The 69,707-nt window shown below is 51.7% G+C and overlaps 3 protein-coding genes across 4 annotated transcripts; 1 reads left to right on the top strand and 2 right to left on the bottom strand.

Annotated features, from left to right (window-relative positions):
• Positions 1–12,775: 12,775 nt before the first annotated feature.
• On the bottom strand, positions 12,776–18,877 carry AIRIM (AFG2 interacting ribosome maturation factor). Its single transcript, XM_081087902.1, has 5 exons — positions 18,583–18,877; positions 18,137–18,411; positions 15,439–15,618; positions 13,262–13,380; positions 12,776–13,113 (listed from the first exon to the last, which is right to left on the bottom strand). Exons 2-5 carry the CDS (start codon positions 18,409–18,411, stop codon positions 13,076–13,078), a joined length of 612 nt encoding a protein of 203 aa, XP_080944028.1. The 5' UTR covers positions 18,583–18,877; the 3' UTR covers positions 12,776–13,075.
• Positions 18,878–18,997: 120 nt separating this feature from the next.
• CDCA8 (cell division cycle associated 8) lies at positions 18,998–33,003 on the top strand. Of its 2 annotated transcripts, XM_081087900.1 has the most exons (11): positions 18,998–19,108; positions 19,273–19,385; positions 19,520–19,648; positions 21,796–21,836; positions 23,898–23,970; positions 25,271–25,359; positions 26,723–26,787; positions 27,865–27,960; positions 29,471–29,597; positions 30,310–30,396; positions 31,694–33,003. In XM_081087900.1, the coding sequence occupies exons 2-11, from the start codon at positions 19,289–19,291 to the stop codon at positions 31,736–31,738; spliced, it is 849 nt and encodes a 282-aa protein (XP_080944026.1). In that variant the 5' UTR covers positions 18,998–19,108; positions 19,273–19,288; the 3' UTR covers positions 31,739–33,003. The 2 variants fall into 2 exon arrangements, with proteins under 2 accessions (XP_080944026.1, XP_080944027.1); XM_081087901.1 differs by having other exon boundaries at positions 18,998–19,385.
• Positions 33,004–34,517: 1,514 nt separating this feature from the next.
• On the bottom strand, positions 34,518–69,479 carry EPHA10 (EPH receptor A10; the record flags this gene model as incomplete). The annotated part of the gene is made up of 17 exons (XM_081088400.1): positions 34,518–37,964; positions 38,104–38,259; positions 38,859–39,052; positions 39,269–39,418; positions 39,682–39,885; positions 40,105–40,166; positions 40,617–40,802; positions 41,672–41,797; positions 41,942–42,003; positions 45,380–45,488; positions 48,268–48,439; positions 50,693–50,826; positions 59,670–60,017; positions 60,869–61,024; positions 65,735–66,413; positions 67,176–67,240; positions 69,374–69,479. The coding sequence occupies 17 exons, from the start codon at positions 69,477–69,479 to the stop codon at positions 37,850–37,852; spliced, it is 3,024 nt and encodes a 1,007-aa protein (XP_080944526.1). The 3' UTR covers positions 34,518–37,849.
• Between the last annotated feature and the right edge of the window lie 228 nt (positions 69,480–69,707).

The raw sequence follows: 69,707 nt of genomic DNA, 5'->3' as shown, positions 1-69,707 counted from the left end.
TTACTCCTAATGCAATTAGAGCCCTCGAGGAGGCCGAGGAGACCCTGGTTCCATCACAGCCCCAGCAACGTGCTCTCCAGGGGGCCCAGCCCCGCCCGCCTGAGATGGTGCTGGGACAGAGGGTGTTGTTCTAATTAATTGAATGAGATCCATTCCAATGCAGATGGATGCAGAAATTACCTGCAGATGTGACTACGCACAGCCCTTTTAACTGTCCAGGCTGTCACGCAGGCGCGGGGAGCCAGGGCCTCTTGCAGCAAGATTCATTTCATGCAGCCCCCTGCCTCAGGGCAGGGCAGACTTGTGCCAGTCGAAACCGAGAAGTGATGGCTACCTCTCTTGGGCCTCCTGGCCATCTGTGCCTCTTGGGCCTGGGGTGTCCCGAGGCCCTGCTGGCAAAACGAGGCTCTCCAGGGGTCCTGGCTCATGACCTCATGGAGGGCTTCTGCAGGGGCCCCTGGATGCCAGGTGCCAGCAGTCCTCCATGCACACCCCGAGGGCTGGAGTCCTCCTCCACGTGTGCTGCAAAGCCCCCCCCTCCTTGGGCCTTTGACCCACTATACAGTTTTGGAGTGTATAAAACCAGATACATTTTTTCTAATAAAGACAGCTATCACAGTGGTTCCCACACTGACGACACAAGATGCATGAGAACTTTGATGGATTCATTCATTCATTTCAGCACCCACAGGCTCTGAACTCGGTTCCTTGCTGGGCCACAAAGAGGATCAGACCCGGCCCCTGGCCTGGAGGAACTCGCAGTCTGGGGGGAGGAAATGGAAGTATTACCACAAAGTGGGATGGGCTGTCCTACTGGAGCCCATGGCACTGGGGGACTCAGATGCGGGAGGTGACAGCCTGAGTGGTCAAGGCCGACTCACAGAGCGGGTGATTTTTCAACGGGGCCATGGAAGGACAAGGGGAGAAGGTGAAGAGTTGGGGTCTCTACCTGGACACGCTGGGAATCTTTGAAAGTCTTCAGGAGTAAGAGGACAACATGGTTAGATTTACATTTTTGATCAATCCTCTTGGTACAGAAGGGGCTGGAGGGAAGAGCCAGGGCAGAGGCCAACGCTAGTCTGGACAGCGAAAAGGACGATTCGTGAGGTGTGGCCAGTGTCACCATCTTGAGGACTGATATGCTGGAGCAGGGATGGAGGGGCAGACTGAGGCAGAAAAGAGGGAAGAGTCAAGGCTGAGGAGCTTCAGTGGATGGTGGGAGGGAGGGAGCCATGGGAGGGGTCCTCAGGATGGCTGTCCAGCGGGCGGGATTCAGGGAACCAGGACTTCCATGTTATGATCCTGGCTGCCTTCAGGTTTTGTGAGAACTTGTATTTTCCCGCATCAGTTGCAATGTTAATCCCCATCCCTCTTCCGCCCAGTTCGTCCCAATATGAAGATATTGGGGAACGTTTGGGGAAGGTATGAGTGGCTCTTTGAAGGGAATCACAGCCTGAAGCCAGTGCCTTTGGTGTTTCCTGAGCCCTCAAGGTCCACTCTGGGTGCAGGGGCAGAGAAGGCCCGGCCCAGGCTTGCTGCTGCGCCCAGAAGCTCCCTCACCAGCACCCTTAGTGGCCATCCAAGCCGTCCCTCTCCCTTCAAACCTCCACTCCCTGGTCCCTCCCAAGCAAACCACCTTGCCTCCCACCTGCCATCCAGATGGCACCCCTCTGCTTGTAACCCTCCCCTCAAAATCCCTATAACTGTTTCTGTCCTTCCCTCTCCTGGCCTAAGCAGCTTCTCACCTGTGCTCTGGGACGTGCAGTCAGCGACCATCCCCTCTCAGCCTACACAAAAGGTTCCGACTCCTCCATCCTAAAAACCACTCTGCACTTCCTTCAAGCTATTTCCTTCCTTTCCCTCTTTGTTGTTGTTCATCCTCACTCGAGGATGTATTTTTTTTACCCCATTGATTTAAAAATGTGTGTGTGTGTGTGTGTGTGTGTGTGTGTGTGTGTGTATATATATATATATATATATATATATATATATATATATATTCCAGAGAGGAAAGGAGAGGGAGAAAGAGAGAGAAACATCAATGAGAGAGAGTCATTGATCTGCTGCCTCCTGCATGCCCCACACTGGGGAATGAGCCTGCAACCCAGGCATGGGCCCTGACCAGGAATCGAACTGTGATCTCTTGGTTCATAGGTCCACGCTCAACCACTGAGCCATGCTGGCTGGGCTACCCCCATTGATTTTTAGAGAGTGGAAAGGAGGGGGAGAGACAGAGAGAGAGAAACATTGATGTAAGAGAGACACATCGATCGGTTGCCTTCCACACGCATCCTGACTTGGGCTGGGGATCGAGCCTGCAACCAAGGTACAAAGTACATGCCCTTGACCAGAATCAAACTCGCGATCCATTATTCCCAGGGCCAATGCTCTAACCACTGAGCAACTGGCCAGGGCTCTTCCTTTTCCTCTTGAATTCTGTCTGCACGCATCACTTCCACATCTTCATCTTTTTACCCTTCATCCCAATGCAAACCAGTGCCCTCCCCCCCACCCACCCCCGGGGCAAGAAACTCTTCTTACAGAGGTCATGGCCTGTATGGCTCCTCTGCACACACATCACCCCAGAACATCCTCCCTGCCTGAGACCGTATCCTTCCTTAACTCCCGGCCCCCAGGACCTCTGCACCTCCTGACCCTCTATGACATCAGCTTGGGCCATGGTGTGCAGGTTGGGTTCCCCAGCGACGTTCCTCAGATGCCCTTTCTCCTCTGTGCAGCTTCTCTCAAAGCTCTGATGGTCGCTGTGGCCCTGCCATCCAAACCCGTCTATTCCAGAAGCCAGCAGGATGCCCACCCCTGACACTTCCCCCATTGTCTGCTGCCACCCACCCTAAAACTCATCCAGCTCCTGTGTCCCCCACTTTGGTGAATGGCCAGCAGCCTGGAGCCCTCCTCCCTGTCTTCGATTGATCACCTGTCCTGTTGACTCTACCTTCCAAATATCCCCAGAACAGACTTCTGTCCATCTCCCCTGCTGCTGTCCTGGTTTGGTCTTTAAAAAAAAGTTCTTATTGCTTTTGAGAGAGAGAAGGATAGATAGAAACCTCGATGAGAGGGAAACATTGATCGCCTGCCTCCTGCACACCCGCCACTGGGGATTGAGCCTACAACCAGGGCATGTGCCCTGACCCGGAATCAAAATGGTGACCTCTTAGTTCCTGCGTCGATGCTAAACCACTGAGCCACACCGGCTGGGCCTGGCTCCGTCTTTCATCTCACACCTGGAAAGCCTGAGGTCCTCCTGCCTGAGTGCTCTCTGTAGGTCCCAGCGTGCCTGGTCTCTGCCCTCCCCGCCACCTCCTCTGCCACGGATCCTTCTCTCTCTCCACTCCAGTCCCCTTGCCTCTGCTCCTTTCTGAACACGCCAAGCTGGTCCCCCAGCCCCTTCCTCGAGAAGGCTCTTCCACCAGATCAGCAGTTTCCCACTCTTTGGTCCCACGACTCCATTTCACTCTTTAAAATTGAGGACCCCTAAGGATGTGTGTTCATGTGGATTGTATCTATCAACATTTGCCAAAATAGAAAGTAAACCCGAGAATGTTAAAACAGTAGCTACACAAGCACATGCCCATTAGCTGTCAGAGTGCTGACGTCGTCACACCTCACAGGACACCTCCAAACGCCCTGTGCATGCGGGAGAATGAGAGGAGAAGCAGATAGCATCTTAGGTCCCTGGAAAGGTCTGGTGCCCCCAGACCACACTTTGAGAACTGCTGTGCCAACAGATACATGTTTCTCTCTTTCACTTCATTTAAGTCTCAGCACAAATGTCACCACCTCAAGTCTTCTCTGCCCCTCCCCCCTCCCCAGGTCATCCTATGCCGATGCTGTGTCTCTCCCCACTAGGATGCAAGCCCCATGTGTTGAGATCCAGAAGCCCCGTCTACCTCAGAGCCCAGCATGATACACAGTAGACACTCAAGAAAAGAGTTGTATAAAGCGTTTTTCTCAGCCTTTACTGCACAGTAAAGTCACTGGGGAGAGACTGTGCTTTTAAAATTCCTGCATCCCAGCCAATTAAATCAGACTCTAGGGTGGACACAGGCACCATGCTTTATAAAGCTCCCCGAGAGACGCCAACTGCTGCCAAGAAGAACCAGTGGTTTAAACTCCTAAATCCTCGCTGATGAAGAGACTTCACTCCTCACTGGGCGGGAGTTTCGAGGGTGTAAATGGGCCGGGCCGCCGCCCAGGGACAGCGGTGGGGAAGCTATGAGGCTGCAGTCCTCGGTGGGTGGGAGGTGCCCTCCTCCCTCCTCACATGGGGCCTTGGATCGAAGCGATGGGCCCTGCAGCCTGCACAGGTGATGCTGGTCAGTCACACGTCTGCACGGCTTGCTGCATGGCGGCTCTTCTGTCCAGGAATTCTGGGGCTTCGGCGACTCGCTGAGAATGATGATTTCAGTAGATATAGAAATGAGACAGGTCCCCAGACTGCCCTGGACAAGCCGGAGGTTCATATCCCTGGCCTGGCCTCTCAAGTGTAGCCAAGTATCGCAGGAAATGATACACCTTAGCGCCTACCTGAGCAATGCTTCCCTCACTGCGTGGCCACCAGAACCTCTGCCCACTTCAGGGAACCACAGCTCCCCCATGAAGTCAGTCCCCACCAACCCAAAGATGCTCTCGAGGCCAGGGCTGCCAGTGGGAGAAAGTGCACCAGCACTGTGCCCGGGGTCTACACACAGGGGCTCTTTCACCCCAGAGGCTGTCACAAGGAGATGATGGTCTTCATTGCACAGAGGAGGAAATGGGACTCCGAGGGTTTAGGTGACTGGACTGAGGACACCCAGCCAGCCCTGTCTCAGACGACTGTGCAGTAGATTGGAGCTAGATAGAGTTCATGAACTATTTAAATCTCAGACCAGCTACGTGATCTTCCCGAATCACTGTCATTATCTGTAAAACTCGGGAAATAGTACCTGCCTCGCAGGGTTGTTGTAATGGACAGAAAAGCACTATACAGCCCTGGCCAGTGTGGCTCAGTGGGTTGGGCACCATCTCATGCACGAGAAGGTTGGTGGCTCCATCCCTGATAGGGGGCGTGCAGAAAACAGCCAATTGCTATTTCACCGTCAGGCACAAGCCCCTCTACTGGGCACCTGACCTCCTTGGACGCCGGGCACTGGAAGAAGACATGAGAAGTCGTCGACATATAGGAGAGACTTTATTGCAGACTAAGGAGCTGTTGCTACTATAGGAGCTCTTAAGACAATCAGTTCTTCAAAGTAGCCCTAAAAGCAGCCACGCACCAGCTGGTCAGTAACACCTTTATGCCAACTTAGACACAAGCCTCTTGTGTCTCGCAGGAAATGATACACCTTAGCGCCTACCTGAGCAATGCTTCCCTCACTGCATGGCCACCAGAAGTCATGCCATCACTGAAATGGGACTCCGAGGGTTTAGGTGACTGGACAGTAAAGTCACTGGGGAGAGACTGTGCTTTTAAAATTCCTGCATCCCAGCCAATTAAATCAGACTCTAGGGTGGACACAGGCACCATGCTTTATAAAGCTCCCCGAGAGACGCCAACTGCAGCCACGAAGAACCAGAGGCCTTGGTGCACTTTCTCCCACTGGCAGCCCTGGCCTCGAGAGCGTCTTTGGGTTGGTGGGGACTGACTTCATGGGGGAGTCATGCAGTGAGGGAAGCATTCCCTCAGGTAGGGGGAGCCATGGCCATCACAGTGATGTCAATATGTGGGTTACAGACAGGTGCGCCTGCCCAGTGCGTACAGTTGTGTCATTGCCTTGAACATGCGTGTGGCTAATTGGCCTTGAACATCTGGCGTACTCTGATTAGGGTTCCCACACACTCTTACATCAATGTTTCTCTCACTTCCTCTCTAAAAAAAAAAAAAGACCAAAAAAAAAAAAACCCAATTAAAAATCTTTTTAAAAAAAAGACTAGACATGGGCATGAAGCAGAGAAACTGCTCAATAAATAGTAATTATAGCATTATTCATAGTGGCTCCCAAATTGTTCTTTCCATTGCATCCTGCTGCTTCTCAGAGGAAATTTACTTAAATTTGTATGACAGGGCTTAAGGTTCTTTCACGTATTTTAAGCCACTTTAACTGGCAGTGGCCTTGTGAAGTTGAAACTGTTGTCTATCACCCTACTTTGTGTTTGCTTATTCAGTGAAGACCCTGGGGCCCAGACAGGCCAAGCCACCTGCTCAGATGCCACAGGGGTGAGTGGTAGATGTCCCAACTCCCTGTCCAGAACCTTTTCCACCACGCAGCAGCCACGGAGACCCGTGGTTGACCCCGGCCCCAGGCCGAGGTTATAACCTGGGTTCTCTGGGAAAGAGAGAGGCAGGGAAGCCTGAGGTCGGAGGGGTACAAATAGGAGGGTGGAGCTGTGCCCTTGATGTGGTTGCTGGGCCCAGTTGGGGCTGTCTGTCGCCACTGGCCCAGGGTTTGGCTGGGACAGCAACCACCATTTCCGCTGGTGTGGCAATGCCGGGTGGATCTGAGAGCCCGGGCCAGGCGGGGCTGGGGGAGGGAGGGATGCTCTGCTTAGTCTGGCCTGTGGCTCTTTGTCATTGGGGTGGGGTCCACTCCTGTCCTGTTTCCCTTCCATCACCCGGCCCAGCTCCTAGACCCCAGCCCCTCCACAGGAGCAGGTGCTTCCTCCTGGTGGAGTGCGTTAGCCAGAAGTCTCTTCGGAAAGGTGATAGGAGCGAGGAGTTGGTGTTGGAAGGGGCTCTTCAGGGCAGTTAGACACTGTCACGTGACAGAGATTGGTAGAGGTTGGTTGTAACCAGAAGACTGGGTAACAGGAGCCTTTGGGAGTAGGGCAAGGCCAGATTCCTCATTAAAAAAAACAAGTAAACCCTGGGTGGTGTGGTTCAGTGGGTTGAGCGTCATCCCATGTACCCAAAGGTTGCCGATTGGATTCCCAGTCAGGGCACATGCCCAGGTTGCGGGCTCCATCCCCAGTAGGGGTGTGCAGGAGACACCTGATTGATTTTTCTCTCGCATTCTCCCCCTCTCCCTTCCTTTGTCCAAAATCAATAAAAACTTTTTAAAACAACAACAAAGTAACCTGCTTTGTGCAGCCTAAACTTGGCCTTGGGAGGAGAGAGGATCTGTCTACAGCTTTGGGGAAGCTACTTGCAGTAGGACCGGAGAAATAATTCGCAGGGGCCTATGCAAATGAAGACCCAGCCTCTTGTTCAAAAACTACGAAGAGTTTCAAGAGGGTGACAGCAGAGCATTAGGCCAAGCTGGGGACCCTTGTAAGCGAAGGTCGCACGCCCATGAAGCCGCCATAAAGTGGGGTCCAGGGAAAGTGAGCAAAGGATGAGGCCACATGAAGGGCAGCCACAGGGGGTCTCCTTCTGACCTAGAGGTCTCCTGACCAAAACAGAACCTGTCAACACACAGGTGACTAAGCCAGCATTTCCTAAACGGACAGCCGCTCCACTGAGGTGTCTGCAGCTTTCCCAAGTAACCAGAACACCTCAGGCCAACCAGCATCCTGAGTGTCCAGGTCTTCCTTATTTGGAGGAGGGAGGGCATTTCAACTTCATCTCCAGCTTGGGGAGCTCAAAATGCTGGCGAAAGGTGTCCCGCTCGGAGACCACGTGGGGAAAGGGCCTCTGGGGCTGTTTCTTTAATTTACAGACCAGACAACCTAGGACAGGGCCCTTTGGCAAGTGCTAAAGGTGATGTCCCAGGAAAGAATCAAAGTATTAAGAACAGGCTGGGCTGGCACTGTCCTCCCCCCCCCCCCTCCCCCCGCCCGGGTTCGTGTGGCTGGGAAGCCTTACGTCTCCCTTGCACAGGAAGGATCCAAACCAGCTTTCAGGGCGACATAAGCCAGGGGTAATTTTTAGCACAGACGTAACTTTCTAGTTCCTTTTTCCTGCCCCTCATTTCTCAGTTGCCTTTAAAGAGGCCGCAGAGAGTTGAAAAACAAATCCAAGTTTAAAGAGACAAGTGCAAAAATGCAAACTGGGCAAGGGGACAGAGCCGCCAGCTGGACAAAATGTGCCTGGAAAACAGCATCCTCTGCTTGGCAGGTGCCGGGGATTTATGGTTGAGTTTTGCAGACGTTTCATCACGTTATGAGCCAGCTCAGGAGACCCTCATAAAACTCTTATATGAAAGAACAAACTAGCTGATAAAAGTCAGCTGCTGCCTATAAACGCACTGTGGGGACTGCAATTGAGCGGAGGATTTATTAGTCTAGGCCCTCTGTGCAAATTGAGTTCTGCTGCGCACGTCTGAACGGGGAGAGCAGAGCCGAGCGCGGAGGGTGGCTCCCAGCTCACAGGATGGCCCTCCGGCTGACCAGCTGACGCCCTCTCCCATCACTTTCCTCTGGTACAGACCAGGGGAAGGATTCTCACTGAAATCAAGTTGCTGGGGGCCTGCTCTTACATTTCCCTTGCTTGCCTCCCACAAAAACCCACAGGAAAAATCAGTCACTCTCCAGCCACTGCATTCCCTGCACACCATGGGCTTACGGATCTGTCTGGCCCACTCAACTGTGTGCCTCTTACTTAACTTTGTGTCACTGGTAATCGGTTCTGTGCTGGGCACACGAGAGGCCTGAGTGAGTAAATGCAGATGTGGCCGGCTGCAAGGCGCCATATACATAAGTTGTTCCTGCCCCACTCCAAATGCATGGAGGTGGGGGTGTGGACAGCTCATGTACCTTTTGGACTTGAGGACGAGCTGGGTGTGGAGAAGCAACAGGGAAGAAGCGGGCAATGAGGAAGTTACTAAGGCTAGTTTCTTCCCAGAGAAGGGCAATGCTTGTGGCTACTCTGCCAGTCCCCTCTCTCCCTCTCTCTGGGCTGCTTCTTTTTCTCAGGAGTAAGGTTATTTCTTAAAGAAAATGAGGCGGACTTGATAAGAAGGCTGACACACCTAGGCCCTCCCCACACGTACTGGGTCAGAATCTCGGGGGCTCAGTAGATGACTTTCCTTTGCACTCTGTAGAAACCAAGAAGGAGCCTTCCAGGAATGACGGGAGGGAGAGTGCCTGGAAGCGGCAGCCCCCCCCCCCCCCCCCCACCACCACTGGCTCTCTCCTCCCAGCCCCTGGCATAAAGAGCAAAAGTGTAAGACTCTGGCAGGCAGCCCCAGGATTCACTACAGCCCTCCCGGATGGGGGACCAGAAGGGAGGGTAACTGGCAAGCTTGCAGCTGCCCAGCGCCTTGGATGCCCTGTGCCACTGGCACGCCAGACGGGGCAGCGCTGCACTTACCTCTGCTGTTTGGAGGAACCATGTCCCGTGCAGGCTGGGTGTTCAGGAAACCCAACTCTTGTCCCCGCTGAGGTGTCAGGGATGCTTTTGCCTCTGTGGCAAAAGGAAACAGTGGTGCAAGGGAAAGACCCCTCACCAGAACCAACAAAACCCTGGTGCAAATTCTGGCAAGTCACTGACAAGCTATGCGCACTCGGAAAACACCGTCTCGCAAGCACACCAGTTCCACAGCAGAGCTATGCACTTGGTATGTGACCAATAAATCTCAAGTGAATTTCAACCCCTTAAATGTTTATAAATTTACCAAAAGCCCTCACATACCTCCTCTCACTTAAAACGTACAACCCTGTGAGGACGTATATCATCATCTCCATTATACAGATGAAGAAACCGAAACTTGGACGGGAAATGACTCACCCCAGGTCGCTTGCGCTGAGACTTGAACCCAGGTCTGGGTCACTTGCAATTCAGCAGGCCTTCCCCGAGCTGATCATCAATGCACCCTCACCCCTGAGCCTGCTCCCCCATGGGAAGAAGGAATTAACACCTAATGCTTGAGCAAGTCGCAGATGGTTCCTAGCCCCTATCACCCAGATTAAAATCAAACATGATACAATCACTATAAAGCCTGGACTCTGCTTGGGCGGGGAGAAGTCCTCCTCTGAGCTAGGATCCCACTGACTCTGAAAAACCCCTACTCTGCCTGAGAGAACAGTCTTGAGGTTGATGTCTAAATGGGGATGGGGTAGAGACAGGAAGGAAAGAAACCTGAATTCATGTCATCCCAACAGACTGTCTCACTGACAGGGAATGTGTTCTGAACTCAGAGCCTATTTTCCCAACTGAGGGAAACACCAAAGAACTCACATTTGCTATCTCAACCCAAAGCCAGTGGCACGGCTGGAGGAGTGTTACTCCCACTATGATTCTCCCTAAATCAGTTTCTAAATGTAATAGGATTCCAGTAAAAATACCAACAGAATTCTTTTTTATTGGGGCTGAATGGGTGGGATGGGACCGGCTAATTGAAGAAAAGCATCCCGAGCAGGGGTGGGAGTGGAGGGAGGGTTGCTGATACCTAACCGATACTGAGACAACAGGCAGCCTACTCGTCCACGAGGCAGGGGCTAGTGAAATAAATTACGGTAAGCACACACAACAGAAAACTCTGCAACTGCTTTAGAAAAAACAAGGCACGAAACTGGATCTATGTTTGACTATTTGTGTAAAATTATGGAGAAGACACAAACATATTTGCTTGTTATATTCGTTAACTATTGCTGTGGAACCCAAAACATAATGACTTGAGACCTTTATTATCTGTTTCCATGGGTCAGGCATCTGGGCACAGCTTAGCGGCTTGCCTCTGGCGTAGGTCCTCGTGAGGCTGTAGTCAAGCAGTTAGCGGGGGCTGTGGTCTCACCTGAAGGAGAGGATCTGCTTCCAAGCTCCCTCCGGTGGTTGCTGGCAGGCTGCAGTCTCTCAGCCGGGCTCTCCACAGGTTGCCCCCAGCATCGCAGCTGACTTCCCCAGGATGAGTGATCCAAGAGAGTGGGAGACATCACCCAAGACGGAAGGTGCAGTCTTTTTCATAATTTAGTTTCAGAAGTGGCATCCCACCATGTCTGCAGTATTCTATTCCCTAGAAGCAAACCTGTAAGTCCAGCCCAAGCTGACGGGGAAGAGATGTACACGGGCGTGAGATTGTTCCCGGCTGTCTTAGAGGTTGCTCACCGCTGCACTCATAAGCAGAGTATTTTTGGAAGGATATGCCAGAATCATTAAACACTGACTGCCTCGAGGAAAGGGGCTGAGTAACTGGGGGAGAACTTTTCAATCACCATGTATTTTGTACAAAGCAACAAGCACACCACCTGGCACACAGGACTTGGCTTAGCCCATCCCTGTACATGGAATGCCTTCAGTCCCTCCTAGCCCCAGGTAAGATGAGTCTCAAGCCCAACTGAAGCGTCACTGTGAAGTCTTCTCACTAGTGAGTTCTCGCCTCTCTTCTCCCACAGCATTCTGCTTTTACCTCCGACACAACACTTTTATTATTGTATTACAATTTAAATCTCTTCCACTCAGTCTTGTCCCTGGATCATCAGCATCAACATTACCTGGAACCTCGTTAGAAATCCAGAATCTAGAACCTCACCCCTGAACTACAGAATCAAAATCTAAATGTTAACCAGATACCAGGGACTTATATGCACATTAAAGCTTGAGAAACACTGATTTGGATCGTTCCCTGGTTGAGCTGTAAACCTTCCTCGTGCTTTTTCATCTCTGTCACTAAACACATCCTAAGACCTGATCACTGACTCTGGGCTGGGGTTCCCCCACCCCTGCAGCTATTCCAAAATCAGAGGAATGTGGCAAGTCAGTTGCCAGCATTGGTCATAAAACCCATCATTTTAGGAGTCCCACTATCCCCAGTTACAGGCAGTCTTCGGGTTACATCGGACTCCATGTACGTCGTTTCGTGGTTATGTCGCCATCTCCCATTTATTTATTAAAAAAAAAAAAAAAGTTCCGCCCTGACCGGTTTGGCTCAGTGGATAGAGCGTCGGCCTGCAGACTCAAGGGTCCCAGGTTCGATTCCGGTCAAGGGCATGTACCTTGGTTGTGGGCACATCCTCAGTAGGCGGTATGCAGGAGGCAGCTGATCGACGTTTCTCTCTCATCGATGTTTCTAACTCTCTATCCCTCTCACTTCCTTTCTGTAAAAAATCAATAAAATACATATTTTTTTTAAAAGTTCCATCATTTCGACGTATGTACATATATGCTTTGTGTTTTTTATTATTTATTTACAAGTAAAGGTCAGGAATTGTTATCTTTTAAATTTTTTTTTACTGTTTCACTTCATTACTGCTGTGTATGTGCTCCATGTGAGTGACGTAGGTGCTTATGTAGGTGGGTTCCCACGGCGACAAAATCGCTTTACATCGCACCATAGGAGATGTAACCCAAGGACCTACTGTACTTACTCCCACATGGTAAGCAACAGACAGCATTCAGAATCATTCATGCTGCACCACCTCCCCCTGGTGGTAGGCTCTGGGAATTGAAACTGGCTTGATAAGGAGCTACTAGTATATTGCTCTTGGAAAACAATTACTGTTTTCTATCAACATCACCCTTATTTCTTTAAATCATCAAAGTCACTTTCTCATTCTTCAAAGAATCAGGTATGGACACAAATACACCAAACCAGGACTTGGTGCCAACCAGGCTCAGAGCTTTGGATGATGCCAATGGCGGTGCCACTCTCTGTCTGTCCTTCCTTACTGCTTCTGTGGCTGCTGCTTCTGTCCTGGGTGTTTTCAGTGCCCCTCCTGCATCTCTCTGCCTCCACCCACTCCCCTGAGCCTTAGGAAAGAGCGAGGTGTGGTCCAGGTACCCTCAGCCGTGACCTGGCAGGGAGAAGCCCCAACAATTCTCCCAAGAGCCAGTCCTTAGGCTGTAGGCCATTTTTCAAATTAAGTCCGGCCACAATATCAATATTTCTTTTCTTTTAATTTTTTTAAAATTTATTTTATTGATTTTTCAGAGAGGAAGGGAGAGCAATAGAGAGTTAGAAACATCGATGAGATAGAAACATCGATTAGCTGCCTCCTGCACACCGCTTACTGAGGATTTGCCCACAACCAAGGTACATGCCCTTGACCGGAATCGAACCTGGGACCCTTCAGTCCGCAAACCGACGCTCTATCCACTGAGCCAAACCGGTCAGGGCAATATCGATATTTCTTAAGAAATAGCAGAGTGCGGCACTCCTGGTCTTCAACTGTGTCCCTCTGATCTCCAGATAAGCACATGGCTTCTTTACTCTTCCAGGGAGAAGGAAACATTCAGTAGGATGTCTGGAATAGGAAGAGAGAACCGTGACATACCACCTCTCCAGGTGGACAGAAGAGACAGGGGCACTGAGAGGGCACCTCTACGATCCCCCCAAGGAAGCGAGCCACAAACGGAGGAGAGGGAGACATGAAGGAATAAGCCGACCAGTACCTGGTACCAAGTCTTGGTGTTCATCTTCCGAAATCCGGTCCCAGGCTGTGGGCAAAGCCTGGATTCCTGCCAAGTCTCCCCAATCGATTGAGGACAGGAGGTACTTTCTCTTCAGGTACCTTCCTGGAAGTTAAGGATCGCTCAAAAAGAAAAGGAAATATCCTGAAGGAGGAAAATACCCTGGAGAGAGCTAGGGAGCGCATAGAAGTGAAAGTGCAGCTATCATGACATTTCCCACTTGCAGGACTGGCCCACGCTACCAAGCTTCACGGGACACCTCTTCACTCACGTGGCTCTGCGCTCAGGGACAGAGGAGTGGAACACTGCCCTGCAGTCCAGGACCTCGCCACGGTGTGGAAACACCAGAGACTGAGGAGCAAGAATCTAAGTGACATATGAGGTAAAAGTCAGAGGAAGTGCCGAGGATGAATCATCCAGTTTAGAGGGCACCAGGAAGATTCCAGCTGGCAGGAAAAGCAGGCGCAAAGGCACGATAGTGGGGTCGTCTGGGATGGACTCAGGGACAAGTAAACCTTCCAGTGTGGCTGGCATGGAACTGTGTGTCCAGTAGGAGAAAAGGTGGTTGAGCCAGAACACAAAGAGCAGAGCATTGCAGCCCAGCGTGGGGATTCTGCATTTTGCCCGCCTCCCAACAGAAGCTACTAAGAACTCCTATACAAGCAATAGGATCGGAACTCGACCTCCTGAAGAAATGTGGGGTGAGGTCACTCACTGGGGATGGCTTACAGGGAAAGAAGCCAGAGACAGAAGCAAGAGACTGCATGTGATTAAAAGTCCAAGTGAGAGGTAAGAAACCACGGAAGAGGCAATGCGGACAGAGAAACAATATAGAAAACACACCAGGGAAACAGATGAAAAGGATTTGACAGGTGGCTGTGTAAACATGCTCAGAGCAGTACCTGGCACATAGTAAGTGCTCAGTAATGTTAGCTGCAGCTGCAGCTCCTACGGCCCATGCTGCTGCTGCAACTGAAAAAGCAAACAGAGGGAAAGGGGGAAGAGACGGCTTAAGTCTTCAGAGTGGGTGATCATACACGGTTGAGTCTACAACTACAGGAAAAGGAAACAGAATGTGAGGGCTAGATAGAGGAGTTCAATTCTAAACCTGAGTGTGCAGGTCCATAAGCAATGCAGTTGGAGGCATCTAAAGAAAGCTTGGATTTGGGAGTTACTCAAATGAAGGTAGACACTGAAGCCAGTGGGTCAGGCGAGAATCGAGAGAAAAAGGCCATCCAACTAAATGATCTTTCCGCTTCTACACGTGCCCCACACCGTCCCAAGTCTTCCTCAGAACAAAGCCAGGGTGGTTTTGTTAAAAACAGGTTTGCTTATGTAAAAACCTTCGCATAGCTTTCCATCTCATTCAAAGTGAAAGCCAAGATCCTGTCAGAGACCTCAAGGCCCTGCAAGATCCAGCCCCGCTCCTGTTGGGCTTCCCCTCTTTGCTCTGCTCTGACCACACTGGCTTCCGTGCCATTTCCTGAACATTCAGGCACTCTCACTTCAGGGCCTTTGCACTGATGGCTTCTCTCAGATGTCACTTTCTCAGTGAGGCCTGCCCTGCCCACCCTATTTAAAATCACAACCTCACCCTCACCCCTCGCTTTCTCTGCTTTATTTCTCTCTATAGCACTTATCACCATCTGACATTCTATGTTTTCCTTTTTTAACGTCCAGAAACTAGAAAAATGCCTGGCAGGTAGTAGCTACTCAATAAATGAGTTGAAATAATTGTAGGAAGAACCCAAGTTCAGGAATCAAAGAGAACTGACCCATACTATACAATGTTGTAATGCTGTGATAAATGAAATCAAAAGACTTCCTGGGCCCTAGCTGGTTTGGCTCAGTGGACAGAGCATCAGCCTGCGGACTGAAGAGTCCCGGGTTCAATTCCGGTCAAAGGCACGTACCTCTGTTGCAGGCTCCTCCCCAGCCCAGGCCCTGGTTGGGGCTTATGCAGGAGGCAACCAATCGATGTGTTTACATCGATATTTCTCTCTGTCTTTCCCTGTCTCTAAAAATCAACGGGGAAAATAAACAAACAAACAAATAAATAAAAAGCAATGAAAAATTAACCTCGGGTAAGGATTAAAAAGAAAGAAAGAAAGACTTCCTGCAACAGCCCTGGATACTATTGAAATGTGTGCAAAGGATACGAACTTTGATAATGTCTCTCAATATCTTGCAGCCATTCCAACATGTCAGCCACAGAGGGGCTCGCCGCCGAAGCCTGCAGGACAGCGTCAATGCCGATTGCATCTGCATGCTGCTCATAGATCTGCAGCACTTGTCCCACGTGGCTGCTGACAGTGTCACGCACCTTGAGGAGGGCCGCTCTGGGGGAAAGGGTCTAGTATTAGGCATTATCGTGAAAAAGGCAGAAGACAGAGTCCCTCGCCGTTGGCACAGACATTTTGGACCACATGATTCTTTGTGGTGGAGCTGCCCTGTGCCCTGTAGGATGTTTCGCATCATCCCTGGCCTCTACCCACTGGACGGCAGGACCAAACCATGCCCCCACGCTCTCCAAGCTGTGACAATCAATAATGTCTCCAGGTATTGCCAAATGTCCCAATAAAAAACTGCCTCCAAATGACACCCACTTGGGAAGGAGATTGGTGATGGTGCCTTGGAGGTAGGGGTGGCTCAAGAATTAAGAATTTACTTAAAGACGGAGAAGATACATAAGTTACATGGCTCTCAACGAAAGTAATGACCAAGGGGCCTGTCTGAGGCTGCCATAAAGCTGTAAAGAAAAGCAACTGCTCACACTTGAATGTGAAAAGGGAGTAAGAGGCAACTGAAGCAACAAACCAGTACTATCCATATGTCACCCAGCCCCATCCTAGTAAATTCTTGAATGGTGAAAGTTTAGGCTTGCAGTGCACACAGACTAATGTGGACTTAGGAAAGTTTCTTTTTCTCTCTCATATAAAGCTAGTCTGTTTTGCTCACTGCACATTCTAAGTACCTAGAACACTGAGACTGGCCATAGAACAAGCACTTGTTGAAGAATAAAAAGGGTTATTGTGAAGATTAAATGCAATGATGCACATAAAATGCTGAGAGATTTTCCCAGCTTGTGGTAAACATTGTTACTACTCCATTGGTGACTCCAAGGGGCCCAGCCACCAAGGCAGTGTTTACAACTTCCCAAGGGGCAAGGCGTTCCTTAGCTTGGAGTTGTGGCTTTCAAAAATGTTTGACCATGACCCGTAATTTTAATGTATACTTAAAACAACAGCCTGATATCCACATGCACATATGCAAACAATTGAAATAAAAATTCATTCTCTTAGAATAGACCATGACATAATATTTAACTGACTACCTCTTCTACCCAACTAAGGAATCAAACCCGGTTCATTGTTGTACCGGATTTAATTTACATTTATTAAGCACCAGTGGGATGCCAAGAACTTTGTGTATTAATAAATGTATTTTGTACAAATGAATACAAAGAAGGTGCCCATTTTCGACAGTTTCATATTAGTCTATGGCAGCGGTTCTCAACCTGTGGGTCACGACCCCTTTGGGGGTCAAACGACCCTTTCACAGGGGTCGCCCAAGACCATCGGAAAACACATATATAATTACATATTGTTTTTGTGATTAATCACTATGCTTTAATTATGTTCAATTTGTAACAATGAAATTGGGGGTCACCACAACATGAGGAACTGTATTAAAGGGTCGCGGCATTAGGAAGGTTGAGAACCACTGGTCTATGGCATATACTCCATACACCGACCCAGGGGTGGGCAAACTTTTTTACTCGAGGGCCACAATGGGTTCTTAAACTGGACCGGAGGGCCGGAACAAAAGCATGGATGGAGTGTTTGTGTGAACTAATATAAATTCAAAGTAAACATCATTACATAAAAGGGTACAGTCTTTTTTTTTTCAATAGTTTTATTCATTTCAAACGGGCCGTAGTTTGCCCACGGCTGGACTAGACCCATCTTCTGTTCTGGTCAAGGAAAGGCCACATGCGCCCTGCCCTGTCTTTTCTCTACCCCCATAACCTGTAACTAAGGTAGCGTCTAACATCAGGCATAATAAGGGCTGACAGTTGGTGCAGAGACACCAATGTGCAGCAGAACGAAGTGGGGGTTCAGGCACACTTGGGTGAGAACCCCCGCTATCCATTTACCAGCTGTGAGACCAGAGGCCATCTGTTTGAGCCTCAGTTTCCTCACCTGCAAAATGGGATTAAACGAGGTTAAGGCACAGAGGTGCTGAGAAGACTTTACGCATCATGTCTGCAACACCCTCAGCTCTGACACCCTCCGAGTTCACAACACACAACTGACCCTTAAGCAATACGGGCTTCCACCGTGCAGGCCTGCTTATATGGGGATGTTGTTTTCAATTGACCAGCACAGCTCCCACCTGCGCTGTTCGAGGGCTAACTCCGCAGCCGGAACCCATGGATGGGGAGGGCCAGCGGTAGTCCTACGGAGGTTTTCCATGGCGCTGGCGGTCACCCCTAACCCCAAGCGTTGTCCTAGCGTCCACCGCGGTCCCTCGTTGCTTTTTACCAAAGAAAACCACAGAAGGAAGCTAAGAAGCCTTCTCCGCTGCTTCTCTATTTTACTCTTCAAACTTCTCCTAAGTCCACCGCGGCCACACCCGGCCGCTGACCAGGGAAATAAATGCCAGAAGATGGTTTTCTGACCGAGGGCCCCCGCAGCAGAGGCCAAGCAGGCAAGGCTGCGGCACCTCCGAGGCCAGGCTCTCGGTAAGGAAGGAAGGAAGGAAGCACCTTCCCGGCGGAGCCCGGCGGAGCCCGGCGACTACGGCACACCCGGTCCCCGCATCCCCCCGCCACGAGCGCGGAGCCCCCTCCCTTACAGCCGCTCTCCGAGCTGGTCCAGGACCGCGTCCCCGGCCTCCAGCTGCTTGCGCCTCAGCCGCTCCTGCAAACCCGGGAAGGCCCGCAGCGCCGGCACGTCCTCAAAGCGCAGGTTCTGCGCCGCCCGCAGCTGCTCGGCCAGGTTGCCGAGGGAGGCCAGGAGCGGCGGGCAGTCGCTCAGGCTGCTCCGCCACAGGCGCTGCTGCTCCTCCACCACAGGAAAGCACTTCTTCAGGGCCGCCTGCACCGCCAGCAGGGGCCCGTCTGGAGTCATCTGTTGCGGGCGGGAAAAAACAGCATTCGGGTCCCAAGTCCGTAGGGGAAGTACCAGCTCAGGGGTGGGAGTATTTCCGCCCTCAGGTGAGTTTCCGGTAGGGCTGTCTATCCCGCCCCCCATTCCCTCCCCACCCCCGACAGGCGCTCCTGGCGCGAGGCGCTGGCTTACCTTTAGAGGGGCTCCTGGGGGTGGGGGGGAGCGGGTCGCCCGTCTCCCCACTCGGGAAGGGTTTCCGACTGTCCCTAGGAGGATCTTACCGGGCTGCAGACTGCGGATGCCCGGGGCCCAAGCCCGGCCGCCCCCGCGCCAGACCTGTTGTGCTTCCGGAATCTTGTCTCCTGCCCTTCGGTCGGCCGGTCGCTTCAGCGGCCGTCCAATTCTGAGGACCCGGCGGAGCCGCTGGCCTATACCCGCAGGTCCTCTGAGCCGGGTGCGCTAAGCAGTTCAGTCGCGAAAATATGTCGTAATGTCGCAATGCTTTCTGGGGACTGTAGTCCTACGCGTGAGCCGGCGGCCGACACGGAGCTTCTTTGTGATTGGGTGTCGTGGACCCGCCTTCTAAGACGGCGACTTCCCATTCGTCAGCCTGTGGCAGTTTGAATTTCGTGACGGCGGTCGCACGTCTTTGGTAGCCCCAGAGCCGCTCCCCTGCTGCTTGAGCGGCGAGGTTTTCCCCTTGTTTTGGGATCCGCAGGTACGTTCCTCCCGACTGCTTTACGCTCAGGCCCCGAAGGTCAACCCCCTCCACGAACCCTTTCGGGCGCGCGTCCCCCCTCTCCCGCGCCTTCGCGGCCCCCTACTTTCCCTCCCCAGCCTCCGCCTCTAACCCCTTGGGGCTCGGTTCCCTGCTCCCCGCAGCCGCCACTGAGGCGCCATGGCCCCGGCTAGGAAGGGCAGCCGTCGGGTGACCAAGACCAACTTGTTACGGGACCGGAAGCTCGCCTCCTTTCTTAAGGACTTCGACCGGGAAGGTAAGGGCCGAGCCCGGGTCGTCGCGGCTACGGGGCGATCGCGGGGTGCTGGCGGATGGGCCGCGGGCAGCACGGGTTCCAGACTCCCTTCACCCACCGGGGACCCCGGTTCTGTGGACTTTGCTCTATCGCAGTGCAAATACGATCCAAGCAAATTCTGTCAGACGGGCTGAACATCCTCAAGGAGATGGATAACTTGTACAACATCGAGATCCTGCGGCTCCCCAAGGCGCTGCGCGAGATGAACTGCCTCGACTACTTCGGTAAGCGCCGCGGAGTGTCCCCGGCTCCGCCCTGAAGCCCGCTGCTCACCCACCAGCCTTCCCTCAGTTAGGTCCCCCGAGATCGCGGCAGGAAGTAGGTGTGCCCCGCCGGTGGCTCCGAGGTTCAAGTGTCAGCCTGGTGGGACCAATCCGTGTCTCTCTCTTACATCAGTGTTTCTTTCTCTCTCCCCCGCCTCCTTCCCTCCCTTCCACTCTCTCTAAAACTCAATGGAAAAAATATCCTGGGGTGAGGATTAAAAAAAAAAAAAAAGCCGCAGATTTAATGCTTCCTCTCACTCCCCATCTCATTTCTCTGCTTTTTTTTTTTGTTTTAATCTCTTTAGCACTGACCATCATCTACCCCTGCAGGCAGTCAAATGTTTTCTCTAAAAGACCATATAATAGCCGAAACCGGTTTGGCTCAGTGGATAGAGCGTCGGCTTGCGGACTGAGGGGTCCCAGGTTCGATTCCGGTCAAGGGCATGTACCTGGGTTGCCGGCACATCCCCAGTAGGGAGTGTGCAGGAGGCAGCTGATCGATGTTTCTCTCTCATCGATGTTTCTAACTCTCTATCTCTCTCCCTTCCTCTCTGTAAAAAATCAATAAAATATATAAAATAAATAAATAAATAAAAGTCAATGTTTTAAAAAAAAAAAGACCATATAATATCTTAAGGCCTTCTGGGCCAGAGGGTTATTATTTATTTTTTAAATATATTTTCTTGATTTTTTACATAGAGGAAGGGAGAGGAATAGAGAGTTAGGAACATCGATCAACTGCCTCCTGCACACCCCCTACTGGGGATGTGCCCGCAACCAAGGTACATGCCCTTGGCCGAAATCGAGCCTGGGACCTTTCAGTCTGCAGGCCAAGGCTCTATCCCAGCCGTGGGCAAACTATGGCCCGCGGGCCGGATTCGGCCCGCTTGGAATGAATAAAACTAAAAAAAAAAAAGACCGTACCCTTTTATGTAATGATGTTTACTTTGAATTTATATTAGTTCACACAAACACTCCATGCTTTTGTTCCAGCCCTCCGGTCCAGTTTAAGAACCCACTGTGGCCCTCGAGTCAAAAAGTTTGCCCATCCCTGCTCTATCCACTGAGCCAAACAGGTTAGGGCCAGAGGGTTATTATTAATTACCCAGTATGTAGCCTCCCCCTGAGATAGAAATGCATGGTTTCCTTGGATAGTAGACATTTAGTGATCCTTTTGGCTCGCCCTTTTATTTATTAATCCATTTGTTTGCACATTTCTACAAATATTCATTGAACATGTATCAGTCCCAGTGAAGCGATGTCGAATTAAAGCTATGTTTTTCAAGGACTCGCTGTCTTAACTAATTTTATCCTCATAAAAGATGTGTTATTAAAATTACCCCTATTTTATAGATGACAAGATTAAAGCACAGAAAGATTGGTTGCTTTGCTCAAGATCTCATGAGCTGGTTAGTGGCAGAGTTTATTTGAATGTGGGCGTATTCTGGTCCCAAAGCCTAAATTCTTAACGGTCATACAGGATACCTACCGTGAGAGTTTCTAGCAGGAAGGCCTAACCTGACTTTTTATTCTGCATCTAACCTTGCACAGACCTCTTCATTCAACACATTAACTACATACCTACTGTGTGGCACATTTTACCAGAAACTATGGATATTATCTGTGTCCTCAAGGAATTCAGTTCAAGACCCAGCGGGTGGAGAGAAAAGACTTCAACTGCTTTGAGTGGTTGTTGGGTAGGGTGAGGATGAACAACTAACACAGCACTTAGCAGCCATCTGCTGTCATAGACAAATAAGCAGCGTTTTGGGTTTGAGCTCAGTTTCCGAGGATGAGTTAGAAATTTGTTGGGTGCAGAGGAATATTTTGGGCACGGGCACAGGAAATAATAAATATCTGGGCACTGAGTCTCAGAAAACAGTGGCACATTTGGGAACTCACAGGAACTTTTTAGTTTGGTAGAACATAGACGAGGTCATGAGGGGGACAAGTCAAGCTTGGAGAAAGATTAGACTAGATTATGAAGGTCCTCGAGTTTTTGGAGCGAGGGCTTACTCTGGTCCTGTTTTAGAAAGATAACTAACTCAGCATGGGAAGATGATTTGTGATTAAACTAATAGTAACTGAACAAAATGTTCTTTTTCAAGCCCTTGGAGGAAACAAGCAGGCCCTGGAGGAGGCAGCAACGGTAAGTGACTTGACCTGTTGGGGAACTGTAAGTTGGGTCTGTTCACAAATCCAACCAGTGGATGCTTACTATGGAAGAGGTTCCATAAGGGTCTTTATCTGTACATATGTACCTATGAGAAAGTTTAATTTATAAGTTAGGCACAGTAAGAGGTTAATACAATAGAACAATTATAAAAATATACTTTGATAATTATGTGAATGTGGTCTCTCTCAAAATAGCTTATGGTACTATACCACCTTTTCACTTAATGGAGCCCTTTCCAGTTCTTTTTGGCATATCCAGAATTGCCCACATCACTACTCTTATGCTTGGGGCGGATGGGTACTGAAGGACTGATGGGTAGGTAGCATATACACAGCATGGAAACGCTGGATAAAGGGATGATTCATGGCCTAGGACACAGCTGGACGATGTAAGATTTCATCACCTACTCAGAACAGCATGCAATTCAGAACTTGTGGGTTATTTCTGGAATTTTCCATTTAATATTTTGCAGGTTAACTGCAAGTTAACTGAAATTGCAGAAAGTGAAACCGTGGAATCCTTACAGTGAAAGGATTACTGTGCTATGATTTATACAGTGGAAGGATTCAAAGCAGATCAGCAAAGGGAAAGATACATGGGGCAAAGTCCAGGGGAAACCAGGTTCAAGCTCCCAAGAGTCCTCTCCCAGTGGAGACACACAGGACGCGCTTAATTCAGCACCTTACCTAGCAGGAAAGCTCCTTAGCGACTTAATGGGCAGGGTTTTATTAGGGGCGGTCACATCTTCTGCCTAGCAATACCAAAATTCCAGACTTGCAGATGGAAAGCAGGTATTCAGCATAAACCATGTTGTTTGCATAAATCTTAGGCACAGGGAGCCTCTCTTATCAGGGAATAGTGGGAACCCTATTGCAAGTCCAAGTTCTAGTGCCATCCACTGGCCAACCATGTGAACATGGATATCAGTCTTAGGCTTGTTAACTCTTCTGCATGTTAGGTAATGACATGCCACCGATGATACCTTCATAACATGCCAGCTGGCTATAGAGATGGCAGAAAGTTGGCCAGCACTTTCCATTCCATCAACCATCAGACATCACTAATCTACTACAGCACTGTTTCTTGCTAAGCCTGGACAACCTCAGAATTCTTCTCTGAATGCTCCATGAAGTCCCTACCAACCCAGAGATGAAACCTTGTCACGGTGAGGCGGCAACTATTCTGATAGTGACACATGCCCTACAAGGAACAGCCTAGGAATCATGCCTGCTCTTGACTAGTCTCATAGGTAGTCAGCAGTGGGAAGAAGTTTAATTAAAAAGGCGACTAGAAGCCTTTTTGAAGAGCCCGAGATCACAGTGGAAAACCTAGACTTGAAAAGAGGAAAATGAGAAGTCTGACACAGCACCAGGTGTTATAGAATGTGGATCATTTTGAACTCGTATTGGTGGCTGATGGAATGTAAACAAGTATAACCACTTTGGAAAATGATTTGGCATAATGTCAAGGCTGAACATTTGTGTACCCTATAGCCCTGTAACGTCCTATCCCCAAGTATGTAGCCAAGAGCAAACTTGGACATACATGTATGACAGTTCAAAGTAGCAGTGTTCATGATAGCAAAAGACTGTGGGCAAGAGATTAGACAAATCCACTATGGTAGAGTCACAGTGGGATAGATAAAAAGATATTAACTACAAATAGTGGTCAGAAACAAAACTAAATGATATTTAAGCACAGATACATTTGTGAAAATACATATACACACGCACACTCTTTGAAGCAAATGGAATGGTTGTGGTTATATCTGGAGAAAGACACAGAAGACTGGTCACCTTTGGAGGAAAGACAAGGAAATGGAACAGCGAAGAATAGATAACTAGCAGCAAGTTATTGTTGGTGTTTTGGGTCCTGGGTGGTGTGGTGGGCTTATGGGAGTCTGTTGTGTTATAATTAACATGATCTTTCGGATGTATTAAGTGACATGCTTTAAAAAGATTGTTTGCATTTAAAAATATTGTTCCTCATATTTGATGGACTATGCCTAGTGTTTCCTGGCTGTTTTTATCACAGGCTGACCTGGATATCACAGAAATAAACAAGCTAACAGCAAAAGCTATTCAGACACCCCTGAAATCTACCAGAAGTGAGTACTTTTCAAAATCCCTTGTTGAACTGGGAGAGCTGAGGCCCAGGGTGGTTGGCTGACTGCACAGGGAGGCCTCGCTGATGGAGCCTCTTCCCTCTCATGTCTGATCCTCAGTCTTGTGAATTAAAAAAAAAAAGTGATTTTGGAGCTGCATCCAGTTAATTATATGCAAGAATGATACTAACCAAACTCTCCAGACTGATGTATGAGTGACGTGAAAGGATAAAAACAAAACTTGTGCTGGAAACCAAACATGCTGTCTGCTTGCTTCCCCTGAGTTGGAGAGGCTAGCGAGCTTTACAGAAGTGTTACAGGACGGCCCATACCAGCTGCAGCTCTCCCTGATCAGAGGGTTGAGAGAGAACCGTAAAAGGACTAACTTTCTCAGCACGTTAGTTTCATGTTACTAGATTCAGTGACCTACACGTGTAAATGGCTCTCACAAATATGCCCCACACTGGAAACACTGACCAAATAAAAATAACAAAAACCTTGTTCTTATGGAGCACACATTCCAGGTCTCGTGATAGCCCTATAAAGTGACCACTCCCTTTTATAGATGAGGAAACCGAGGCGCTACAATGAAGCCATGTGACCAAGTTAATGGTGGGGCCAGGCCTCAAGCTCATGTCTGTCCAATTACACAGTCTACACTCTTTTTTTTTTAATCCTCACCCGAGGATATCTTTCCATTGATTTTTAGAGTGGAAGAGAGGGAAAAACAGAGAAATATTGATGTGAGAGAAACACATTGATTGGTTGCCTCCTGCAACTGAGGTACGTGCCCGTAACTGGAATTGAACCCAGGCTGCTTTGGGTCCACAGGCCAACACTCTATCCACTAAGCCAAACCAGCTAGGGTGCTTTTTTTTTTTTAATATGTTTTTATTGATTTGCAAGAGAGAGGAAGGGAGATGGAGAGAGAGAAACATCATAGATTACCTGCCTCCTGCATGTCCCTTACTGGGGATAGAGCCCCCAACCCAGGCCTGTGCTCTGACGGAATCAAACCGTGACCTCTTGGTTCCTGGGTCGATGCTCAACCACTGAGCCACACCTGCTGGGCAGTTTACACTCTTAATTAGCATGCTGGGCGGACCATCCAGGGCATCGTATGGGGTTTCTTAACCACTCCAGTTAGTTTCCTTTGTCTACTAGTAAACCGTCTTTTTTAAAAAATTATCTTTATATTGGGTCTATTTGCTTATAGCCTAAGATTGCTAATTTTTTCCTATAAGAAATGTGAATGTATGAAAGTTTATTCTCATGAGAAATATTGTTAAACTGTTTCTTGTAGCACGAAAGGTAATGAATGAAATGAAAGTGGAAGAAGAAGAAGATGAAGAAGAAGAAGAAAATAAAAATAAGAAACTTAAAACTGCCAAAGTAAGTAGGTACTCAGAATTTTGTATTTCCCCGTCTGTGGGCTGACAGGTGGGGAAATACAAAAATACTTAAAATACAGTGTTGCCTCCCAGAGTTCACAGTTCAGTAGAGAAGATCCCAGTTAAATAGCTGATAACAAACACGATCATAGACGTATGTACAGAGTGTGTAAGCATAGAGAGGAAGCTGTTAAGGCTTACCTATTCTCTTAGGACACAACCAGGCCTTTAAGGTGAATGAGATTTCATTAGCTGGAAAAGAAAGGGGAGGGACTTCTCAGAGGAGGTCTGAGAGTGCCCATGTAAGGAACAGGAAGCAGTTTGAAATGGCTGGGACATAAGTTGTGAAGGCAGTTTGGGTAGAGTAGGGGCCAGGTAATGAATGGCCTTGTGCGCCAGGTTTGGAAGTTCAGCTTCACCGGGTAGGAACTGGTGAGTGACATCACCAGACCTGAATATCAGAGTAGTATTCAGGATAAATGGGAGAGGGCAAAACAGGGGAGAAGGAAGCCAGTAGGGAGGCTATTGTACCTCTTGGATGAGCCTCTGACCCTATCGAAAGAGCTGGTGTTGAGATAAGATTTAAAAGGGAGAGTGGGCAAGTTTGGTGGAGGGAGGAACGGAAACCAGAGGTGACAAATGGTTTCTAGCTTAGGCAGCTGCCGTCTGGTGGCAGGTGGGGCACAGGAGGAGGAGTGGTGCTGGGTTTGGGGAACAGTTCACATGTTAGTTGTTTGACATGCTGAGCATGTAACACTTTTCCTGGACATGTAGCCTAGACAGCAGTTTCAGCCTGGAGCTCAGGGAGGAGGAGGAGGAGACTGAGAGTCACACTGGCTCCCAGGTCTTCAGGTGGTCGTCCCGGTGTGGGAGGCAGTGCTGTGCAGGGAGAGCGAGGAGGAGGTGAGAGAGAGAAACTTGTGAGACACACTGCGGGGGGACGGCACAGAAGCAGGGAGGGGAGGGAGGAGGGATCATCAGAAGATAGGGAGTGGTTCTTGTCAGGTATCTCCAAGGACACAGGAGGCGTGAGGACTGCTGCCGTTCCCTGTATTGGGCACCTGGGATGCACCTTTTCAGTGGCACTTTATCTGGGGGGGAGCGGGTGGAGGGCGGGGCGTGGAGTGCGTGACCAGCCAGCCTGCAATCAGTTCAAAAGACATTTAACCTTCATTTTGGCAAAATCCTCTCTTTTGGAAACCAAGCCAGGTCTGAGGCCTTAGTTGATCAGTTATGTTCTGAGTTACATCTGTGAGGTAGATCTTCATATGGTCAATATTAGGTTTCTTTTCCAGAGCTGGTTCCCGTGCCCCTTTGCAGGAAAGGCTGTTTGTAACCTCATTTTCATTTGATTGTGACTTCAGGTCAAAAGGTGCCCTCCATCCAGGAAAAGAATGCAGTCCATACAAGGAAAAGGCAAAAGCAAAAGGTAACGGGTTTTCCCAGTTCAGCTGTGTGGTGCTGGTTTTACTGGAGAGCCACATTCATTATGGCAGAACTAGGGCCCAGAGGGCTTTTGTGGCTTGTTCTTGTAGAGCTTAAAGTCATCAAATCCTTGAGTATCTGAACTGAGGGGCTTCTAGAAATGATCTGAACCAGTACCTCCTCCAGTGCTGCCCACATTCTCTATGTTGCCCACAGTTTTCAGTGCAAACAGGCAGAATGAGGCCCAGTAACGTGGTAAGCCTTGCAGGTTGTTGTGTTCAGTTGCCTGACAGTCCGTGTGCAGTTACACTGTAGTCGGTCACAAAGCAGCTGCACTCACCAGTGGGTAGTTTCTTCAAATGTCCTCCTGGCCCTGCTAAACAAAGAATCTATGAACCAGGAGGTCACGCTGCGATTCCCAGTCAGGGCACATGCCAAGGTTGTGGGCTCGATCCCCAGTGTGGGGCGAGCAGGGGGGCAATCGACCAGTGATTCTCTCTCATCTTTGATGTTTTTATCTCTCTCTCCCTTTCCCTTCCTCTCTGAAATAGATTAAAAAAAAATTTGTTTTTTAAAAAAGAAGAATCACCATGGGCCTAACCTGATTCTGCTGGGCCCACTAAACCATTTGGGAGTGGGGGCTGCATCTTACACAAGCTGGGGAAGTAGTGATGGGGGTGCCTGAAGGAGTGGACCCCTCTCAGTCCTTCCTGAGCAGTGGTGACTCTTGGCAAGAGGACCAGAACCCAGCTGGGGGGGCCTGCAGCTGTTGAGGGGCTGTCTCCTTCCTCTTATTCGTTAGCTTGATTGAGGAGTTAGTTTCTAGAGGTTGACTGCTTGGGTCCAAAGTTGTGGCTCTCCTAATTGGCTGTGTGATCTTGGACAAGTTATTTAAAAATAAGTTTCTGTATCTCTAAATGAGGATAATGGTGCTTCTCATAGGGTTGTTGGGAGAATTACACGAGTTTATGTAGGCGTTCAGGACAGTATCTGACGAAGTCAGTGCTCCAAGTGTTACCTGCCCTTGCTGCTGCTGTCACTGGACCTGAGTTGTGCACCTAAGTACCTTTCTTACCTGTAGGTCAAGCAGTTGTAACACTGTTACCCCAGCTGTGGGCCGAATGGAGCTGTCCCTGGCAAAACCAACTCCAGGCCTGACGCCCAGATTTGACTCAAGGTGAGTACTGAGAGCCGGGCTTGGATTTGGGTGGGAGCCAGTATTTAATGTCAGGAAAGAACTCCTGACTCCTTGGCCTGAGCCCTCAGAAGAGGTGACCAGCTGCGCTTCCTGGTGGTGTCTGCCTCTCCCTCCCTTGAGGGCAGGTCCATCTGTTTCAGCAACAAAATGATTCTTCTCTTTATCGGGTGAGATCTTTGTCTCTGATGATAGGAGGCTCTAGTGAACTTGGTCTCTTCTGAGTCTAGTCAAAAGGTTTTGGGGTTTTTAATGGGTAGGCATTCTCCTATACCCTTGGGAGAAATTGACATCCTCTTTTAGGAGACCAGTATAAACAAGAATGTTCTTGCAGCATAATTTATCCCTTCCCTAGGGCTGGTTAACTAAACAGGAAATTCGATATAGACATTTAAAAAGAAGTAGATCTGTATGTTCTGATGTGTGTGTGTGTGGGGGGGGGGGGGGGGGGCGGGGGCGCAGCTTCAGGATTAGGAGCATCTCCAAGCAGTTGGAACACAGTGTGTCCTAGATCAGCGGTCACCAACCTTTCGGACCTCGCGGACCACCGGTTGGCGACCGCAGTCCTAGATGGTCCATCTGCTTTTACATACATAGAAAGTGTCTGGAAGGGTGCATAGGAACTGAGTGGTTATCCCTGGGGTGGGGGAGGAGGAAGACTTATCTTCGCTTTTAATTCCCATCTTTAGCTTTGTTTTTCACATGAGCATATAGCAAAGGACACTTGCGGGAAAATAATAGCCACATTGTAACTGTCTTGAGAAAGTTGGAATTTGGGAATTAATATAATGATGTAATTTCTGAATCCTCTTCCTTGGACCCTGGAAAATTCCTCTTGATAGAAACACTTAGCTGCTCTTGGAAGTACATTAACCATAGTTTATTTCTGGATGGATGGATGACTGGCATTTATACGGAGCTCTGGACCTAAAATTGACATGGATAAGAATTGACTTGCTAGATGTATGTTTGATAATTACAATCTCCCTTCTCCAGCTGTGTGTAGTCATTACCGCTTGGAAAGAGTCCCCCCCTAAATTGAGAACTCGCCTTCTTAGAAAGGTGTGATTTGAAAAGTGCAGATTGAGGCCAGGTGGGCTTTGGAAGGGCCAAAGGCACCAGGTACCAGAAAAATTTATTTTTATTTTTATTTTTTATTTAATCCTCACCCGAGAGTATTTTTCCGTTGATTTTCAGAGAGAGTGGAAGAGAGAGGGAAAGGCAGAGAGACATACGTATCAATGTGATCGAAACACATTAATTGGTTGCCTCCTGCATGAGCCCCGTCTGGGCCTGGGCCAGGTAGGAGCCTGCAACCGAGATTCGCGCCCTTGACCGGAATCGAACCCGGGACCCTTCCATCCACAGGTTGATACTCTATCCACTGAGCCAAACAGGCTAGGGAAAGGCCAGGTGGGCTTTGGAAGGGCTCAGTGCCTGGTGTCATGCAGTCTGCCAAGCCGTCTTTACAGAGATTTCTCCCACTTTCTAGGGTCTTCAAGACCCCAGGCCTGCGAACTCCAGCAGCCAGAGAGCGGATCTACAATGTCTCAGTGAACGGCAGCCCTCTGGCCGACAGCAAAGAGATTTTCCTCACTGTGCCAGTGGGAGGCGGAGAGGTAAGTGTTGCAGTCAGGGATGCCTGTCCACCGTGTGTGTCTTAGTCAGCATTTCTTTCCCTGGTCTGTCACCCACTTCCCTCCCACAAAGTCCTTTTAGTTGCATGGATCCTGATCTCCACACTTGTGTAAGACTCAGAGCCCAGTTTCCTCTCCCAGAATAGGGGCCCCGACTGGGAAGATCCTTGCCCCGCTCCGGGTTTTATTGTTCATCCGCTCATGTTTGGGCACCCGTCTGTAGCAGACCCAAGATGTAGAAGACATTCCTGCCCTGGAAAAGCAGTTCAGTAGTCACACAGGGTAACAGTTCACGACACTGTCATCATGCAGTGCGTGCAGTGATGTAGATACAGTGCGTCGTCTAGGAAGGGGAGCACGAGCTGTCTCTTCCACTCTGTGTAACTCCCAGGGGCTCTGAAGCAGGCTGAGCCCCGTTTCTCCGGGCTGAGTAGAGCAGGTTGTTGACCTCACCTCCTGGAAGGAAGGGTGTTTTATCTCAGGTGTGGTCTGCAGGGCATTTCTGAGCTGATGAGGATGCCCTGGTACCTGGGTGATCCGGCAGCTGGCCCAGTGATGAGCACTGAGGTCACTGCCTACCTTGCCTACCTTGTCCCCCCACCAAGGGCAGGACAGGAAGGGGGCACACTGGGCTGCTGGATGGAGGTTCCGCCCTGAAGGACATGCAGTGTAACCCACTCTCCCCTCCACACAGAGCATGCGATTACTGGCCAGTGACTTGAAGAGGGTCGATATTGCACAACTGGATCCAGAGGCCTTGGGGAACATTAAGCAGCTGTCCGTAAGTCTCACACTCGTCTCCACACCTGAGCTGCCTCCAGCAGCTTTCTTGGTTAGCTTTCCTTGGATTGTCTTTCAGGTCCAGGCTAACTCTTTGTACTTACAGCCTTCTTTCCCCCAATGGATTTTGACTGATGTCATGCTTACCTGGTAGCAATTCTGTCCCTAAATTGATGTTGCATTTAGATCCATCCAGAGTGCTTGCCACAGAAGTTCCTTAACAGAATCAAAATTCTCCCTCATTCAGGCAGTTGGTGCCTATATGTTAGGGCACAGTTGACCTTCAGAACTCAGACTTACGGCAGTTCAGGGGTGAGGGTGGGGTTGGGGTTGGGGGAGGGGGAGTCTTATTACAGAGAATCCACAGAATCAAAGAAAGCGCTGAGCAGCCAGGCCTCGGAGTGATGGGACCATCAGCAACAGGTTACGGAGCTCCACGCTGGTGCACCAGCTCCCTCGGCTCCTCTCGTCTCTGGGGCCCCGCGCACGTCCTCCTTCCTCACCACCCCCACAGCAGATGACCTCCTCCACAAGCTCTTGGTTCTGTCCTCCCTCCGTGTTGGTTTGTAGGCGATCTTGGGTAGCCACACTTGCAACTCTAACTATTGCTTCATTCCCAACACCTGTCCTCGTAAATGCTCAAGAGGAAGAAGTTAATTGGCTCAGCTTTGGTCACATGGGCCTCCCTGGTCCAGTCAGCTTGGTCTTGGCTAGTGGGCGGGAGCACTTAGTACAAACATGGCTCCCGTAGCCCCACCTTCCTGGGGCGCCAAGGGAGGGGACAAGGTGAGCTGCTTTCCCAAATGTCCTAGTGCACATAGGCCCAGTGCTGAGATCACACAGCCAGCCACCCAAATCTGGTGACATTCATCATCTAGCTGCACCCACAGCAGTACTCCTCCCAAATTACACTTTCTCTGTCTCATGTGAGATGTTATTTTGCTCCTTTGTTCACATGAGAAATGTAGAATCAGGAAGGTGAATTCGTTTGTGAAACAGAATGGAGGGCTGAGATTCCCTCAGACCTGCCTCAGACACATGCAGAGCTACCTGAGTAGAATCAGTGGTTCTCAACCTTCCTAGGGCCGCACCCCTTTAATACAGTTCCTCATGTTGTGGTGACCCCCAACCATAAAATTATTTTCGTTGCTACTTCATAACTGTAATTTTGCTACTGTTATGAATCGTAATGTAAATATCTGATATGCAGCTGCAGGTTGAGAACCGTTGCAAGTGGTCCCTGGACAAGCATGCCCAGTGCCATCCTCTCTAACCGACCTGTCTCCTTTTCTTTATAGAGCCGTCTTGCCCAAATCTGCAGCAGCATACGGACTCACAAATGAGGCTACTATTCCAGGAAGCCAAACTTGACAGGATGGATCTTCAGTGGGCATTTCTGGGACCTTCTTCCCTTCAAGCTTATTGTCTATTTGAGTGTGATGTTCTAGAGCAGGAAGTGGTGTTCTCTTGGAGAATTCGGGACGTGGGGAGACACGGTTCCCTCATCTGTTAGACAAAGTTTTACTATTCACACCTTCCAAAGACACTGCCCGCTGCATCCATGCAATCAAAACTTCCTGTCCTTCTCCCTGCTGAGTTCTTCCTGCTCTCAGAGCTGCCGCTTTCTGCCTCCTGGGACTCAGCGTCCTCTTTACCCTGCCCTAACTCCAGTGGAGGTGGCATGGAAGGACCTCACTCATGTTCTTGGGCAGACTGTCTACTCATCCTCGCCTGAGAACCCTGTGCATCTGGTGTTTCCACTCTGTATGCTTGAGGCTGGGAGTTTGGGCTCAGAGAATTGAGTTCTGGGCCACGAGAGGGCAGATCCAGAGCGCTGGGAGGAACTGTACAAAGGGGGCCAGGACAGCGAGTCAGGACCTGTCCCAGCAGTGACCACAGCAGAACACACCGCCCCTCCCAGGCCCATCCCCTCCTCCTGTGGAATCTCACCTGCTGTGCCAGTGGTTTTCAGGCTGACTTATGGAATGGTGTTTTGTATTTATCTCGACCGAAGACCAAAAATTGGTGTGAAGGCAGTTTCCATGTCTTCCTCCTCTACCTCTCCAGCTAGTGGGGATTTGGGTAAGGGAATCAGAGGGCTGAGATTAGTCTGGGATTTTATGTGACTGACACAGAGGAACTCTCTAAGCTGTCCGTGGCCCTGTGGTCCCTGCCAGGTCTGTAGACTGCAGAGAGCGCTTCCCTTACTGGCTTCATTGAGGGAGCAGGTGTAACTGGCCTGGTCACCTCATTCCACATGTTTGGCCTGTGCCCTGGGCTGGACTAGTTCCTTAGCACTGAAATTCCTGTGTGCCAGCCAGTGCCTCTGCCCCAAAGAATCATGGGATGTGGTCCAAGAATATGGGAACAGTTCCCACCCCAGGCTTGGGGGCACTGTTTTCTCATGTGTGTCTCTTTGCTGTATTTTGTATTTTGCGACATGACCATCCTAGTAACCCAGTCCTGTCTAAGTTGTATTTGAGTTGTTTTATGCTCCCTTTCCTGGGACTTTTTGTACATATTGTTTTCCTGAGTAACGGTATCTCTAATCTGACTTCTAAGAGCTCCTGAAAGGTACCTGTTTTCAATAAACTGTGTGTTTGTTATTAATATGCGCCTGCCTGTCATTTCCAAGCTGTGCTCCCCGGACTGGAGGCAGCTTGGAGCTGCAGCTCTCAGGCAGGGCCTTTGAACAGCTACTTAGAAGGTGAAACCCTTTACTCCCGGCAGAATCTCTGGTACCTGAAGAGGAGCCCTCACCCCCAGATCGAGGACATGGGGAACCTACCCCAAGATGTTTTTCTCCAACACGTTCACTCCATGAGCTAGAAATGTACACTGGGGAGGATAAAATCTATCGCTTGTTTGCCTATGTAGTCTCGTCCAGGACAAAGAAGGGTGTGCATAGGTAATCGTTAAGTGGGCCCCTCACTTCCCAGAGTTTTTTACATTGAAAATGATCAGCATGGAACTAAATCTGGGTCATTGCTGAGCTCAGTCATCTGGCATGGATAGTTTATGGTGAAGGACTCTTTGTCAGTGACAGCGTATGGAATAATGGTTACTTCTTCCAAGTAATCCTGTCCCCAGAAATTCCTACCTTTCCCATCATTCTCTGGTAGTGTTAGGAAGAGCTCAACATCGAGGAAACACAGGATCCAACATGCTTGACCCAGAGCCAGGCTCACCCAATTTCACTTCATGTGCACCACTGTCCAAATGAACCCAATTGTGACAAGTGTGTAGTATGTAGCAGTGCCTAATAAATGCATCACATGATGCAATCTGAGCAGTCCATTCCACATAAAGGGCTGACTTGGAATGTAATGCGTTCTTCATCCCAGGATTTAAAGCGTGGCCTGAATTATCAAAGGGCTGGGATGTTGCAAAGAAAATTTAAATCTTACTAGCAGGCCTGACCGACGTGGCTCAGTGAATGAGTGTCAATCTATGAATCAGGAGGTCACGGTTTGGTTTCCAGTTGGTTGGGGCACATGCCCAGGTTACGGACTTGATCCCCAGTGAAGGGCATGCAGGAGGCAGCCAATCAGTGATTCTCTTTCATCATTGATATTTCTATCTCTCCCTCCTCTGAAATTAAAAATATATATATATATATATTTACTTTTTTATATATCTGAGCCAAAAGCAAAAACAGCCCATAGACACGTTCACTGTTTTTTTTAAATTATAACAATTTAAAAATTGTCAAAGTTCACAAAAATGATTGCTAGCTCCAAAAAATAAGATCTGGCAACACGGGCCACCGACGACCGGGGTCCTCGCAGTTGGGTAGCAGCTTTCTCTGGCCCTTAGCCCTCTTCCCACTGAAAGCTTTCCCACTCTGCCTTCCCGTTGTTACGACCTTGTACCTCTGGGCAAGTGACTTTGTGCCCTAAGCAGAGCTGCGTTGGGTTGAAGGGAAGATGGGCCTGGAGTCCCCTTCCCTGGGGCCCCTGAGCTGTTTCATAGAACTCTAGAATTTCAATCAAGTTTCATTCTTTGCCCTGCAGGCACCCTGATCTTCCCAAAGCCCTCCTTGGGGCTTCCTATTGAAAGAATTCCAAACGTTGTACCTCACGAAGAGTTAGGTTAAATTATTCACAGAGCGAGCTTGAGGTGTGTGATAGGACATCACCTAAGCATCGTTTATTCACAGCATCAGGCATAGCTTTTAGCTCCCAGGATCCACTATCCCCAGCTCTGCCAAAGAGAACGGCTTCACATGCCAACAGAGAGCTTACCGCGCGGTGTCCTACACCCCTGAAAAGCAAAGCACTGGTATGTCTCAATGTCCACCTGTGCACAAGCCCTGACCAATGTTTCCTCCTCTGATGTTACACGAGTTGTGGGCCCACACCTAAAGTTCAGCGTGACACACACATGCTGAAGATTAATAGCAGACAGTTCGGAAATGGAAGGAGAGACGACGAGAGGTCAGTCAGAACTGGGGCTACATTGAGCTCCCACTTAACGGGAGTCTGGAATCCAGTTTGCTCTGGCTACGGTGCCTTCTCGTTGCCCTTCACAGGATTAGGCATTTCCCCAGTCCCCTTTAGGGTCCCCCTGCCTCACCCGACCTGTAGAACATGCCTCCTCTCCCCCACTCCCTCCCCACCAGCTGTAACCCACACTTCTTGCCTCCTACACTTCACTATCGTCTTCCCGGAGTTGGTATTAGCATCCATGCATTGGTGTTTTCTGATCCTCATGGTGGATATGATGGAAGACATAACAAACCCATGGCCCCAAGACACCAGGGAGAGCCCAGCATCCCATCAGCAAGTGGCAGTGCCCACAGCACATGCTCTGTCACATTATGCTAAGAGCCCTGGGGATGGCCACCATGACAGTCTCCAAGGAGACACCCCTTCAAATCTGATGCAGAGACCATGCTGGCAAACCTGGGGCCCTGTTCACAGTGTCTTGTCTTCTCCTAAGAGTGTCCCCCACTAGACAGGGGTCTTTCATGAAAGGGACAATCTAATTTGTTTCTATGCAGAGAGATCTCAGACACACACTGTGGAGAACCCCCAAGGGTGGGACGGGGGGAGGCTCTCAAACTACTTAATGGTGAGACAATTGTCACTGAAAGAGACACCATATCACAGACAAGTTTTTATTACTTTGTCCTCCATATAGAACCCCAAATTATAAAAACATCTCTAGCTCTAATCAAAGGAACCACCGGCCCCTTCCCTCCCTGGGTGGGCTCAGACGGGGGTACTGGGGGGTTGCAGGCCACCTCCCTCTGTCCGGTGAGTGAGTTCCATATAAAAATAGATCTATAGGGGGGTTCCGAAAGAGCCATCAGCTTGCATCACACCAGCACCAGTTCAGGGCTGAGGCCTGGGAACCCTCAGGATTCTGGGACCTCACTCCAGTGGAGGGAGATCTACCCTGGACACCGAAGTCCTGCCCACAGGGGCCACTTTGCAGAACAGCTGCTGGGGGGAGGGGACTTAGACCTTTAGACCTCGACTGATGGAGCGGAGCTGGAGATGAGGCTCCCTCCACACAAGACTGGACGCTGGTCCCCACACCATGTCTTCCGCAAGCTTCCCGGGGGCAGGGGCTGGGGGTGCCGAGCCTGAAGGGCACCTGGCACAGGACCCTCCAGCCCTGTCAAAGGTGGAAGCAATATCGGTCTCCCCTAGTACCTCCCAAGTCTCTGAGCTGGGGCAGGTGCCCAGTAAACAGAAAGTAGGTTGCGGGGGGCGGGGGGACCTAAGGAGAAAAGAGCTGGCAGGGCCAGGCCAAAGGCACTGCTGTGAGGCACCATCCCCACCACGGGGTGCTCCCCAAAGGTGCGCTGCGTCTTCCAGCCCCCAGGCTCCTTCTCAGCTCCCCCTTCTGCTTGGGCTCCTCCTTTCCTAGGGCCTCCATCTAGGCCGCTGGAAGCTTCACCCCCTAAGGAAGGACCCTCCCCACCTTTAAAGCCCCTGAACTTCCAAGTCAGCCTTTCAGTCAAGAAGCCCTCCAGACATCCCACCACACACACAATCAAGAGTCCAGCTGCCCCTCCAGCCCACCAGCCAGCCCAAAGGTCTCCTCTGGGGCCCTGGGGCACGTGGGCAGGCACCCTTGGGGTGCTTCTTGGTGCCTGAGCTCATCTCCCCACCTGGCCAAATCCTTCCAAGGGCCGGCTCTGTGTCTCATTCACCCCTTTGCTCCTTCCCATCCCACCCCATCCCATCCCACCCCACCCCACACACAGCCAAACCCAGAGAGGTGTGTCAGGAGTCACCTGGAAAGACAGCCCCCGTGGCCCTATCCAGCCCCAGCCACCTTCCTGACGCACTACGACAGCCTGACCTCATGGTCACCTCCACTTTTAGGGAGCCCCTCTGGACAAGGAACTCTGGAGTCAGCCTAGTGCACCCGCTTTGGTCAGAGGCCTGCAGAAGCCCCAGGGGGGAGGCGCTCTGTGGGGCTGGGCGGTGGCCAGGGGATGGAGCGCCCCATAGGGGCTCACCTCAGCTACCTCTGGCTGCCACAGGACAGGAGGTGGTGTCACAGGGCAGGACCAAGGCCTCTCTCCAGAGCCAGCCTCACCCCTGCACAGGGCCCTGTGCCACCTGGTTGTAACCCAGGCCTGGCCCTGACTCCTCCCTGGGCCTCAGTTGCCCCCATCTGAGCAGTGAGGGTTGGCCCAGCCTGTCAGAGAGAGAAGGTCCATCTCTGAGGGTCTCTTCTTCACCATCCCCAAGGCTGGCCACGAAGCCCGGGGTCCCCCTGGAGAGAACACATCTCCCCGCCTGCTCATCCCCGGGGTCCCGGCCACTGAGTTTATAAAAGGAATGCAAAGTGCACAGAGAGGCTCGGGGGCCTCAGGGGAGCACCAGGACCTCGAGTGGCCCAGCCAGGACCCTTCCCTCCCGCTGAATTGTCAGCCCAAAAGCAAGGGAAGCAGAAACCTGCTCCAGAATCTAGGGCTTCGAGGTCCAGCCCCTGAGCTCAGCACCTCCTCTGCTGCCTGCGCCTTGGGGACCAACGTCCAGCCAGGGCTGGGCCAGGGCGCAAGGAGCTGAGGACCCTGCTCTCCAGGGCCCATCAGGACGGGCTTCCAGGCAGCTCGGTCACTCAGGCCTAAAGAGAGCCCAGCAGGGACCCAGGCTGCCTGCTGGCCAATGGGTCTGTGGGATAAGGGGCAGGTCCCAGCTCCCCATGGATGTGGCAGACAGGAGGGCATGAGCCCAGTGATTTGAAACTCTGTCTTCCCTCCCTGCCCAGCCCCACCTCAGTCTCTGAAACCCTGCACTTCCTCCCTCTTCTCTCGAGGGTCTTCTCCAGGGATCTGACCCTTTTCCCAGGGAGACTGAGTCAGCCCAGGTGCTCAGACTGAGGAAATGGGAAGAGTGCTCACTTCTGCATGGTGGAGCGCAGCTTGCCAGGGTGCTGTCAAGGCGGGGTCTGCAGCCCACTGGGGTCCCGGCCTGAAGAGTGGGGGCTGCTCACACCTGCACCCCCCGGCCCTGCAGTTGGAGCACTCGTGCCCGCAGGGCGCTGACCCCACTGAGGAGGGCCTCCCGATGTTCCGCCGACGAGATGCCCAAGCTCACCAGGTCTCTGCAAAGAAGAAGGAAGAAGAATGGGTCAGACCCAGCCGCTCAAGCCCCTCCCTCTGTCTGGACAGGGACCACCCAGAATCAGGACCCACTGGGCCTCCCGTAGAGGCGGGGCAGGGCCCTGGGTTCCCCCCACTCACTGCGCAGTCATGGCGGCCACGGCCTCCAGGCTCCCATAGCCAGCTGCCGTGAAGCTGTCCTTGTAGCGGCCGAGGTCCAGGGCCTCCAGCCAGGCGCCCACGGAGCCAAAGGAGGGGAAGGTGGAGAAGGCACGGTCCGCCAGGGGAGTGGGTGGCCTGGGGGCAGAGGGAGGTGGCCAATCAACAGCAGGATCTGGTGCCCAGCCTGCTCACTGTCCTGCGGACAGGCCAGCTGTGCAAGGACAGACGGGGAGGCCTGGGCCCAGGGCACACCTGGCTCACACCGCATGCCACGCATTCTCAGAGCAGGTGAGTGTTCGACACACTCAGGCGGGTGGGAGTGGGTTGCACCTGAGCCAGCCAAAGGTCCTAGGAGTATCTGGAACAGTCTGGGGGTAGGACACACCTAGGACAATTTTAGAGGCAACTCACATTTGGGACAACTCGTCCTAATTTCACTTATTTACTGGAATTACAAGTCAGTTAGGACTGTTACCACAAATATTATCCAATGGTCACTGTCCCTGGGATATGTGAGCACAGCCCAGGACAAGCAGAAGTGACTAAGGTGGATGAAGGCTGCATGTGCCTCAGGCAGCGGAAGATCAGATCTATCTGGGACAGCGGGTGAGCAGTCCTACCTAACAGGTGGGTAGGAGAGATGGGGCTGTTGGACGAGGGGCACATGGGAGGCCATTCATGGTCAGGTGAGAGGTCGCTGAATCTGCTATGGTCGGGGACAGACGGTGATGTACCTGGGACAGGGCGCCGTAGCACACTTTGGGGGATCTGGGTCCTGCACCATCTTGCTCAGGATGCTGTGGATCTGGGAGAACCGGGGCCGCTCACCCGGGTCCTTCTGCCAGCAGTCCAGCATCAGCCGGTGCAGGGGGGAAGGGCAGTTCCTGGGGGGCGGCAGCCGGAAGCCATCCTCCACGGCCTTGATTACCTGGGCCGTGGGGTGGGGGTGCAGAGGGAGGCTTTAGATCCCCCCAGCACACACACACACACACACACACACACACACACACACACACCACCCCACAGGAAGGCTGGGGTGCCCAGGCAGGACTAGAAGCAAAGAAACAGTGAAGAGGAACCAGGGAACTGAGGTCAGAGGGCAAGAGGATCAGAAGGCAGGGAGCTGGAGCCACAGGTCACTCACGTCCTGGCTGGACATGTCCCAGTAGGGCCGCTCCCCAAACGCCATCACCTCCCACATGACAACACCGAAGCTCCACACGTCGCTGGCAGAGCTGAAGTGGCCGAACTGCAGCGTCTCAGGGGCGGCCCACAGCGCCGGGCTCCGGCCACTCTGCGGCGGGCGGGCAGGTCAGGTGTGGGGGGGTACCCCCAGGTTCCCCACACCACAGGGTCCCAGATCCAGCCCCACCGGCCATCCTCCCAGCTGCACATCTGGGGAGAGCACACAAGCTGACACAAGGCGATGTCCACACTGGCATTTACCCAGGACCAACTGCTGAGGGGCGGGGAGGGGGGGAAGAGGGGAGACGGGGACTCTGGGGCAGTTTGATGGAAACAGGGGAGCAGGCTTGCCTCGGGGAAACAGCTCCTCACCATGGTGGTGTAGACAGCCTCTGCTCGGTCCCGAGGTCCCCGCCCAAAGCCGGAAATCTTGCAGATAAGGCCACTGCTGACCAGCACGCGGCGGGCGGCCAGGCCCCGGTGAACGTAGCCCATCTCCGACAGATACTTCATGGCTGACGCCAGCCCAGGCAGCAGCCCCAGCAGCTGCCCAGCCACCATCTGGCCCTCGTGCCGCTGAGGGAGGAAGGAGATGGAGGCCAGGGCTGCACACTCAGCTCCCCTGGTGCTGTGCGACCCCAGGAAAGTCACGTAGCCCTCTCTGTGCTTCGGCTTGCCCTGTCACCCACCAGGTCGGCCTGGCCAGTGGGTACCTTTTCAGGGAATGATGCCACTCCAAGTCCCAACAAAGAAGATAACATGGTCATTTCTACCCCCAGGGCCCACAGCACTCACCCTGAGGAAGCCATCCAGGGCCCCGAGGCTCATGTACTCAGTGACGATCATCAGGGTGCTTCCTGTGCCCAGGGACGTGGACACACACAGGCTCAGATGGCTGCTCCCTCTGGACACATGCTCCCCTATATGGGCCCCGACCTGGGCCAAGATGACCGGGACCAGGGCCACACTCCCCTAATCTTGCGGCCCTCCCTTCAGGACCCAGGGTCCCCTATGCTGAACAAGAGGAGGTGTCCATAAGGGGACAAAGGCCCAGGTCAAGAGCTACATGTTTGCTGAGAAAAATCACCCAAGGTCCAAGCAGCCCATCCCACTGTCACCACAAGTCAGAAAGGTCATTCAGGGACAGCGGGGCCACCCTGGGTCAGGGAAGAAAAGCTGAGCCCTTTCCCCCATGCTGGGCATTTCAGGGGCTCCCTCTCAGCGTAGGGGAGGGCCCTGGGGCACAGGAGCACCCCCCTCCCGCGCTGTCATCCCCACCTCCATACTTGCGGAGTACAGGGCCTTACCTCGGGTGACAACCCCCTCCAGCCGCACGACGTTGCTGTGGTCAAACTGCCCCAGGGTGAGGGCCTCGGCCAGGAAACTGAGCCTCTGGGAGTCGGAGCAGCCTTCCCTCAGTGTGTGCACAGCCACCGGGAGCCCCTGGCGGCCAGGGAGCTGCAGGCGGCCACAGCACAGCTCCCCAAACCGCCCTGTGGGGAAACAGCACCTCAGACACCCGCGGGAGGCCGCTCCCCAGGCCAACCCGGGCAGGGGGAGAGAGGAGAGAGCGACTTCTGGGTCATGGGCTGCTTCCTGTCTGGGACTCGGAGCTCTCGGGTTCAAACCATGCTACACTGAGTGCCAGTGAAGTGACGTGGTTCCACGTCTCCCTTCCTCTCCTGCCTGGTGTTTGTGTGAAAGGGGACTCCCCGCTGCCTGCCTCAAAGAGAGGGCTTGGCATATGCCAGCACGGCAAAGGCTCCTCCAGCCCAGCCCAGTGTGACTCAGGGTGACGATGGCGCCCATTCTGCCGCACACCGCTTTCCGGCTTCTGCCCAGTGAGTCTGGCAACCGTGTCAGGGCCTAGCTTCTGGCTCCTGGTGAAAGTGGCTGCCTTCCCCAGCACAGGCCAAGGGTTTGTAGGCAGGAAGAAAGAGAGTCAGGAGACTGACCATTAGGGGACGAGCACCTGCCACGAGCCAGGCCTTGGACTGAGCCTGTGAAGTCCCCATATCAGCTCTGTCTGAGGCAGCTATCATGCCCATTTTACAGATGAGAAGCAGGCTCAGAGCAGAAGAAGGGTGTGCCCCTGATCACACAGCTGGTTAGTGACAGAGCTGGGACTAAAGCTCAGGAATGCCTGGTCCCCAAGCTTGCAAAAGCCCTATGAAGGCCTGGGACTGAAGGTCTGCCCGTCTGCCCATGGCAGTCTGAATAGGCCAGCTCTGAGAGGGCCTTGGGGTGGAGGCAGGCTTACAGAATCGAAGTGGGTGGAGCGGTGGTGGGACTTCTAGAGGGGGCGGGGCTAGGGCAGAGGCGGTGCCCCCCAAGGACAAGGCTTCCTGGGTGCCCAGCTTGCCTGTTCCGAGGCTCTTCTCCACTGTGACACTTTTCGCATCCAGCTCCTTGGCAAACAGGTGAACAGCCTGCAGTGGGTCCCCACAGCTCTGGGGGTCCATGAACGTGCGGCGAGTCGGCACTTTGACTGGGAACACAGACAAAGAGAGAGGGTCCTGGGAGAGGGACTTCCGTGGCTGGAGGATGGGGGTGTGCCGTGGATGCAGGAAGAGGGATGAGGAGTGAGGTAGGGGGCACCCACCCCACCCCATGCCAGGCCCAGACAACTCACAGTGGAAATACAGCTCCTCCTCATCATGGGCATCCTGACCTCCTTTGCCATAGCTGCAGGGCCTGGGGGTGCAGAGTCATTCCTTGAGCCAGGCTGCCCAGCCCTCCCCATTTCACCAGTGGGAGGGGGGTACCTCTTTGTCCCTTCAAAAGGACAAGGTCTGTGCCCCAGGGGAGGGATCTTCTTATTCAGCTGGTTTGAAAGCTCCTCCCAACGGCGATGGCGCTCATGTAACCCTAGCGCCAGACCTAACTCCTCACCCCCATCAGCATTCCTAGTTATTCCCACTTTGAGTCACAGGGCATATTCTTGCCACTCCAGAGTCGCCCAAATCTATACCCCTGACTTTTAGTTCAAGCTGCCCCCCTGGCTACAGGGGGACAGAACAAACAGGCCTTGCACTTGGGGGCAGCTTCCGATGTAGCCAGGAAAACCAACACTGTGAGCTCACCACAGGCCCCTCACAGGGCCCAGCAAAGGGGAGGGCTGTGCGCTGCCAGCACAGAATGGCTGGAAACACCCCTTCCGGGCCATCAGGACGGCTGCCTGCGACAGGCTGCTGTGGGCCAGAGGACTACATCACAACCAACACAGGCTGGCATTTGGGGCCCCCTGAGGCTGGGCCATGCTGGCCCAGATAAAGACTTTGACTTTTATTCCAGATTGGAGGAGAGCCCCTAGGGAACTCTGAGCAGGGGAGTGCTGAGATGCCATTTGCACTTTAGAGAGATCATCCTCGCTGCTGCCGCTGTCCCTGCTGGCAATGGCGGTGGCTCAGACTATGGGGTGAGGAAAGTGGGAGGACTCAGAGACATGTGGGTGACAGGGAGGCAGAAAGGGGGAGGAAGAAGGCTTGCCCAGCAGAGTTCATGGTGCTGCCATTTGCCAAGAAGCGGGGATGAAAAGTTCCTGTCTAGACATTTGAGTTTGCAGGCCCTCTGGGATAAGCAGGGAGGATCAGTGGGAGGGAGTCAGTGTGTGTGTCTGTGTCTGGAGTCTGGAACACAAATTCAGGAGCTGTGAGAAGCGGGACTAGGAACAAGTCAGAGGACCCCCTACGTTTCGAGATTGGGTAAGGGAGGAAGCCAAGGAGATCACTACAGAACCACCAGAGAAGTGGGAGGGAAACTGGGGTGGTGATGTCACAGGAACCAAGGAAAGAAGAGCAGCAGGGAGAGAGGTCAGCCACGGGCGGGCTGGAGGAAGAGGGATCAGGGGGCGCTGGAGAGAGGCGGTCATGGCTCCGTACCGGCGGGGAAGGGGAGAAAGGCTGTCTGTCACATCGGAGGAAGTGGTCACGGGCGGTTAACAGCGTGGGCTCTGGAACCTCACTGCAGGGACTGGCTTCCCAGCTCCTCTACTCAGCAGATGAGGGGCTGAGGGGCTCGGTTTTCTCTTTAATAAAGTCAGGAAATAATCAACCAAAGACCTTGTATGCATACATGCATAACCCATGGACACAGACAATAGGTTGGTGAAGGTCTGGGGTGGGAGTGGGCTGGAGTGGGCCAATGGAGAGGAAAGGGGACATATGTAATACTTTCAACAAGATTTAAAAAAAAAAAAAAAAAGACAGCCCACCTGGGTAGCACTGTTTCAGTGAATGTCAGCTGTCATGTGGGGGAGAGAGGGACATTATAAACAGTACGGGTTCCTGAGACGTCAAGGGAGAGGGCTCAGGTCCCAGGTAGGAAGACTGACCCTGGCTAGGAGGACGGCACCTCCTCCACAGCGCAAGGAGGGAGAGGAGGCTGTGAGAGAGGCAGGTGTGTCGACCTGGTGGTGAGCAGATGAGGGGCTAACGCTACAGTTGAAGAGACAGGGCAGCAGGGGTGGCTGAGGGAGCAAAGTGCAGGGACAGGGAGCCTGAAGGACCAAAGTAGAAATGGACCAGTATCCCGGGTGATGGCCGGGTCCTTGTCAGGATAAGGGGGAGGGAGGTGGAGGTGGAACAGAAGAGAAGGTCCTTGGGAACGAGGAAGTCAAAGAACAGAGAGGCGGGGGGCTGGGACTGGCCATGCCATGGCTACGCAAGTCACTCAGCATGGTGACAGGACTTCCATGAGTGAGGGGACATCCAGGAGAGGGGGTCGAGGTGAAGGGAAGGGCAAGGTGAGTGGGTGGTGGAGTGGCAGAGGAAATGAGAAGCTTCCACTGGAAGACACCCTCCAGCGACAAGGGGGATGAGCCAGCATAGAGCGAGGAGGGGAAGAGGAGGTGAGACCACTGCTCAGGGCAAGGACGACAGGTCTGGAGTGTGCCCCGTGCCCATCGGCACTAGACCAGCTGGTTCTCCCCACTCCCCTGTCGTTTGATTTTGAGCAGGTTTTGAAACCCACCCCTGGCTTGCTCTGCCTGCTCAGTGCATCTGTCCCTGAGCCCTCCTGGGCAGCGGCTCCGGCCTGCAGAGGCCTCCCAGGAAGGTGCTCCTCCTTCACCTCTCTCCCCCTTCCTTTCTGCCTCCCTGAGCCGCTAAACTCACAGGCAGGACACAATGCTTTTCCAGTAGGTCCAACATATGAACTTTGAGGCTCTGTGAGGAAGGAGCCTGCTACTCCGGTCCTGCCTTCCTGCCCCCCTGCCCAGGCAGAGCTGGCTCCTACCCCTGCAGGACAAGGTCCTCTCCCCCTTAGTCACTTCCTGTCATACCCAGTGAATGCTCACTGTCCCTCCAGCGCAGGCAGTTAGTTCCAGGATGCTGAGATGTGTGCAGATGTGGCTCCCTGGCCAGCCCATGTCTCTCCTCTGCTCCCCCAACTGCAGCCCTTTGCATGCAGACTTTCCAACCCCTCTAGTGTGCTGAGCTCAGCTCCTCCCCTCCCCACCCCACCTGGACCTGCCTGAGGAGCATGTGCCATGAGGTTTCGGCTGCAAGCAAAAGGAATGGAATCTTCTCTGAGCTACATTCAAGAGCCATCTTCCCCTCCTCCCAGCCCCCTTCTCTGCCCTCTCTCCTGCAAGCTTCCTTCTGCTGGGGGTTGGGGGTTTCTGGTTTATCAGTTCCCCTCCCTGCCCTCCCCCCTCCCACACACATACACACAACACAGTTTATGCCTTTCTTCCCTCTGCTTGTGTTCAAGGGCCTCAGGACCCCTTGGGGCAGCAGCTGGGGGCCTCTGAGAGCCTCGGGAGAATCCTAATCACACTGGAGCAGCCGCAGCTTGATTCCATCCTCAGTGATGCCTTCTGACATTTAATGAGTTAAGGAGCTAAATCCCCTTCATCCCAGAGCGGGGAGCTAGCTGCAGTGCCGGCTGCCGGCTGCCGCAGGAGCAGTGGGTGGGGGCGGGGCCAGGACTAGACTGGCCATGCCTGTATCTGCACAGCAATGTGCTTGCATGTGCAAATCCGCATGTGCGCACATGCTGGTATAGACACAGGTGCCTGTGAGCACAGGGTCACAACCCACCAGAGGTCAGTCAGGCTCGGACCACCTACCTCCTCCAAATGGCCAGCACGCTCATCACAGAGCCCAGGACAAGGAGGGCTGAGATGGTCACCACGGTGACGACAACTGCGGGGCTCTGGTCCCTGGAGCCGGAGGCAGCTGGGAGGAAGAGCATGAGGTTGAGGCAGGCAGAGCACCGGGCTCCTGGGTAAGTGTCCTCGCCCCACAGAAGGGTTTCCGCAGCACTTTGCCTCCCACAGCAGAGGGATCAAGGCAGTCCGGCCAAACACAATGGCGCCTGGAGCTTCCGGTTCTCCCAGGGCTGGGCACCGCCACAGAAGCCCAGCTCTGAGAGAGAGGCGCAGGAGTCCAGACAGGCAGACCTGAGACTCCCTTTTTGCCTTTCAGATGGGCCATGACAGACTTAAGGTAGCTCTGCAGAGGGAATGGCCTCTTGCCTGAGCTCCCCAACCCCAAGCGAGACCATTCACCACCAATAATAATAAAAGTAAATGTTTAGCGCACACTTAAGCCATTCAAAACACTATGCCACGTGCCTGGACTGAATGATCCTGTTTCATCATCACAACCAGCCAGTACGGTGCCACTGTCTCCATTTTACAGCTGAGGAAATTGACATTGAGGCAAGTTGTATAACGTGTTCAAGGTCACAGAGCTAATAAATAATGATCCTAAGATTTGAACTTGGTTTCAAACCTCTGCTTTGAGTTATTTCACCAAGGGAGAGGCCCAGAGGAGCTCAGGCTCTCAGCCCTATCCACCCATCCACCCATCCACCCATCCACCCATCCACCCATCCATCCATCCAACAGTACGAGGCTGGCGCTGGGGAGAAAGCGATGAATGAGCCAGCGTCCCTGCCCGGGAGGGGTGTACAGACCAGTGGGAAAGATAGACACAAAAACTTAACTGTAGAATACAATAAGAAACAGAGAAAGCTGAGCAGAGCTGAACAGAGGAACAATCATTTCTTCCCAAAGGCTTTGAAGAATATGGCAAAAGTAATGGGTATCATTTCCAAGATTAGGTGACGGGAGACTGTGCCTTCTGTCTCGGTCATTCACAGTCTCTAAAAGAATCTAGCTGCTGTGTTGTGAGTAGCCCTACGGAGAAGCCTGTGAGCCAAGGAACGGCATGCCTCCGCCAAGGAGCCAGCAAGAACCCAAGAAGGGAGACAGAGTCCCCCACAGTTAAGCCTTCAGATGACACCTTGTGAGAGACCCTGAGTCAAGTGGCACCCAGTTAAGCTGCACCCATACCCCTGACACACAAAAAACCACGAGAGAACAACTTTTTGTTATTTTCACTGCTAAGCTTTAGGGGCAATTTGTTACGCAGCAATGGGGCCCTGAAGCATGGTCTTCCATCATGATCCTGAGCTGGGGTTATGGCTCACTGGAAAAAATGTTATGCAGACTGGGAGGCCCAAGCCCCCATAGCCAGGGCCACAGCAAAGGATGTTGGGGAGCTGAGCAGTATCCACTAACCAAAAAGCACCAGATGAATGGAAGTCACCAGCCCCTTCCGCTAAGTCCCAGCTCCTGCCCACACCACACTCACTCCAGCCAAATCCACGCGCCTTTGTTCAGATGGCTTCGTCTATCCAAAGTGTCTTTCCTGCCCATCTCCACACAGTCATGTTCCCCACCCTTCGAGACATGGCTCTAATCTCCGTTTGCCAGCACCTGGCCAAGGCCTGGCACAGACAGGCATTCGAGCAAGAAGTGCTGTCTCCCTTCCCAGAACTCAAACTCCCTCAACATTTTATCTCCACCTCCCTTTGGGCTCAGAGCCCTTCCTATCTTGGATTAGACGCATGTAGCAGGTTGGGAAGAACGATTATCTTGACAGCTGGTGCCAGAATGCCTCTTAGGGGGAACTGCCTTTGTCCGGGAAAATACTTTCATGAGCTGCTTGGGATAGATAGAGGTGAGACCCTGAGGACTGGGTTAGCAGCAAGAGAAACAACAAAAGAGGAAGCTAAATGCTCTTCATGCATCCTGAAAGGGAGTGTGGGGGTGCGGGGACGAGGAACCAGGGGAGGGCGGTGAGGGGGGTGGTAGAACAATGCCGTGGAGAAGCGGAGCTGTTTTAGAATCAGCACATCTAATGTTCAGCTTTTGTTTTGTTTTGGTAACAGCTCTATTGAGAAATTATTCACCACGGAGAATGCGCAACTCTCTTTGGGTTGCACTGATTGCTGCGGTGCAACCCCTTCACGGCCCCCATCCCCCAGTGAAGTCTGTTTCAATATTTTAAGGCCTAGTGGGGAAGGTGACAGTGACCCACGTGTGGGTCCATATCACGGCAGAGAGAAAGAAGCAGAATGGGAACAGGAATTTAGCCGTCAGCCCAGCTGGCATGGCTCAGTGGTTGAGTGTCGACCTATGAACAGTAGGTCATGGTTTGATTCCCAGTTAGGGCACATGCCTGGGTTGTGGGCTCAGTCCCCAGTGTGGGAGTGCAGGAGGCAGCCGATCAATGATTCTTTCTCATCATTGATGTTTCTATTTCTCTCCTTCTCCCTTCCTCTCTGAAATAAATTTTTAAAAATGAATTTAGCTGTCAGAGCGAGAGGTGACCATCAGACTGAAACTCCTCCCAAGGAAATAGCAAGAATCTTGGGGAGGGCACAGGATGCTTCCACAAGACATGGGACAGGACCTGAGAGGCAGGGAGCCACCAGCCAAGACCTGGGGTGTAGGTGTTCGTGACCTCCTTCCCTGTGAGCTCCTCCAGCCCAGGCAACCCGTCTAATTCACATCCTGAACAGGTATCAGGCGGGTTCCAAATTCATTAGTTAATTAGGTTGCAATTAAACTGTACTGCAGGCTCCCTTAATTGCACAGATAACCGCCCCCTCCAATTTGTCTCCCTGCCCCATCCCCGCCCAGGTCCCCTGGCACAGCTCACTTACCCTCCCCTGGGGTCTGTACTTCAATGCTGGGGCTGAAGCTCTGCGTCTCCCAGGAGGGCCCCGGGGAAGCCGCCCGGATCTGAAAGATGTAGCGAGTGGCTGGCTTCAGGTTGGTGACGGTGACCGCAGGCGCCCCCGTCTTCACTGTGGAGTAAGTCTGCTCGTTCTGACCCTGGGGAGGGACCAAGAAGTGAGGCCTAGACCAAGGGCCAGACCCAGGCTCCTGGGAGAATGATGGGGGCAGGAAGAGGGGGGCAGGAGAGCACCCTTCGGAGGAAGAACCTGACTGCAGTCGTCTCCAGGGGGTTCCACAGGTTTCTCCCAAAGCATCTGCAACCCCTTCCTCCACCACAAGTTCCCACCCACTCGCTAAGAGGAACTTTAGGGAAGGGGCAGATGTTCCTTCGTGGGGGTGACAGGATGACGGGCACCAGGCCTGGCAGTCCAGGGGGTGAGCTGGGCCTGCTGCCTCTGAGGAAAGAATAAGAGAATGAGCCTGACACCTGCCCAGTCCCTGTCGGCTCACAAAGCCTTTCTTCCCCTTGTCATCGGGTTTTCACAACTGCCCTGCAAGGCATAGGACAGGAGGTATCACCTTTTTGAGATAAGGACATTGAGCTCAGAGGGTAGAGGGGCTCCCCCCTACCTTCCTGTTCAACATACCACTCCCCCAGCTCACAGCTCCCAATAGACTTCCGGGATTCTAAACCTATTATGTGATTGATTCAGCAAAGAATTCCTCCAGCGACTGAGGAGCCAGTGAAGCTCTGACACAGGCAGTGGGGAAGCTGAAAGCAAGGCTTCACAGTAATGAAGATATCTGCACCAAGGTGGGAAACAGTTTAACAGGAGATTACGTGTCAGATTTACAGACAATACAGCCATGGGGAAAAGAGATAGTGGATCGGGAGGTAAGTCCATTTGTCAAATCATGGCGGGACTGCACCCATGGACTGACAACAGACACCAGAGGTGAGCAAAAAATCAGCAAGAGTATCTATCCTATCAGAATCAAAAGGGTATAGGAGTTTCCAATAAGAAGCGCTATATATATATAAATTATATATATATAATTTCAGCTCAGGTTTCAATGCCAAATGAATTACAGAAAAGATTCTGGTTTGGCTGTCAGAACTGTAGATGAAGGACTCTAAATCTATACACAATCATATCCTGTTGCTGTCCAGTGGCAGTCTCCTTAGCATGGCTTCGATGGAAAATCTTATGTGTCTTCTTTATACTATCCGTGCCTCCTTCTCTTATCGAATCATGTAAGTTACATAGGCTATTTTAATTTTCTGTATTTTCTAAATCCCTACAGTAAATATATAATTAAAATGAAATGCATTAAAATTTCAGTTGAAATTTTATAAAGCTGGGACAGTAGGCTGTCCACACCTAGTGTGTGTGTGTGTGTGTGTGTGTGTGTGTGTGTGTGTATGTGTGTAGGGGGGTTGACCTGCTGAAAACTTAACTTTGATTTTGCTTATCACTGCTGTCGCATGAAGTTCTCCCGTCTGTGGGTACCTCACTAGGAAGAGTGGAAGAACTCCCTCCTGTCCATCACCTCCTCTTCCTCTCCCGACCCTTGACCCTCACAAAAGTAAACAGGCCTCTGTGTACTACCATCTTACTAAGGTAATGGCAGGACACTGGTTTCAAGTGGTAAAAGCCAAGTTCAACAGGAATATGCTCATCTCAGGCTGGCATAATGCCCCGAAGGCAGCAGGAGCTCAGAGAATGACCCCCTGGGGCTTGGAATGGTTGGTAACTAATTGTGATGGTGTTTACAGCCCAGATTGCTTAGCACGGAGGGAGTGAAGCTGGGACCTACTTAAGCAAAGCTGCATGGACCAGCAGGACCACTGTATATTTTTATTATTATTTGTAAATGTTGTTACATATCCTTTATGTCAGTACAATTATAATAATAATCCATCCATTCCCTGTTCTGGAGAGCTGACTGTTAAACACTTACCAGCACATTGCCGAGCCCTAGCAGGCCACCTGGCCTAGCCATGTGCTGAGACAGTCATGCATTTTTGTAAAATTTGAAGCAATATAATATTTCTGCGTTATTTTTTTTTTAAGGATTGTAAATTGTATGTCTACGATTCGGGTACATAAAATCTGGATCAGCCCGCAGAGAAAGCTCTTTGTCAACTGTAAACACCAGGAAGAGTGGTGAAGATGGAGATGATGGCTAGTGATGAAGGGAGACTTGATGGAAAGAGGAAGAGCAGGGGAGTCCACAGTGAGCAGGGGCCAGGAAGAAACGCCAGCCTGCAAGGCCACTCAGCAGGCCAGCGGATATGTTCAGAAAAAAGGACTTTTGCTGGGAAAAGATTGTGAAGAGGAAAACGATGGGCAGAGGACAGACCGCACCTGGGATGCAGCGCCAGGCGCCTCCCAGACCCTGACCCACCTTCTCGTAGTAGCGGATCTCGTACTCCGTGCCATTGGCCCCAGCGGCTCCAGCAGGGATGGGCTCCCGCCATGACAGGGACACGCTCTGGGGTTCCACTCGGTCCCTGCGAATCTCATCCTCCTCCCAGGGCCCTGAAAGAAAGTAATGTGGGTTTTTCGACCCCACCTGACTGCAGGGCAGGGTCAGGGGGCTGTGAGTTCTGGGGGCAGGGCGGGGGGAGGCTGAGGGGCGTGGCCTAATGGCTGTGGGTGAGGGCAATGGGCTCCAGTGGGGCAGAGGCTGAGGGGTAGAGTCTGTGAAGCCAGAGGCAAGAGAGGCCCCCAGTCACTCCACACACTGCTCTCTACTTCCGTGGCTCCTGTGGGAAAAAGTGCCAGGCCTCCTGCTGCTTGCCCAACCCCTGTACCCAGCTCCCCTCCTGGTGGTAGGTTCTCATCCCCCAGGCCTTCCTAATTTTTCCGTGGTTTAGAGACATTAGAGAGTATAGGCGCCGGGAAGACCAGCTACTTAACTATTCTAATGACCTGGTGAACAGGTATACTCAACACACTCAAAATCAAAGGAAACTACTTCAACACAGTAAAAACCAACATGGAAAGACCACAGCCGGCATATTACTCAACAGTGAAAGGTTGAAGGCTTTCCCTCTAAAATCAGGGGCAAGACAAGGATGTCCACTCTTGCCACTTTGATTCAACATAGTATTGGAAGTCATGGCCAGAGCAATTAGGCAAGAAAAAGAAAAGAAATCCAGATTGGAAAGGAAGAAGTAAAATTATCTCTGTCTGCAGGTGACATGACCTTATATAAAGAAAACCCTAATAATTTCACAAACACACACACACATACACACACAAAACACCTGTTAGCACTAATTAACAAATACAGCAAAGTTGCAGGATACAAAATCAACACACAAAAATCAGTTGCACTATATACACTAACAGTGGACAGTCTAAAAAAATTAAGAAAATAACGTCATTTATAATAACATTAAAAAGAACAAAATACTCAAGAATAAACTTAGTGTCGATGGACAGGAAAGGAAAGAAGAACAGGTACTGATGCCTAACCCAACGCAGAAACCACCAGGTCACTGGGGAAAGATCCTGACTTGACTTCAGTGTGTGGAGCCGAGGGGCCTCCAGGAGCAGATGCTGGGAAGGCAGCTGGGTAAGTGGGTCCAGGGCTCACGAAAGGTGTCTGCGAGGAAGATGGAGATCCAAGAGCCATCGGAACGTGATTGGGTGAAACTGCCCAGAAAGAGAGGAGGAAAGGCTTTTAGGAAATAAGCCAAAGACACAACATGTAAGAGGCAGGCAAAGAGGGGACTGAACTGGAGGAGCCAGAGAGGCAGGAGGGAAACAAAGAGCCAACGAGGTCGCAGACGCCCTGGAAGGACGTTTAAGAAGCTTCTCTCCTGACACCTCCGCCCATTAGCTCTGTGTCCACCAGCCGGAGCCCGCCGTGGCCATGTTCACACGTAGAATGGAAACGGCGATGACACTGCGCAGGCTGCTGGGAGGATTTTATGAAGCAATGAATACGAAGAGCATGAGCACGGCGCCGACACAAGTTTGCTAACAAGAGCGGCCCGTGGTCGGCAGGGTCACATGCTGAGAAGAGACAGGGTAAGACCATGAGCCCCAGTGCCCTTCGGCTTTAACAATGTGGAGGTTCCTAGTGGCTTCAAGGGGTTCAAGGGAAGTTGGTGTCAGGTGGTGGAGGGCCCAGGAAGTGGAGGCAGGGCATATGTAGCTCACCCTTTGAAAAGTGTGTTTGCATGGCTTCTAGTTTTAAATGGTATCCATCTAGCAGCCCTACCTCCATTTTTTCTCAAATTTCAGTTAAAGCCCTGGCTGGTTCAGTTCAGTGGTGAGGCATCGGCCCGGGGACCTACGGGGTTGCAGGTTCAATCCCTGGCCCTGATCAGGGCACATGCCAGAGGCAACCAATCGATGTGTCTCTCTCACATCAATGTTTCTCCCCCTCCTCCCTCCCTTTCACTCCCTCTAAAAAAAATAAAAAGTCAATGGAAAAAATATCCTAGGATGAGGATTTAAAAAAAATTTTTCCCCCCGTTAAAACAGGGATACAGAAGGAGTCAAAAACCCAGAACAGCACCATAACTACTCTTGACAGCTGATGGCCAGAGCGGGGCGGGGAAGGGGACGTGGGGTGGCACGTTTCCACCTGTGATAAAGCCAGTGGAACGAGACTGAGAAGTGCAATTGTAGTGAACCCCAGGCTAAGCTGCCACAGAGGGACATCGCCTCTCATCCTAAAAATAATCTGAAAGGTCCTGTGTGCTTCCTCACAATGTCTGCCCCTTAAAAAATAGCAAGGTCTTTGTCAACTGGACAATCACAGCCATCACTGACTACACAGCTGCTTTCCGGAAAAGTGCTCTTCCTTATCCCAGGGAGCGCCCTCAGCCTGAATCCAGTTGGAGACAGCAGCTCCCAGAAAAGACGTAGCGCAAAGGGGAGCGGTGATGAGATGTCCTAGGAGGTGGCGTGGTCCCTTACAGATACAGACGGACGGCACAGAAAGGGGCTCGGAATGTCATTTTTTGAAACTACATTTGTTGAAAGCATCAGATGGACAGGATATAGAGGTAAGAGAAGGTTCCGTTTCAGCCCCATGGAGACACATTACATGAGAGCCTGATAAATCCTGTGAATGGAGCTAAAAGCTGAGCCCAGGCACCTGCTCTCCCGCTGAAGATGTGTGATGAGATTCATCTGCATCAAGTGGGGCCAAGAGTGCAGCAGACACTGTCGGAAACCTGTTCAACAGCCACGTCCCCCTTCCCTGAGGGCTGAGCGCAATTTCTGACTCGGGATCTATTGTCTCCCCCAGATGATGCAGGTTAATTCTGATTGTTCTAACACACCTGTGTGCACTCATTCCCTTTGCCAATGACTGCGTTAGGGCTGGGCTTGCAATCCGGTTCTGGCCAACAAAAGGAGCAATCAGCTAAGAGGAGGAGGGCTTCTGGAAAAGGGTTCTTGTTCTTAAAAAGATGCCTACAAGGAGGAAGCAGTTCATTTTCTGCTCTGGGTGGTAAGGATATGATTTCTGGGGCCAACTTACCACCATGAAGGGGCCAGCCTATGTGATAAAGATGTCAGAATGGAAAGATGGAAAGAGCCGGGCCCTTGAGGACACTGCTGAGCTGCTGAATTACCCAGGCTTTAACGCTACTCTTTTTAGGTAAACTCAGAAATCATTCTAATCAAATGTCAGATGGATTGAGATTTATTGTACTTGCAGCTGAAAGTCTCACAATCAAAGGACAATGCACACATCTTGGGTTTTGTTGTTTTTTCAAACATCAGCTTTTTTATTGTTCAAGAACAAGCAGACCGAAAACACCAAGAAATTGGGCATATGAAAATACTTCTGAATAAGCAAACAGAAATATTATTCTGAAGACTCAGGAGGGGCAGGTCTTTAAGAGTGATTTAGTATGACAGAGGAACAAGTAAGGAGATTCTTTGGCCTCTTCAAGAAGGTGAAAGAAAACACAGACTCCACAAAATAGAAGCAGAAGGCCGTGAGGAGAAAACAGGTGGAGAAGAAAAGCGAGACAAGATACAAGTGGTGATATTGAGAGAGGTTTGTGGAGAAACTAAAAGCACTTTAGCAAAAAAAAAAAAAAAAAAAAAAAAAAGTAAAAAATAAAAATAATGCATTAGCAAAATTAAAATATTTAAAATAAAATTCATTACAAATACTGTATAAGGGATTTTAACAAAATCACAAGCAGAATGGGAAAACCTAAACTTCTTAATCTTTGGAACACCAAGTACACAATTAGAAGAAAATAAACTTGAAAAAAAAAGCAGATAGACAGACAGATAGAGAGAAACACTACAGAACAAAAATACTACACATTTTGTTCACCAAAAATCTACTAGTACTGTTCAATGAATTCAGCAAAGTAGGATGATACCAAAAAAAATTCAGAGATCAGTTCCATTTTTATACACCAATAATGAACTATCAGAAAGAGAAACAAAGAAAACAATCCTATTTCCAATTGCTTTAAGAAATAAAATAGCCCTGACCCGTGTGGCTCAGTTGGATGAGCATCGTCCCACGCATTGAGTGGTTGCCAATTCCATTCCTGTCAGGACACATGCCCTCTTGCAGGCTGGATCCCCAGTAAGGGGTATGCAAAAGGAGCTGATTTATGGTTCTCTCTCATTAATGTTTCTCTCTATATATTTCTCTCTCTTTCTCTTCCCCCTTCCTCTCTCTCTCTCTCTCAAATCAATAAAAACATACTTTAAAAAAAATACCTAGGAATAAATTTAACCAAGGAGGTAAAAGATCTATATTCAGAAAATTATAAGACCTTGAAGAAAGAAATTTTAAAAGATACAAATAAATGGAAGCATATATCATGTTCATAGATAGGAAGAATTAATATCATTAAAATGTACAAATATTCAAAACAATCTATAGATTCAACACAATCCCTATCAAAACACCAAAAATGGCATCTTTCACAAAACTAGAACAAATAATCCAAAAGTTTATAAGGAATCACAAGAGACTCTGAATAGCCACAACAAAGTTTATAAAGAACTGGAAAAGGTTTCTTGTTCTTAAAAAGATGCCTACAGGGAAGAAGCAGTTCATTTTCTGCTCTGGATGGTAAGGCTGTGATTTCTGGGGCCGACTTACCACCATGAAGGGGCCAGCCTATGTGATAAGGATGTCAGAATGGAAAGATGGAAAGAGCCGGGCCCTTGAGGACACTGCTAAGCTGCTGAATTACCCAGGCTTTATATCCAGTAGAGTATCCTATATAATAAAAGGCTAATATGCAAATTGTCCCCTCAATTTTCTCAACACGTGCCCCCGCCCCAAACAATTCAGTCAAAAAATGGGCAGCCCTAGCAGGTTTGGCTCAGTGGATAGAGTGCTGGCCTGCGGACTGAAAGGTCCCAGGTTCAATTCCGTCAAAGGCACATGCTCAGGTTGCGGGCTCGATCCCCAGTAGGGGGCGTGCAGGAGGCAGCCAATCGGTGATTCTTTCTCATCATTGATGTTTCTCTCTCTCCCTCTCCCTTCCTCTCTGAAATCAATAAAAATGTATTTAAAAAAGAAGCAACCAATGAATGCATAAAGAAGTGGAAGAACAAACTCATGTTTCTCTCTCCCTTCCTTTATCTCTATAAAATCAATTTAAAAATTTTTAATTAAAAAAAATGGGCAGAGGACCTAAACAGATACTTCTCCAAAGTGGATATACAGATGGCCTATAGACATATGCAAAGATGCTAAATATCACTAATCATCTGAAAAATGCATATTAAAACCACAATAACATACCACCTCACACCTGTCAGATGTCTATCACCAATAAACCAACAAACAAATGTTGGCGTGCAGTGTTAGTGGGAATGCAGATTGGTTCAGCCACTATGGAAAACAATATGGAGGTTCCTCAAACAATTAAAAACAGAACTGCCTTATGACCCAGCAATTCCACTTCTCAGTCTATATCCGAAAAAATCCAAAACACTCATTTGGAAAGATACATGTCCATTACAGCATTATTTACAATAGCCAAGATGTGGAAGCAATCTAAGTGACCATTAAAAGACAAGTGGATAAAAGAGCTGTGGTACATATATACAGTGGAATATTACTTGGCCATAAAAAATGAAATCTTACCATTTGTGGCAGCATTGATGGACCTAGACCGTATTATACTAAGTGAAATAAGTTAGAAAGAGAGAGACAAATACCGTATGATTTCACTTACATGCAAAATCTAAAGATCAAAATAAATGAACAAACAAAACAGAAACAGACTCATAAAGAGAACAAACTGATGGTTGCCAAAGGGAAGATTCCTGGTCCGGGCACAGACCCAAGTTGCAGGTTTGATCCCCTGGTCAGGCACATACAGAAGGCAGCCAGTCAATGTTTGTTCTCTCTCTCTCTCTCTCTCTCTCTCTCTCTCTCTCTCTCTCTCTCTCAAAAAAGAAAAATACAAATTGGTAGTAACAAAATAGTCATGGGGATGTAAAGTACAGCATAGAGAATATAGTCAATAATATTGTAATGACTATGTATGGTGCCAGGCGGGTACTTTAAAGATTGAGACTATCACCGAAACCGGTTTGGCTCAGTGGATAGAGTGTCGGCCTGCGGACTGAAGGGTCCCAGGTTCGATTCCGGTCAAGGGCATGTACCTGGGTTGCGGGCACATCTCCAGTAGCGGGTGTGCAGGAGGCAGCTGATCGATGTTTCTCTCTCATCAATGTTTCTGACTCTCTATCTCTCTCCCTTCCTCTCTGTGAAAAACCAATAAAATATATTTAAAAAAAAAAAAGATTGAGACTATCGTCAAAATTCCCTGCCCCCCTCCCAAAGAAGGTGCCTGTCCCAGAAAGTTACCCAGGCAGTTCTGCATGCCTTCAAAGAATGTATAATTGTGCTATTTAAATTGTCCCAGAGGAGGAAAACAAGAAGAGGTTCTTCCTGATGCCTTTCCCAAAGCCAGAATTACCATAATGCCAACCCTTGGCAAAGAATGCAATAAAAAACACTACACAAATCTCTCTTATAAATGTAGATGGAGAAAAATATTAACATTCAAGCAAATTAATTCAGCAAAATATTAAAAGAATAATGCACTCATATCTAGTAGGGTATCCTATATAATAAAAGGCTAATATGCAAACTGTCCTTTCAACCAACAGTTCGACTGGGAGTTTGACCAGGGAGCCAGGCCCACCAGCCAACTGCCTGCCTCACACTGATCACCTCCCCCACAACCTCAATCGGGGTGGGCCAGCCAGATCCCACCCATGCACAAATTCGTGCACTGAGCCTCTAGTCATCTAAGAATGCAGAGAGTTCACATAGAGAATTTATCCTACCAATAGGTCAAAAGAGAAGAGAACATGTGGTCATCCTGAAAGATGCTTAAGAGGCATTTTATAAAATTAGCATCCATTCCTTATTTTTACAGAAAGTTCACTAAAAGGTGGAAGCATTATATAGCCAAGGGGCTTCAGTGGTAGAGGGACCTGAATTCAAAGACTGGTGTCTACTTACCAGCTGATTGACTTTGGACAATTCACTTCGCTTCTCAGACCTCAATTTCATTTGAAAGATGATTATCGCATTTAAATGAATTAATGTAGAAAATCATATTGCACAGTGCCAAACATAAAGCAGCATTCAATCAGTGGAAGTTCTGTATTTTTGTTAACAAATAAAAATAAAGAGTATTTCCTTAACATAATTTCTAAATCCATCTCTATCAAAAAAACAAGACTGTTAATATGAAATACCAGAAAAAGCTTGTGTTGCATATAATATTATACAAAAAGGATTTTCTAGTAGATAGTTCTATATATGGGTATAGAGATAAAGACAGGAAAAAAAAGGCAGGAAAAAATGTGGAAGGATATATTCCAAGATATTAATAGTTGCTTATCTCTGGGTAATAAAATTATGGGTGCTTTTTTCCATACTGAATTTTTAAAATGTAAATTCAATAGCAAATGTTAAATCACAACAGAGACCATAAGAAACCAGAACTGTTGCTCCAGAAAACCAGACAAATTGGCCAATCTTTTCCCAAAAGGCAAAGGAAATGGATTAAGAGCTAAAAATGATAACAGAAGTGACAAGATTTGAGGATCAGAAAATGGATGTACAACCCAAGGCTTAGAAAGATTCTTAAGAGAGATACTGGAGCTACCAGAAGTCCTAATCAAAGCAATAAGTGAAAATATTTTTTCCAGGAATAAAAAAGGTGTGCAAATCAAAAGCTTTATTCTGTTCCAGCCAAACGCAATGAAAAGAGAGGGCTACTGGTTACATTTTATTTTTGTCAGTAGGTTAAAGAATTATACACACGTGTGTGTGTGTGTGTGTGTGTGTGTGTGTGTGGTCACACTCTTCTACACTATTTGCTGATGTTTATCAGTGATTTCCAAGTGGTTTCAAACACTTACAAAGGAATGAAAATTCCTGGCCTCAGACTTTCTGCAATATAACTACCAGAAGACAGGAAAGTCGAGTCACAAACCAATCATATCTTCTCAGATATGGAAAGGCAGAAACTAAACCACTCACTTATCCTTTTTTTTTTTAGTTTTTATTTATTGATTTCAGAGAGAAAGGGAGAGGGAGAAAGTGATAGAAACATCAACATGAGAATCATTGATCGGGTGCCTCCTGCACGCCCCCTACTGGGGATCCATGTGCCCTGACCCCAATCAAACCGTGACCTCTTGGTTCATAGGTGGATGCTCAACCACTGAGCCTCACCGGCTGGGCCACTTATCCTTCTTGCAAAGGGTACTTGAAGGCGAACCCCAGCTGAATGAGAGACCAATCAAAAGCAATTTCAAGAATGAAGCCGGTGTGGTATAAAAGGGTTCCAGGTCCTCATTTCCTCATCTCAGTTCCATCGCCCCCGCAGCCTGACCCTAGTGCTTCCCAGCTCTGCTCCAGGACAGGACAGAGGTTGACCAAGGCACCACAATTCTCGCAGAGGCTGAGGGATGGAGGGTCCCTCTAAGACATGATTCTGCTTCCTACTGACTTTTTTAAAGGGAAGACAAAAGACTGAGGGACTTTCCACCTGTTTCCCTGGGGAAGCAAAGGCAAGGCAACTCACGGTTGGGTGTAGGGCAGTCAGCAGCGCCCACTGGCTCCCACGGACTCTTACACACTCACATCCTCGTGGGCTCAGGGCAAGGAGTCACCTGCACCCTCACTCCCTCCGCGGGGCGTCCGGGAAGGGGCTGGCCTGGGTGGGGATGACCGCGGTCGGGGACCGGGAGGTGGGGGGGGGGGGGCGCCCGTGGCGGCGGCGCGGGCATCGATGGCGGTCTCTCTGAGCGGCTGCGGGTGTGGGGGGGGGGGTCCCGCGGGGCGGGCGAAGGCGGCCCGGGGAGGGCGCGGGTGCGGACGGGGGCGCGGGGTGCCTTACCCCCGGGCCCGGTGGAGACCGTGACCTGCGCGTAGGTGGCTCCCGCGGCGGCCGCCGGGCCCGAGACGCCGTTGAGCGCCGCCACGCGCACGGTGTAGCGCGCGCCGGGCCGCAGGTGGAGCAGCGTGGCCGCGCGCTCGCGGAGCCCGGCCTGGCGCGGCACGAAGGCCACGCGCGGCTCGCACGGCTCGCAGGCGCCCGGGCCCTCGCGGCCGCAGCGCAGGCACAGCAGCGAGTACGTGACGTCCGAGCGGCCGCCCGAGTCGGCCGGCGGCAGCCAGCGCAGCCTCAGCGCCAGCGGCGAGCCGCTCAGGCTGTACTGCAGGTCCCGCGGCGCCGACGGCGGCCCTGGCGGCGAGGGGGCGCGGTCAGCGCGAGGCTGGGGAGGGGGCGCGGGCGGGGAGGGGGCGCGGTCAGCGCGGGGCTGGGGAGGGGGCGCGGTCAGCGCGGGGCTGGGGAGGGGGCGCGGGCGGGGAGGGGGCGCGGTCAGCGCGGGGCTGGGGAGGGGGCGCGGTCAGCGCGAGGCTGGGGAGGGGGCGCGGGCGGGGAGGGGGCGCGGTCAGCGCGGGGCTGGGGAGGGGGCGCGGGCGGGGAGGGGGCGCGGTCAGCGCGGGGCTGGGGAGGGGGCGCGGTCAGCGCGAGGCTGGGGAGGGGGCGCGGTCAGCGCGGGGCTGGGGAGGGGGCGCGGGGCAGCGGGGGTGCGGGACGGGGCTCGTGGGGGCCCAGCGGGGGGGTGGGACGGGGCACGGGGGGCCCAGCGGGGGCGGGTAGGATGAGACAGTGGGGCGAGGTCCGTGATGGGGTGGGAGGACGTGAGTGAGGGGACGAGGATGGGGGTTTGGGGGCCGAGAAGGAAGTGAGTGGGCCTCCTGGCTGCAGAGGGAGGGGAGGGAGGAGCGGATGGGGGCGGTCCACTCAGACCTCTGCCTAGAAGCCCAACCTCATCCCTCTGTCGGGATTCTCCCCGTTTTTCTGGTTTTTCCAACCCAGAGCCCGGGCCCCCATTCCCACCCAGGCTCCCCCCTCCCCCCGGTCGTTCCCCCTAGCTTGCCTTTACCCTCCCCAGTGCGGAGCCCCCAGCCCTCCCTCACCAACACTTTGATCCGACTTTATAGATGCCCTCCCCACCACCCCCACACCCCCGCACCCCCACACCCCCCCCCCACCCTCCGCGCGCAGTGCGTTCCGAGGGGACTCACGGGTGCAGGAGGCCCAGAGCGGGTCGGTGGGCGAGCGCGCATAGCTGTCCTGGCACACGCAGAACGTGGAGGCGGTTTCCAGGGCCCGGCTGTGCTCTGGGCACGGCGAGCAGAGGGGCCGCCGGGAGGAGACCTTGTAGAAGCCTGGGGGACAGGCTGCAAGCAGGGGCCATGTGAGGATGGGGGTCCTCCACAGCTTCTTTCTCCCCCACTTTCCTGCCTGCCCTCAGTAGGGTGGGGCTGATCTCCTCTAACTGCGGTGGGGACAGTGGGAGGAAGGGCCTCAGCTACTCCAGGTCTGCCCTGTGGGTGGTAGACCCAGCAACCCCGACCTACCTAACTCTTAGAGCTTACCGCGTGCTGCAACACTGTTCTTCTGCTGGTAATCCTTTCATCCTCACAACTATCTGTGAGGTATGTGCTGGGTCCCCATTTTAAGAATGAGGACACTAAGGCTCAGAGAGGTTAAGTAACTTGCCCAATGTCCCACAGCTAGTACGTGGTGGGATTCCAGCCAGAGTCCCAATGCCCATTGGCAGACAGCGAGGCAAACTTTCCAGTCCTGATGGGAGGACAGAAGATAGGTACTTCCACAGTTACCAAGGGACAGACACCCACACACTCCCAGCTACAGAGACAAACACTGACGCACACACGTTGTCAAAGCTCATCCTCCCACCACTGTTGGGGGTTAATGCGTCATAAGTCCTCAACTCACACACTTGGTTCCAGTTTGAAAGCGGGGCCAGCCAGCTGGAGGGCAGGGGAGTAGAGAGAGAAGATGGACAGTGCTACCGGTTCTAGTCTTGACGTCTTCTCAGTTACTTTGCTTCTCTCGCCTCACCCAGAACACAGGTTGTTAAGAGCACAGGCTTTTAAAACGGAGCAACCTGGATTTGCTGTGTGGTCTTGGGCAACTCTGTTGACCTCTCTGAGCCTTGTGTAGAATACCTCCACAAGGTTTTTGGAGGATTAGCCGAAATAAAACATGTCAACTGCTTAGCCAAGTAGAGACAACATTTACACAATAATGGTAGTAATTACTGTTCTTCCATCACCAGCCTGAAATGGAAACTGCTACACACCCACTGCTGTATCTCCCCAGCTGGGCCAGGGAAGGAGGCAGTGGCTCCAGGCCCCTCCTCTCAGAGCCTGGGGGTTCTCCCTTGCTCCTGAGCTCCATCAGGATTTCCCTGTCCCTCCCCCGAAACTTAGCTGGTTATGGAAGGCTGGCTGCTCCCCAGCACCAAGAGGACGTAGTATACAGGAAGGGATGAAGACTGGCCCCTGGGAAGGACGGTCAGCCTGCTTGGGAGAAGAGGGGAAGAGCTGAGGGTGTCCATCATCTGGAAGGCTTAGGCTTGGCAGGGTCCATCTTCAGTAGCCCAGGAGCCTTTGGACCGCTCTGCCTCAGAACCACGCATGGAACCCACTAACTTTGTGGTCTGTAGTGTAGTGAGCAGCAGTGACCCCAGCTGGGACTCAGAAGCTCTGGGTTCCCACTGTCAGCTCTGCCACTTCCTTTGCCTCTCTGGTCTCAAGAAACCCTCCGTCAAATGAAAGTAACAACCATGGCCTGCTCACCTCTGCTGTAAAATAAGAGAGGCGATCTGCTTGCAGGGCCTCACAGCTGTCAGGAGAGAATGCTAGGCGCTCCCTTGCTCTGTGTGCATGTGAGCTCCATGTCTCGGAGATGGGTGGGCCCATCAGAGACAGCATTGGTGATCTCTGCTTTGAGAGGCTTTGTTTAGAAGAGGTTTGTGTTGAGGGACAGACTTCAGAAGGGACTCCTGACTGCGGGCCCCTCCCTCTCTTCCTCAAGGTCACAGTGGGAATTTCAGAGGTCATCTAGCTCAGCTGGCCCAGTCCAGCAGCTTTCCTAGCAGTAGCCGTAGCCTTTGCTCATATACTTTGTAATGGGGAGCCCACCCTGTTCTGAGGCTGCAAGCAACCCTGGCAGTTAGAAAGCCCTGCCTTATACTGAGCCCCAGTCAGTCTCCCTGTCTGTGATCCCCCTAGTGCCACCGCGTCACAGGGTCTCCGTGTGCCCTGTGGGGCCTTGAAGGACATCTGCTAGGGTTCCTCTGCCCCAAGGGAGTCCTACAGAGATTTGGAGGCACAGGTCAGACACCCTGATTTTCTCCCCACGTCTTTCAGTAGTTTCTCTAGTGGCTAGGAGAGGGGGAACACGAGTCCAGATCACCAAAGAGAGAAACAAAGGCACATGGAAGGCCTTCACTTTCTAAATACAATTCTGACCATTTCACTTCCCCTCCAACAGCTCCGCACTGCCCTCACACCACCCATGCCACCATCAGCTCTTCCCTTCACAACTCTGGGTCTTGTCCTATAATGTCTCACACCCTTTCCTGGCAAACTCCCATGCCTCTCCAATCCCGTTTAAAATAATACCTCCCTGTGGGGCTTTCCTTGGCATCCTCCCCAGCTCCCTGCTCCCCAAGGCAGAGCTGATGCCATTACAAGTGACCTTTGGTCTCAGCCTAAGGAGAGGGAACTCAGCACAGCTCTGGGGTGGGATTGGGTTTCTGAGTGTGTTGGGTGTATGTGTGATCTAAACCTCCCCCTCCAGCCCCGATCCATTCATTCCATTTTTTTTAAGCATCTACTATGAGCCAGGTGCTGTTCTAGGCTCTGGAGATGCAACAGGGAAACCAGGATGCTACTTTCCACTGGTACAGATGCCCTCCTCCCACCTTATAGAAAGAAGAGAGGCCATCAGTTGGTAATTCCCTCAGTATCTGGCCATCAAATCTACCTCTGTCCACACCCTCTCTTTCCTTCCTTCCAAGCTTAGTGGCTCCTTCACTCTGGACCCCACCCCTTCCTCTCCTCCCAGACTATATCCCATCAGTTACCAAACCTCCAAACTCTTACACTCTCCTTCTCTACTGGCTCTTCCCAGGGACAGAACACAGGGGTGGAGCAAAAAGAGTGATCCATTTAGAATACAGGCAGTAAGGCACGGTCTATATAGTGTTTAAAAACAATAAAACTAATGAAACATGATCTGCTTTTATTAGCAACATGTATCAGCTATTCTAACCCACATCAGTAATAAAATACGTTTTCTCCCTGAGGCAGACCGCTCCTACCACCCCCTCCTTGGTACCCCACTGGTTCCTTCCTTTATCATATAAGCAAAGCCCTCCTCTACAATAAAAACCCACTGTCACCCACAGTGTCCTCAAGATACCACGCCCCCTCCTCCCCTTTCAAACCCAGCCTCCCTCCTCTGCTTCCTTCATCCTTCAACCTCCTGCAGCTGGTCGCCCTCTCCATCACTCAGCTGAGACTGCTCTCACCAAGCAGACATTGTCCAGTCCTCACCTTCCCTGACTGCTCCCCAGCCCTGTAGGCCATTCCCTCCCAGACACCTCCATCTCCCTTGGCTACCAGGAATTCACACTCTCCAACCTCTGACTACTGCCTTCCTTGTGGGCTCCATTTCTTCTACTTCCTCTTAAATATTGCTGTTCTGTGAGACTTTATCATCGGCCTTTTGCTTCTTACCCCACACATTCTCCTTGATCTGTCCCAACCACACCCACAAGTTCAAGTAGCATCTACCTCCCTGTTGCTGAACTCCAGACCCACTTTCTAGCTACCCCCACCATAGATGCACCATAGACACATGGATTCAACATGTCCACCCACGTCCTGCATTCTCTGCCCCAGTGAATGACCCTCTGCCCATTCATTTCTCCAGAAGCATCTGAGTCAAAAAGGACTCCTTTCTCCTCCTGTGTCACATGGCCACCAAGGGTTGTGGATGCTGTTTCACTGTCACAACCATCCTCATCTCTCAGTGACCTCTGCTACTGCCTTAGTTCAGATCTTGTGCTCCTCCTGGACTATGGTATCATTTTCCTTCCTTGTCTTCTGACCGCTAATTCTTCATTCTCTAATCCTTTCGTTTTAATTGCCACTTGAGTGATCTTTTGAAAATACAAATCTGAACATGTCAGATTCCTGCTTCAAATATTCCCCAATGGTCTAACGCAGTGGTCGGCAAACTGCGGCTCGGCAAGCCGCGGCTCGCGAGCCACATGCGGCTCTTTGGCCCCTTGAGTGTGGCTCTTCCACAAAATACCGACTTCTGCGCATGGGCCACAAAGTTTCAATCGCACTGACGCACGCACCCAGACGTGGTATTTTGTGGAAGAGCCACGCTCAAGGGTCCAAAGAGCTGCATGTGGCTCGCGAGCCGCAGTTTGCCGACCACTGGCCTAGCCCCATTCTCTCCTGCCTCCATGCTTCTACACTCAGTCTCTTAACTCCGAATGCTCTTGGCTGCCTCTGACTTGCATATTGTCAGTGACAGGCAGCCCATTCTCTATCATGGAACCAGTGCCCCTAGCCAATAGCTATTAGGGTCGCGCTGCTGTGGAGTTCTTCCTCATGCACAGGGAGGCACCGCGGTGTAAAAGACACAGCCTGAGAGTTAGGCAAACCTGGGTTCAAATCCTAGTTCCCCATCTCCTGACTTTACAAGTGTGTTAGTCTCTCTGAGCCTCTGTTTCCTCATTTGCAAAACAGAGATAACGATGACTTACTTTATTGCCATGAGTACGTGGGGAGGCCTTGCGAGGCATTGATCATAGTGTCTGAAATACGGGCCCCTAATGTCCCTTTATTTGGAGTCCAATTCACCTCCTAGTAACTTCACTCATTGGTCCTAGCTGGACCCATCGGAAGCTCCACGAAAGCTCAGGACTTCCGGGCTCCCCGGCCCAGGGCTCCTCCACCCCACTCCTGCTTCTTTCGTCAGGGGCACCCTCGCTCCCAATTGCCACCCGCGCGCTGCCCCCCCCCCCCCCACGCCACACCCCCTGGTGCGCCGGATACCTTCACAGACGTCGCCGCGCTCCTGGAATCCGGCGCTGCAGCTGCAGCGGCCCACGGGCACCAGCCACTCGCCATCGGCGCCGCAGTGCATGCGCGGGGGGCTGCCGGGCTCCCCTTCCGAGTGCGCCACGCACGTCCCGGTGACCTCCACCAGCGTGGAGAAGGCGCTCTCGGCCGCGGTGGCCGGGAACGCCGCCAGGCCCCGCACCGTGGCGCGGCACTGCTTGTAGTAGACGCGCACGGAGACCAGCGCCACGCATGCGCCCACGTCCTGGAAGGCCAGGTGGAAACCCCGCCGGCTGAGCGGCCCCAGCTCGCGCACCTCGGTGTTGAGCTTCATCTTGCGCTCGCCGAGGTCGCCCTGGGTGAAGCTCTCGTCCGCGGCGATCGTGTCGATCTTGCGGGGCCGGCTGCTGCCTGGCCGGGGACGCCCGCGGCCCAGGTCGGCCTCGGTTTCCAGGTAGTAGACGTTGAACGTCTCCTTGCAGGTGCCCGCGGCGCCGGGGATGCTGCTGCAGTCGCGCAGCGTGAACTGCAGCTCCACGAAGATGCGCTGCCCGCGGCCGCGGCCGATCCAGCCCGTCTGCAGCCAGTTGTCCTGGTTGGGCTCCAGCACGTTGCACACCTGGTACGTGCGGATGGGACGGTCGTGCTCGTCCACACCGCTGATCTCCTCCCACTGAGGAGGAGGAAGAACAAAGATGTGGGCAGCTCAGAGCCAGGGCGCCCCCTCGTAGGCAGAGGCCCGGCGGCGGCGGAGCCTGAAACCCCCCTGCCCCGCCTACCCCCGCTGGCCCCCACCACTCCCGGTACACACCCCCTGAAGTTACAAGATGCAAAGCCAGGTGAAACGGTGGAGACAACTGAGTCCAATTCTGAGTTTTATAGATGGGGCGGCTGGAGCTGCCGGTGACAGGGACTTGCGTGGCTGTACACATGGAGGTAGGAGCAGAGGGAGAAAGGGTGCCTGGAGTCTCCTGGCTCTCCACCCAAGGCCCTTTCCATGACACCAACCTGCTGTCACATGGCCACATCTCCCCGCTCCGACCCTCTTTCCAAGGCTTTTTTAGAATTCCAAGTCTTGTTTATTCTATCAATCCATCCATCAACAACACTGCTGGTAGTATCTACCGTGTGTCAGGCACCGTCTAGCACTGGCTCCGTCCAGGGGCCACATTTCTGTTCCTAGACAGACAGTTCTCGCCTCACTTATGTGTTTTTTTGTGTGTGTGTTTTTTGCTTTGTGGGTTTTTTTGTTTTTTTTACTGTCTGACTGAAGACTCAACGTTTCCTGATAGGCCATTCTGGCTTGAAGCCAGGGCTGCTGCAGACCACATGTTCCAAGGAGCATTTTGATGTGATGCAACCATGGGGAGCTAAAGGGACTGAGTCCTGGACCACAGGATCCCCGTCACAGGGTGGTGGGAAGGTTTACACTTACCCCATTGCTCGGCAGTGCAGTCCAGCCCAGTTCAACCTGGGAGGCTTTGGAATCCAGGAGGATGACTAGGGAGAGGGGAGAACAGAGATGTCAGAAAGCCAGAAGGTCAGGAGAGTGGACCTTTGGTGAGGTCACTGAAAATTTGCTAACTGAAGGATGGAGAATGTGACAAAGAACACAGACAAGTTTTTTTCCACTTCATACATCCCCAGGAGGCTCAAGTCCAGAGAGGGGTAGCTATATGATTAGGGAAGGAGCCTGTATTCATTTCCTGTGGCTGCTGTAACAAGCTACCACAGTTTGGCAGCTTAGAACAGCAGACGTTTATTCTCTTACAGCTCTGGAGGTCAGGAGTTGGAAATCAGTTTCACGGATCTACAGTCAGGGTGTCAGCAGGATGGGTTCCTTCTGGAGGTTCAGAGGGGAGAACCCATTTCCTTGACTTCTTCAGCTTCTAGAGGCCACCTCGACTCCTTGGCTTGTGGCCCCCTCCTCCATTTTCAAAGTGCATCACTCCAGTCTCTGCTTCTGTCGTCATATTGCCTTCTCCTCTGGCTCTGACTCCTCCTGCATCCCATTTATAAGGATCATTGCAATTACATTGGGCCCATCCAAATAACCCAGGATAATCTCTCCATCTCAACTTCCTTAATCACATCTGAAAAGCCGTTTACCATTTAGGATAGCCTTCAAAGGTGTGGGGATCAGGATGTAGGCCTGTTGGGAGGAGTCATTATTCAGCCTGCCACAGAGCCTATGACCAGTTCTCTAAGGTTGCCTATAAAATTGGGGGGGGGGTGTTGTCAGTGACACCCCCCAGCCTTCCCAGGTTTTCTGAATTTTAACTAAGCAGCAAGAAGAGGGGGAGAGGAGTGTATCAGAAGACACCTGTGTACAGCCCAGGGTTCATGTAGACTCAGGGACTCTTCTGAGGTGTGGAATCACCAGGGAGGAAAACGTGAGCCTTTTTACTTTGACTTTTAGGGCCACTGGGGGTAACAAATGAAAATCTCTCATTTCCCCAGCCATCCCCTTTCCCAGGAGCTGTCACCTCCACTGCCTTTGAAAGAATGGCAGTGGTCCTTTTATATATAAAACCATGAGCCCCTCCTGCACCAGAGAGGCTTGGAGTCATTTCCCCGCCCCCAGCAGGCACTGGCCCAGAAGTCTGAATCCTGCTCTCAGTATGGGTCCCAGAAAAGCCCAGGTCTGGACAGCATAGCAGCAGCTCAGAGACAGGAGCCCAGACCACAGACAAATCTTGTAAGATTACTCGTCTGGAGCTTACGCAAGGGATGGGGCTCTAAAGCGGGAGCCTCTACAAGGTTTGGCCCCGAAGGCATCAGCGGCAGTGGGCAGCATCGCCGACAGCGGATTTCAATATAACTGACAGCACATAGGAAATTTCATATTGGGAAGCCTCAGAAATCCAGCGCCCCAACCAACCTCGCCGTCAAAGCCTCAGATCCCAACTCCTCAGGATCATGCACCTGGATATGACGCCTCTGGATTCAACTGAGCATACAGCTCCCCCAGTTCAGAATCAGAGTCAAGGCTCGGGCTCTGGTACCGTGGGCAGCCCCAAACCCCCGCAACAAGGACCGCTCGGCGTAGTCTACGCTCCAGATTCAGCACTGCGGACAGCTCCACGATCCAGCTCCCACCCCCTAACACACACACACACACACACACACACACACACACACACACCACCACCACCACCACCACCACCACCACCACCACCACCACCACCAGCGTTCCACCTCCAGTTGGCTGCACAGTGGTCCCCTAGCCCCCGCTGTTCGGGCTGCATCCCGTCCCCCCATACTCCTATATCACCTCGGCATCCCCCTCCTCTTCTGCTCTCTTCTCCCCGCCCCCACACCTCCCACCTCCAATTGCTCAGCCGGGCTGTCTCACGGCCCCTGGACCACCGCCTCTGGCTCCCACGGTTCCTGGTGTCTTTCTTCCCCAGCCTCCCAGGTCTGCAGACCCCGAGCCCCTCGATGCCCCTCTCTTCTCTATTGCTTAGCCACCTTTTTCTCTGTCTCTCCAGTTCTTTGCTTCCCGCGCCCGCTTGCTTCAAACCCCAATACAGACTCCAGCCTCTCCATAGGACTCCCTCGCCAGCACTACTGCTTTTCAGCCCCTTATCTTTTGGCACCCCGGGCTCCAGGAACAGCCACCAGTCTCCTCACCTTCCTCGGCGGTCCCGGGCCTCCCTGGTCCCAAAAGCAACGCGAGAGAAAGTGGCATCAGGCAAATGAACTGGCGCAGCGGATGTGGGCCGGCGCCGGTCTCCATGGTCCGCAGACCGAGCTGTCAGTGCGGCGGCGGCTCAAGCCGCGCCAGCCCCAGCACCGCTGAGCAGTGCCCCCAGACCCCGGCGCCAGCTGGGGGCGGGACCTCACCGGTTACCGTCATCCATGGGGACCAATCACTGGGCACCGCCGCTGGAGCTCCACCAATCACCGTCAGCAGAGGGTAGAGGGGCGGAGTTTCATAGGCCAGGGGCGGAACTGCGAACTAGAT

This window comes from Myotis nattereri (assembly GCF_964212035.1).
Source record: "Myotis nattereri genome assembly, chromosome: 3".
NCBI lineage: Eukaryota > Metazoa > Chordata > Mammalia > Chiroptera > Vespertilionidae > Myotis > Myotis nattereri.
Note: the sequence above shows the minus strand (reverse complement) of the source record. Positions and strands in the feature narration are given on the sequence as shown.

What these genes read in the sequence shown, in the direction of transcription:
- AIRIM (XM_081087902.1), bottom strand. Translation starts at nt 18,411, where the DNA reads ATGACTCCAGACGGGCCCCTGCTGGCGGTGCAGGCGGCCCTGAAGAAG. An exon ending in GACCAGCTCGGAGAGCGGCT is followed by an intron (nt 15,619 to 18,136) that starts GTAAGGGAGGGG and finishes CCTTTCCCCCAG; the next exon opens with AGCGGCCCTCCTCAAGGTGC. An exon ending in GAGAGACATTATCAAAGTTC is followed by an intron (nt 13,381 to 15,438) that starts GTATCCTTTGCA and finishes ACTTCCAGGAAG; the next exon opens with GTACCTGAAGAGAAAGTACC.
- CDCA8 (XM_081087900.1), top strand. Translation starts at nt 19,289, where the DNA reads ATGGCCCCGGCTAGGAAGGGCAGCCGTCGGGTGACCAAGACCAACTTG. An exon ending in AGAAACTTAAAACTGCCAAA is followed by an intron (nt 25,360 to 26,722) that starts GTAAGTAGGTAC and finishes TTGTGACTTCAG; the next exon opens with GTCAAAAGGTGCCCTCCATC. An exon ending in TGCCAGTGGGAGGCGGAGAG is followed by an intron (nt 29,598 to 30,309) that starts GTAAGTGTTGCA and finishes CCCTCCACACAG; the next exon opens with AGCATGCGATTACTGGCCAG.